Below are 72089 nucleotides of genomic sequence, written 5' to 3' on the forward strand. Positions count from 1 at the left end.
AGACAGGATGTGTGTGTGTGTGTATTAATGTGTGCCTGTGTGTGTGAGTGCGTGCACTGCCTCCACAAATTGACTCATAGGCGACATGCGCACAATGGCAGCTTCCCACAGATGGGGGAGGGATAAGAGAGGGAGAGCAGGAGCAACAGGGAGAGATCGAGAGAGAGAAAGAAGAGAGTGGGAGAGATGGAGAGAATGAGAAGTGAAGAAGAATAAGGAGGGGAAAGGGAGAGAGAGAAAGAATAAAGAGCAAGTGGGAGAAAAGGGAAAGGGAGTGGGCGATTTAGTGAAGGGTGAATCAAACCAAACCAGGATTAAGGTCAAATAAGGCCAATTTTGAATATACGCTACATTGTCAAAAGTATGTGGACACCAACCATTACACCAGTATGCGACTCTCATCCCTGATAGGAATTAGTTTGCTGCTTTAACAGCCTCTATTCTTCAGGCAAAGAGCAAGTTTCAGACTTTACATCAGATTTTGGAACCTGGTTACAGGGATGTGCTCCTGGTCAGAGAGGATGGACACAATACTAAGGCCTGGCTCGCAGTCAGCATTGGTGATGGACGGGGTTGAGGTCAGGGCTTTTCTGAGTTCTTCCACAAAAGGGTTTAATTTATTTAAGGGATGATAGTACCCTGCTACTGATAAACCATATAGGAAAGGTATTGATAATACTGACCCTGGTATTACCTGGCGTCGGACTGAAACCAAATTTTGTGGTAAACCAAATATGTACAGGAGTGTCCACATTCTTTTGGCCACAGATTGCATTTTAAATACACAGACTGACATCAGCGTTTTAATGTTTACAAACACAACTGATTATAACAGAGGAAGGAAGAAAGTGGGCGAGACAGTGGAGATTGAATAACAGAATATTGGAACAATATTGTTTAACAAAAACAGTGAAGGACAAAAACGCAGAAAGCACTGAACAGTGTCTCTCTTTCAGTGAGTGAAAAGTCCAGTGAATGGTTAAGAGTGTCACTCTGTGCGTAATGATCCAGAGGTGCAAGACGCGGATAAGGACATTTAAGGACACGGCCCTGTGAATGTCTGTAATATCTGAATTTCCTGTCAGCTGAATAATTGATAGTTTCAGAGAATCCTTTCATTTTCCAAAAGCACAAACAGCAATAATGAAACTTAATACTCTTCCTTTTTTGATCAATTAAATCACCTTCAAGTGCCATTAGTGTGTTTCCAATAACAAGACTCAAAAACACACAACACTACTAATCTTTGCCATAGCACACGTGTCTTTGCACTTGCATGCAGGAAAATACCGATTTCCATGTGAAACTATACTATTTAAGACGCAAGAGCATCCAGCATTCTGCCAGTGCTGCAGTATGACCCTGTAACCTTCACACTGCCTCACACACAGATATAATGCAGTAAATATTCGTTACGCACTCTTTTAAGGTCCATTTTACCAGCCTGCGGCCTCCTACACACTCGCACTTATGTGCATGAAAAGACACGTGCAGAAACTCATGTTGCCATGATACTGTGAGTTCGTACCTGACACTGTTAGTCAGTGCCAGAGCCAAATTTATCAAATATCCAAATATTGTCAAATATCCAAAATTAACATAATGTTTAATTCAAACGTGGCACTAGAGCAAAAGATGGATGTATAGAAAAGACATGACTTACATGAGCAGTGCTCTCCGTCGTCATCAGATCATAATTATGGTCAAATATGAAAAGGGATCTGGAATTTACACAACAAAAGCAGGGCAAATGTTGTTTAATTTAGATAACACTTTAGGATAGTTCACGTAAACACAGCAGGTGCTTTGCTTCAGTAAGCGCTGGGGAAGCGTTGAACCGTTCTATGACTGTCAGCACAAAAGAGCAGTTAAGGTTCTCTGTGGTGCAGCTCGGTGAGATGAGTAGGAGGCATCGAGGAGCTCCCACAGCAGGGGGTGGGAGGCTTGGTCTTAGATGGATTCAGTTCAGGATCTTCCTCTGAATTTGCATATAGAAAGTCCAATGAACGGGGTAAACATACATGGCCATTGTATCGCCTGTATATGGCAGTTTTGGGGCAGATTCATCCTATGGATTCCTTTTCTTCATGAATAATTTAAGACTGAATATCATGATTACAACTAGGGTATTACAAACAAAAACAAATACCCAGTTTAATCATATAATCAAGGCTCAGTGCTCCAGGTTTTTTGTCTATTTTAATTGAAAACAGTTGTTTCAATGGGGGCAGATCCATTTTAACAGATTTTTTCTTGTCCCCACACATACAGACTGTGTTGTGTTCCTTGTGGGAAGAAGGAAATGGTCATCCTGCAACACAGACAGCTCAGAATGCACCTCTGGAAATGCAAAATGGATGGAAGTTAAAAAAACAATAAACAGCTAAACTACAAAGTGGGTGTAAAGTGGGTTTAGTACATTTTCCATCTGGATATATGATGCATTGGTTTATTTTTTGTGGGGATTTTTTTTTTTTTTTTTTTTAATAAATAAAAAAAATGCAGTTAAATTCTCAGATCTTTTGTCAATACTATGGACAATTATAATAATATATAATTTAGTAAATCTATTTTTTAAATGTGTGTGTGTTATCCATCCTTTTCAATTCTAGGTAAAAATCAGACACATAATCGTCTTATACTCAGGCTTTGTTTGCAAACTCATCGTCTGAATAACTGCGTTGCTTTCCCTGAAACGCTCCATACTAATGATATCACCAGATCTCAGCAGTATCAAAACAGACAATAGCTAAAACAAAAATAAATAAATAAATAACAGCCAGACTGTTAAATAAAAACTAGTTTTCCTTCAGGATGCGGTTTATTAATTTGGCGCACACAGCATTACCAGCACGAACCCATAACACATACAAATGTTTCCACACACACACACACGACTCAAGACACTCCTACTGCCCACACACTGGCACTCGCCCAGACAGAGGCACACACGTGCACACACACATAAACAGGCACATGCACTAACACACATGAATACACACAAACACACTTGCACACACCCTAGTCTTCACCAGCGAATCTCTGTGCTGGGAGCTTATATAAGGGAGAGTGGGAGGCTGAGAGCTATTTCAGGACCAGAAAAGACGTAAGTGTGCGTGTGTGTGTGTGCGCGTGTGTGTGCATGGCTATAGTACCCATATGGATTTGTATTGGTGCTGCCGTGTGTGTAGGCCTGCTGTAAGGACTATAAGGACTCTGATTCAGTGGGTTTCATAACCAGTCAAGTTTAAAGTGAAGTTTGGCTCAGAACCTCTGGCAGCTCAGCGAGTCTCTGTGCCTACGACGCGTTCAGTCCCACCCCAGAGCTGCCTGCACACACATTTAAAAGCCAGCGATCCCACAGAGCTGCGTAGCAACTGGAAAATGCCAACATGTTTACTTGTTGTAACTACAGACGTGTCAAGTGCACCCGGATGTTGTGGCAGCAGCATCCTTTCCCTACCAGCTCTGATAAGAGCCTTTCCAAAGCGTTCTTTTAATTGCAGTCTTCTCCCCAAAAAAGCTCGGTGAATTTCCTGTGATCTCTGGGAAACATTTTTAAAGGGCTGGCTCACTACTTTCTACTGAAGAGAGGGTGTCTACAAAAGCTGTCCACAGCATGTATTGTGCATTATACAGAAAGTTGGCCGGGGGGGCGGGGGGCGGGAGTGGAGGGGCACTGAGTTAGAAAAGACACATTGCTGAACCACAACTGAAAACATATTCAACTCCACGGCACAATCTCAGTTAGGAATAATTCTGAACCTATAGATATCTCCTCTTTAGCCATGCTAGCAGCGTGGCTGGGTCAGTCACATGTCCTCCACTATGACACACCACACAGGATAAAGCGACAAGTTGAGGATTGAAACGTAGTGACGGTGCTCAGAAAGAAATGGTTCTTAAATCTGACAGAGAAAAAAAAACTTCCACACCATAAAGTCTTAACAGGTGCATAGGACCAAAAACTCAAGTGAAAAGGAACCAGACATCCCACACACAAGATAACCGATCAACAGAGGACAAAAGTAGACTGGTTCAACTGCAGAGTCAGCTTTTTGGGTTATAAGCAGAGAAAAAGGCATAAATAATAGAGCAGAAGCACATGAAAAGCGTTACTTCATGTACTACCAAGTACAACAGTGAAATAAGGCTTTTCTGCTGGTTTTGTAATTTGCATCCTCAACATCAAAGTAATCTAATTTCCTGCTCAGCAAAATAAGAGGGACAGCAAAGACATATTGTTGGGCAGAGATATGGTCTCCTTTGCTCTGGAGGAGACAGGATCCCTCTCACTGACAGAAACAGTGAGCGGTAGCCGCAGGGCCGTGCTGACATAAGCATACAGATCCAAAGTTTGTCCTTGTTAGTGTGATTCATATGTCTGTGGGTTCTGCAGAGCTGGGCTGTGAAGTGTGAAGGCACATTTGACTGCTCTCGCCTCCATCACTAAATCATCTGTATCAGTGTTAGAGGGATTCTTTCACTGGTTGTTGCAGCAGCTTTAAAAACTATCCTCAAGTTCTCAAAAATAACGATGGTCTCTAAATTCTTTCTTCAAGTGTGTCTGGTTGGAAATGGGAGCACAGTTATGTTACACGATACCAACACGGAACCAACACTCACTGAAAGGCATTTAAAACAATAAAAAACAAATAATAATGGTATGTTTCTGCAGAGCAGTTTTGAATGCAGAGAATTTTGGTTATAGAAACATAATTTCCACCTTCATCTTCTCCAGATATCTCTCTGCAGTCCCTTTCTGATAACGCGAGCATGTTTGCCTGGCGTTTTGAGGCATTTCAGGAAGTCAATAAAGCATGTTACGCAATATTGACATAGACCACAGCTGTTACTCTGATGCTGCCAGAAGCTGATATTTTGCAGATAATCAATGCCTTTAAATATGAACATTTCAGAACAAGTAAACATCCAGGGTTCCTCTGTTTCACTTAGAAAAAGAACTGTACTTCTGTCACGGCGGAAAAGTCTCTGAAACTAAAACTATTTCAGAGAAATGAAATTATTTCTAAAATCTGCTGCTCTTTGAAGCAACCACACAACATTTTGGAACAAATTAACTTGATGTTATTATTCACACATTCACAAAATATCACTTTGTGTGCTTTTCACTTGACCAACACTGATAAGCCTCAAGAAAAACTGCAGCATGAGAAACATTAATGACTAAGATCTATTTGTCCGGTGTTAAGTCACTGTATTAAAAACCTGACAATCAATCTTCTGCTCTAAACTAAAATAAAAATAAAATCTTACTGCCTTTTATTTGAAAAATAAAAGGCAACATGTTGTATTATATAGCAGAGTTCTATAAAAAATACAAATTTTCTGAAGAAAGTTTTACTTTATTTAACGGATATTTTAAAGTAGTTTTACTGGAACCCTGCAGGATTGTAACAGCTGCAGCTTTGGACCAGCAGGTAGAAATTCATCCATTTCCCCTTCGATTTCACATTCAATCTACTCAAACATCAAAAGGCGTGTGGGATTCATTCCCTGAGATGAGGGCACAGATTCTGTTTTGAATGTGACCAGAGAAGAATATTAATATTAACAGACCAATGCGGCTAATGGCCTCCTAATTACTACAGCCTGATATGATTTTAGAATATGCAAGAATTTCTCAAGAATAACTGATGACTTTCCAAAGCGACCAGAAGAACAAAAATATTTTTGTTTTTTAAGTTCTACAATAATGCTAATAATGACTCAATCTTGAATGAGTCTGGAACATATTTGAAAGAAAGCTTTTGGCTTCAATTTACATATTCTTCTTTGTAGTTTAAGATCGGGCTGAATCACTTTACCACGCTGATGTAAAACAGTATGAATAAAAGCTGTCAGTATTTCTCAATCCTGATCACGACTCCCAGTAAAAAGTTCACCACTATGAGCCTGAAAAGAGGTTAGATTTTTTCAAGCTTTCATCTCACAACTAATTAAAGAGCTTTTCTGTTTTTTTTCAAAAACATTACATGAAAAGCCTGCGGGGCATCATGCAGCTCTTCCAAATTACACACTTCCAATTTGTGTTATCAAATATGGACTTAAGAAGTTGCTATTCCCTGAAAAAAAACTGAACTTCTTTTAACAGTCATTTAATGAGCGTAGGTATCAATTTGTTCCCAGTGATGGATATCTCATTTTAGAATGAGACTCTTTAAATTATTCAGTGAGGAGATAATGAGCAGACATCCCACACAAGGCCACAAAAACAACTCACGCAAGCCTGGCAGTCATCGGCACACAGTCGGTAATGAAACAGAAAATTGCTGGGAAATAAGTGGAGGAGTTGAAAAGGTTACACAGCTTCGTTTCCCTCATCGCACTAGTCTTCTTGTGGAGAAAATAAGCAGCGGAGTCAGATACAAGCGCCAGAGGAGTTCTGCAAAAAAAAAAAAAAAAAAAAGGTCCGGTAGTAGTTCATGTTCTCCCCGCGTCTCCACATAACCTCTGGCTTATTGGGCTTATTGATCCTGAGACTGGAACAACTTGAAAAGAGCACTGCAGCTCTTGTGGTTCTTTTAATAATCATAGCAGCGAGCGGAGAAATAAGAGGAGGATACTCTTACCCCTTACCTGAGGAAGAGACACAGCATCGCTAGAACGACTATCTGATTAATCAATTGGCAGGAAAATAACTGACAATTGATTGTTTTTTACTTTTATCAAACATTCATGGTTTCAGCCTCTGAAAGGTAATGCTCTGTTCATTTTGATTTAAGAGAAGAACTCAAGAGGAGAACACGCCGCTTCACATTATTCTGAGCGTCATGTAAATGAGCTTGGTTTAGCACAAAGGAACATTATGAACTGCAGCCACTGGGTAAGTTAATGTTACTGAGGGACACGTGGTGGATATTTTTTTTATTTTCTGACAACCTAACAGGATGTGCTTGTTCTGTGCAGCCCTGTTTGCATGTCAGCTCATTTTTGTACCTATGTTTTTGATCCTCTGACCAATTTCAGACGGATCAGCTGTCAGATTTGTCTTTTTTTTTTTTTTTCAAAACTGTGACATGCACATTCGCACACAAACCAAAGAGGCGAAAAGAGATTTTCTTTTTTAATCATAAATGATTGATTTACAAAACTGACACTGATGTGACACTGATTAGGTTGGCATCACAACCTCTTGATTGAAAAACTAAGAAAAAAATAGAAGCTCTTGCCAGATCACTTAACATTTACTTGACATGTGTGTGTGTGTGTGTGTGTGTGTGTGTGTGTGTGTGTGTGTGTGTATAGGGGCCTGTGTGTGGGTGGATGGTCTATATTTGTGTTTGCTGCTTCTATCTGTGCGTCTCTTGTCCACAGACGGTCCAGTGGCAGAGCTGCTGTCAGGCGTTTCTGTAGTGTGTTGCAGTAAACCATCTGCGGCCTTGGTTGGTTTCCATGCGTCATTGCCATGGAGACTCATAAATGGTTGTCACAGCTACTTGGTTTCAGTGCTCCTGGCCATCGTCCATCTGTCTGTCTGACTTTTGCCATGCCTGATCAGAGTCTCTGCAGCGGCTGTTCGTTGCTTTTGTTCTTCCTTCTGGGTGTTTCCGTGTGTGGCTGCCACGGTGACCTGTTGTTCAGCACCTGGACAGTCTTGCGGCCGTAGTGCCAGTAGCTATAACCTGACGCTGCTGTTGTCACTGCTGTTACATACCTGCGATGTAACACAAAGCAGGGAACATACTGTAATTCAAACAGTTTCATCCAAGCTATGTGGTAAGATCTGTTTATTTTAAATGACTTTAACAGCATCACATCTCCAAACAATGCTGTTAATCATCAAAGCTTGAATTAAAATCGTGCAATTAAATTCTGTGTAAAATTTGAAAATGTGCACTGCAGGCAGAATTTTACTTAAATTACAGCAGACACTCATGTAACAGGCTCTAAAGAGACGGTTTTGTCGTAAATCTTATAAAACATCCATCTCATATCATGTGTGTTAAGCAACAACCACACAAGGCAATGTCAGTCAGTTCAACAGTCTGCTGAAGTAGATTTGTATGAAAATGTGGGTTACTGTGACGACGGAAAATGTTTGTCCTGAGTCTGATTTCTACTCTAACTCAGTCCGCGTAGACTGAAATGAGTCAGTGCACTTAACCTGAATACTCTGCTGGAACAAACAGCGTTTATGTGCTTGACTGGGATGAAACCATTTGCATTCGGAAACCCTCTGCACAATAAACAAAAACGTAACCACTGCAGTGAAAAGTAAAGGACATTGTGGATATTAAGGTCGAGTGAATAACTCCAGTGTGTGTATGCACATGTAATAAGACTGTGGTTTACCATATGCACTGCAGCGCGATGCTGTCTGTGTACTGGAAGACTGGAGCAGCCAGAGAAGCTGCGACCAGAAAGAGCTGGATGGCTGTGTTCACCTACAACAACAACAAAAAGAAACATAAAACACACAGAGCCATGTACGGTAAGTCGGAATAAAACTTTACGATGGCACAAAAAATGTTTCACCTTTACAGACTAACTGCTTCTCTAATAAATGTTTTTTTTTCTTTAACAGCTAAAACAAAACAAAAAGAAAGGTCTGTATTCTACAACATCAAAATAAATCATACAATCATATGTGGCAGAGCCTTAAAATAATATTTTTAATGTTCAGCATTCCTAGTACTGAGGACTCATTATAAAGGTTATAGTTAATTGCAGATTCAAAATTTTAAGACACTACTTTGCAGCAATGGGATGATCGTTTCCACCAGTACTGTATGATCTGCTGGTTTGGTTTCTTCCCTGACTAAAGTGCATCTGCATCTGGTGACTATCCCGCACAAGTTGTAAGGAGACAGAAAAAATAATAATAAAATAATTACGCACTCATTATATCATATTCTGTGAGGTTCTAGAGCTGCCAAATCTCTACTTTAGAGGAGCAATGTACAAAATGTTCAGAGTCTGCAGCACTGAGAAAGTGGGTGGTTCTTTGTGTGTAAGTATGTGTGTGTGTGTGTTTCTCACCTTGCTGAAAAGTGTGGGTTTGAGCTGAGCTGTGGCGTAGCAGGGGTTAAAAAATTTACCAAGTGTCACCTGCAGAAAAAAAGGAAGGTTGTAAAATACATGACACTGCTTTCACCTATTAATTTCGGCAGGTCTTGTAGCAAATATGGTGAAACTTCAATGTTCAAATTCTATTAAATAAACACAAAAACTTGACACACTTGTGTGTGTTGTGAAATTCAATGTGTCTCACCGGTGGAGGTACAGTCTTGTATCTGATCCAAAAGACAGCAGCTATCAAACCAATGTCTCTGAAAATCACTAGAGCCGTGAGTGGAGCTGAAACGGGGGAAAACAATTAATAATCTTGTCTGTGTTATCATCGCTACAACTGTCAGTGGAACACAATAAGAGAAAAACAACACTGAAATAATTAAAAAAAGAGCAGCTATTTCACTGCTCCTCTGCTGTCACTGATCATTACTTTCACTTTTTTTTCCATCCTGAAATTGATCGTACATGAGAAGAGAACAAAAACAACAGACACACAGAGTCCAGTACCTGGTATGAGGTCAGCATAGGTGAGACTGACATATAAAATACTGACGAGAATTTTGTCAGCCAGTGGGTCGAGAGCGCTGCCCAACGCCGACTTCTGAGTGGGCCACGTTCTGGCAATGTAACCATCCAACTGAGTCAGAGGAAGAGACAAGACAAGAGATGAAGTCTTTACCATCAATGATTTTTGAATAAAAAAGCAAATTTGGAAAAGTGTTAATACAGGTGAGAGTTCTGAATTACAAACCAATAATAATCCATCCCTAACTCGCCCTAATGTGGCCTGAACGAGCCGATCTGTCACTGACCATGTCACGCCCGTCGTTAAACATGGGTAATGCTCTGATATAATGTCATCTACTCTACTGACTGCAAGACAACTTTAAAATCAGTTTTAAGGAGGTTGAGCTAGAGATCAACAGAAAAGGAGTCCTTTAAAAAAACGAACAAACAAACAAACAAACAATAACTGTCCGTGTTGAGTGTCGTACTACTGTAAAGAGTTTTAAATGCCCTGAAATGACTTCTGACATGATTTGGTGCTAATGGAAAACCAGTAATTGCCAAAATAACTTTAGTTCACATTTGTAAAATGTCTCATGGTATTAAAAAAAAATCCTCAACATATTAAAGAAAATAGACTGAGCTCGGCACTACGGTGAATAACTGTTTTAGTAGAAGTGTCTCTCTGTATCTATATTACCAGGTCAGTAGCTCCAGCCAGAGTAAACAGAGCCAGGCTGAGGTGAAAGTGCTGCTGGATGATCAGGTGACCCAGGAATGGAGCGAGCAAAATCCGACACATGCACAACAAGTTGGGGATTGTCCATGGGTTCTCATACTGCAGAGGAACAGATTAGATACATGTTACTCCATACACCAACGGTGAGTTAACAAGCCAGTAACATCACAGCAACAGGTAAATCAGGCTAAACCTAAACAAAGCAACATGTCTCTGGTTGGTATTAATCAGTGAAATTCATGTGTAAGATGGAACAACTGACTTTTCTAGAGACCGGTTCAGGTTTTGATTTCATTGATTATATGAGGATACACAGTAAGTTTTCCCCTCATCCTCACCATTAATGTTACCACGTGAATTCCCACTATTGACAGGTAAAGAATCACTGGGACACATATGTTGAAAAACAAACTTGCCAGTGCTCTCTGGTGGACAAATCAAGTAACAGCAACAGTTTCTAAATTCCCTATAAACATATCTTTTGCATACTATCATGTCCTGTTACACGCAGTGGACTAATGTCAGCTGATAACTCATCCAGGGGGATTTACTGATCTAAGCCTATGTACACTACAGTCCTGCTGTACTTTACCTGAGTACGTCACTTTGTGAGGAAAAGTGAAACCAAAACTTTTTAGGTCTTAAACGAGATTTGTTAAAGGTAAATCTTTCCAGCTACAACATTAACATGCGTCAGATATTAGTAATACCAACTGTACAATACAACAATATACCAATAACAGAACTTGGAACTGTACTACACTACATTTACTTTGTTGTGCTGCTAAAGATCTGAAAGCTTCTTCTGTCACTGATGGTGTGTTTACACCTGTGCATACCTTAAACAGGTGCGTTACAAATTGGTTTTCCTCTATCTACTGCACACACACACTCCACATTCACTCGGGTAACAGACAGACGGCTCTGTACCAGCTCTTTGAACTTGAACAGTCCTTGTCCCGGCACCGCACTGGCTTCGGTCCGGTCCGCTGCCGGGGAACCGTCCGGTGTCTCCTGCGTCTTTTCGCTGCAATATCCACGAGCGTTAAGGTAGAGCACAGACCGGAAGCTAGCCGCCGACCTATCGTGACCTCCCTGGTACAAAGGTACGGTTCCTAGATCGTACCAGGCTGTTGGTTTTACCTGCCGGAAGATCCCACTCCAGCACGCGACGCGACTGTCCCTTTCTCTCGCTCTGAGGAGCCACGAGCCGCTCACCTGTGACCGCTTCAACCTCGCGCACTCGGTGACTGGCGTGTGCCTGTGAGGCCATGACGCTGGCTCGAGCCAACAGACACCCGCACACCGCGCGGACACCAGACAGCGAACATTTGCGATCCTCCGAAAACACATCATCATCATCCTCATCATTAACTTCCCGAGCCCTCCGTTACCGACCCTCTGGTCTCGCGCTGTCGGTCTCCGGCTTCATCATAAAGTTTAAAGTGTCTGCGAGAGGATCACAGCTCGAGCCAGCAGGCTGCCATGTTGCCGTAAACTGATACGGCAAGCGACGTCGTAAAATTGCCAATGACTTTCCTTTCCAAGGCTTTTATTTTGAAATTTACATTTTTTTATATCAGCAAGAGAATAAAAATCTGAAGAAAGTCTACGTACCACCGTAACGATCTGTTTTAGAGGTTTTCTGGTAATAAAAAAAGTAAATATCAGTAACTCTTTATTGTACTAAATTAATACAAACAAAAGGAAAGATTGAGTGTTAAATTAGTTTTCAGCTGAGCTGTTTCAGTTAATTGAGTTTTTTTTTAGTCTAGTCAGTGCACAGCAGGTCAGATAAACACAAGTAACCAGTAAATTAAAATTCATTTTGGCTAAAATGGAGTTGTTTTCAGAAGAAATTCCTAATTCCCCTCCAATTAGTATGATAGTTTTATATAGTTTTTTATTTATTTATTTTTTATTTTTACAAACCAGGAAACATCCAAGGAAGTTATTCGAAGATTAGGAAAATACAGGCCTATAACATAAAGCTATGCCTAAATGTTTCATGTTTTGTGGTAATTTTATTCTAAATTAAAAGCACGTTTAAAGTCACTGCCAAACCCGTTTTGTAACACTGCAAGAACAAAACAAAAAATCCTGTTATTTACAGAAAAATAAAATTATTTATTAACTGAATGTTTCATGTTAACTAATAAAGTGCATACCACGCAGAAAGCAGCCAAAAACAGCAGACAATACAAAACCTTTGAGAAAGCATTAAGAGAAAAACAGGAAGCAAGTATTGTACATGTGCAGCTTTTTATATCAACATACTATAACTCAACCAGGATTGGATTCTTAAGGCTGATTCCACAGTCAATATCTGAGATAACTGAAAACTTAAACACTTAAAACTAAAACAATACATTTGTAGCTTAACATCACCTCAGAAAAAGTCTGAATCATGAGTATGGAAGGTATTTTCTGCATTGTCTCAAGCTTCCTGCTCCAGTTACCACTGTTTAAAAATGTTTAAATGGGCTGCAGTGTTGGATTCTTATATCATGACAAATGGCAAAAATATTCTCTGACTGTTCAGTGTTTTGGGTTGAATCAGAAACACCCTCAGTGGGTGAATATTCACTGTGCCAACCATTAGCTAACGGCTACTGGTCTCAGCTGAGTGCAACAGTGACTGCTCTACAGACACAGGACAAGCTGCATCACTGGAAGCAACTGTTCCAATTAAATTTACTAAGCTACTGAACGCCCTACATTTACACATAAATTTATATGTCATCCTATGTACATAAAAATAACAGAACATTGCTACTACTATATTCAACTAAGTGTACACTCACCTGTGTGGAAAACAAAATGCTCTCATAAGTGAAATAGTATGATCATCCATTACATATTTATCAAAGTACAACACCATTTCTCTCAAGATGCTCAGTGCATCATCAAAGACTGACATTAATTTGAAAATACTGAGAAAACAAGACTCAGCTACAACTGTTGTTTGAAACAGTCACCACGTACTGTTAAAATGACACAAACGCATGTGTACCTCACAGTTAGTTTTTATATCTTTACTTAGATAATGGTAGTAAGGTGAGTCCTACATTTGTTCAGTTAGAAGCTTTTTGTGTAGAAAGAAATGCAGACTGTTTCAGCAGTGATGTGTGTGTGTGCTCGAGTTAGTTTAGAGTTATTCCTCTTTTTAGCAGGAACTTTGTGCTCATCCAGGAAACTGGCTGCTGTAAGATTCTGCAGAGAGATGCTGTCTCAGCAGGGAGAAGATTTGTCCTGACTTTGTCAGCTGGGGTTGTTACAGTCTCTTCAAAGGTTATAACTGTAGTCTGCCGGTTGGTAGTTTAGTGAAAGTCGTCTGAATAATGGATTCCCCATTATGTTTTTTTTCCCTTTTCTATAGAGATACTCTTTTCATTGAGCCCAAACACTGACCTTGTAGTGAGGTCTGCAGGTAGGAGCAGGTGCGTATTCTGTTACAGCTGTCAGCGATCAGACTGTCTGCAGCTGGTACAGCTTGGCTCCTTTCTTCAGCAGGAAACCCTGTTCATTCAGGGAACTCACAAGACCTTCAAAGTCCATCACCTAAAAGGTATAGATTGAGTAAAAATAAATAAATATACAAGCAAGCAAGCAAGAAAGCAAGAAAGCAAGCATATAGTATAATGATTGTGTGGCGCTGGATTATCTGAGACCAACTTGAGACCTGAATTACTGATACTATGGAAATCTCTGAATACCAAATGTGACTGTGTGAGGAGCCACCCTGCATTACTTTAAGAGGGAAATAATCTTATGAACAAAACAGCACAGTAGCCAATAATGTATTAACGTAACTTTTTTTTTTCTAAAATGAAGGAGGTCACCAGTTTTGATGAGACAGGGAAACATTACCACCCTCAGTGTTCAGGTCTAAATCTTTGCTGAGGACGTTTCCTTCTCTCTTGGCCAGCTCTTCACCTGCACTTGTCGTCAACTTGCTCGTACTTTTTTTAAGAAGCCTTTTCTTTTATGCATCTGTCACTCACAGTTCTAATGTTTCTCACATAGGGCGAGTGAAAATTACACTGGGTGTTTGAGGGGTTTTTGTCTAGTGCATGTGCATTTGGCTGCATCTGAATGTCTTCACCTTGATGTTCATTCTGTCGGCCACAGATCGAATCATCTGTAGGTCAAACTGCTTCTGATTTGTCCTCTGTGCGTGAGAGTGCAGTGCGTTGATCAGTCGTTTTGCAGCGCTGCGCTGACTCATGCCTGACCCAAGCTGAGAGCGCTCAAAGTCCAGATTGCCCAGACCATCTGAATATGTATCTGCCAGACTGCAAAACATAACCGCACGCAGAGAGAGAGAGAGAGAGAGAGAGAGAGAGAGAGGGAGGGAGAGAGAGAGAGAGACTTACATCTGACAGTACATTCAAAGCCAGGGCTGCATGAGTAAGACAAAAATCTGAATTTTCTCAGTAGTTGCTGTTACAATTATCAGTTCTGCAATGGTTTTGGCTTCTGACATTAAACGATTCTTTGTCAATCAACATACTGAGAAAAATAATCAGTAGATTAAATCAATAATAACCTTATTTGTCAGCTGCAGCCCTACAACACACAAAGACCGACCTGTGTTTCATGATCTCCACCACATCCTCAGCATCACTCTTTGTAGCTGTCTCTCTGAGGTCCAACCGGGCTCTCGCCTGCACAAAGACCCACAGTCAGCCACATACAGTAAGTACTGGAACACATGCTGCATGTTTGGTGGGTGAACACACTGATAGCCACAGAGACAGGAACCCACCTCAGTGAGTCTAATTAAAGACTCCAGTTGTCGTGTGGTGATGGGTGTGGCATCAGCAGAATGTGCCTGAGATCTTAGGGAAAGGTAGAAGTCCTGCAGTGTTTGTGCTGCTTCAGGAGAGAGCGAGGGATGGACATACTGACGAGCATAGCTGATGTATTTCCTCAACAAGCAAGCTGGGATGGGGTCTACAGTTTCACCTGCAGGGATCTTGAAACGTATACACACAATGTGTAAATACAAAGTACAGATAATAATCTCCTTCTTGTGTGCACGGTGCTTATATGGTCTGTTTTTACCTGCAAACGTTCAGACAGCGGCATGTCTGTGTGTTCCAGTAGGATGGAAGTGTCCAGCTGGTTTTTGGCCCTGCTGACTATGGCGCTGCTGATCCTGCCTCTTCCTGCCCTATTCGCCATGACGTGCTCTGACAAGCGGCGGTCATTTGATTCATCTGGGATGTCCAGGAGGAGGAAGACGACGTCAAAGCGAGAGAGGAGAGCCGAGCCCATTCTAAAGACATACATACAAAACTGTAAATCCATGTCCATACACACACATGAGGTGATATCATCCAGCAGTAGCTAAAAAAACACATTTCATTTACTGAACCACTGCTGATCTAGCTTACTTCAGGTTTTCAGAGACAGTCTTGCCTCTGTTGTAATGTCCTCCAACTGGGTTCGCAGCAGCTATAACCGATGCTCTGGCAGGCAGAGAGGAAACTATTCCAGCCTTAGCCAGACTCACAGACTGCTGCTCCATGGCTTCCAAGAGAGCCTGCTGCTGGTTGCCCAGCTTATCAAACTCATCAATGCAGCACAGGCCTAAGGAGAAAAGAAGGAAATGAGGCCAAGAGAGGAAGATAATAAGGTAAAGAAAGAAAAAGAAACAAGATGTGGAAAAATTTTTTAAAGTAAAACATGTTGTCTGTGCGGTTTTGGATGCTTTCAGCCCCTACAGGCAGTGAGAGCTAACACTGTGTGGAAAGAATGGATTCAAGGGTTTTTTCTTATTCCCGTGTGAGCTGAGAAGTTTGTCAGACACCACTGGCCTTTTCAAAACCAGAGGAATCAAGAGAGAGTTCTGCACTAGGTAAAAGATAAGAAGGAGTATTTTATATAGAGGCAACACAACTTTGAAACCAAGCTTTTTAGCAATAAAGCTAGAGACCAAAGTAATTCATCATAGTCCTCATCAGAATGTGTATTAAATTAAAAAAATAAAAACAAACTAAATCAATCCAATCATGGATGTTAAAGCAGGTATTTGCCAAATGCCAAACAGTCACAAATATACTTTTAAATTAATGTTTGCACTCTTTCCCACCTTGGTCAGCCAGCACCAAGGCTCCAGCCTCCAGGGCGTAATCCCCTGTTCCTGAGTCTCGGGATAAAGTCACCGTTAGTCCTAAAAAGAAAAAAATTACATTCATAATTTGATTATGTTGTAACAGATGTGAACAGCTGTTCAGAGAGTAAGCATACACAACATCTCACCTGTGGTGCTGGTACTGTTACCACATATGTAAATTCCTCTGGGAGCCACATTACACACTGCCTACACAGAGGAAAAACACAAACACAGAGCACACGTGACTGATTCTAAAAGCAACATGTCACCCCTTCAAAAAGTAGAAAAATAACCAGTGTTACAATTACAACCTCAGCTCTCACAGATACTACTGCTCCATTCAAAGTGTTTAATGTACACTCAGAGTTACCTGTAACATCTGACTCTTTCCCAGTCCAGGGTCTCCCACCATCAGGATGTGTACGTCTCCTCTGACTGGGACGCTGTTCTTGTCTGTGTGTTTCTGTTTGCCTCCAAACAAAACCAAGGCAAGTGCAGCTTTCACCAGCTAGGGACACACACAAGAAAACATTTTATGATTTCTGACACATCAAAAAAATTTTAAATGCTCTGTCCATAGGTGTGGACGACATTGCTGTAATCAACCAAATCATAAGTTTAATTTTAATTTCAAAAGTTTAAGTTTAAAATGCTGATAAAAATGCTGTTGATGTTCTCAATTTAGTTTTAAGTACAAAGCATTGAACTCACTAAATGGCCATAGATGACAGGACACAACGAGCTGAAGGAGGCAAGAAAATAAATCAGTAAAATCAGTTTAGTCTGGATATGAGTTAACAGCACAGTGCTAAATTTGTAATTACAAAGGACTAAATGTTTTTCAAACTTTGTGGTTTAGGTCATATTAAAAAATACAAGTAGAAATGTAGAGAAATATACATTTAATAAATATCTTACTGCACTAAGAGTCTCAGCAAGTCAGGCTGTGATTGGATCTCCTGGATGGCATACAGCTCCTTCAGGCTGAACTCCTCCCCTCCAGAACGGTCTTCGAGCGACTCTCTTGACCCCTGACCTAACTTGGACTGCTGACCTACACATTAAAAAGAAATAACACCTTATTGCTTTGTTACATTAAAAATATAACTGGTCTGCATAATTCAAGTCTAACTTAAAAAAAAAATTACAGTACCTTTGGTATTACTGACTGAAGTGGCTTCAAGATAGAGGAGGAACATACACTGATCCTTATTCCCCCTGTAAATACCTGTAAACAATAAGTGTGTTATTTGCGTGTGTCATGTTTGTGGTCACTGTGATAGTTTGTGATGGCTGGAGTGCGTTCATATTAATTTCCTCCTCCCAGAATGTTCATCCTATAAGCTGATAGTTTTTACAACCAGTAAGAGATTTACCCTCCTACCCTATGTGTGTTTGAGTGTGTTTTTACCATCATTGGTAACTCTAACTATCCCTGTCACAGTAACAGTGTCTCCAGGGACGCAGCTGTCACAGAGGTCAGAGGTCAGGTGACACTCCACGGTACGCGGGATTCGTCCAGTCTCTCTCTGCTCTCCGCCCATCAACTCCTGCACCCTGAAGCAGCACACAAAAAAAAAGTATGTACATGGTAACTAAGGGTTGGAGATGAAAGACATTTTTGCCTCAGAATAAGTTCTGAGAAAAGCAGGGGCTTGTCCCTCATGCGCACATGATTTACTTACTTGATGATCTGCCAGTCTACGGTGTGTGTAAGAGGAGAACTCCGACTGGGGGTAAAGGAACGACTGCGACAGTTAGGCTGGCCGCACTAGGTGACAGAAGACACATATACATAAACACAAATGCAAATCATAATAATAAAATGCTGTCAAAGATGATTTTGTGCACAGAAAGGAAACTGTATGTATGTATACTGTGTTTACTTGTGTATAACAAGTTGTGGAAACAGTAAAATACAGAAAATATGCTGCAGGAAAAAATGTGAGCTGGAACTATGTGTGTGGGTTTGCATACCTTGGTAGGTGTGGCATATTTCCCATGCTGCAGTGGAAGAGACTGTATTTGCGAGCAGCCCATGCATTTGAAGGCCATCCTGGTACAGAAAGGTCTGATATTGCTAACTCTGACCACTGTTCCCCTCACACACACCAGCCGCCCAAACACACTGGCACGCAATGTCCGCAACGGAGTCAGCGGTTCATAGTTATACAGCCTGTGGATAATTTACACAAACACAGTCATCTTCATTCACAGTCTGTAAATGTACAAGTGTCAAGCGAACAACTAACTGTGCATTACCTCGCACTAATGTGAGGGATGTTGATGATTGGTGTATTAACAGATAGTTCTTCCCCTTGAAGCTCAGCCGCCTGTTTCTCTAAATCTATAGTCAGCACCTGACCAAAAAAAACAAAACACACACACACACACAACCCATCAGTTTGACATGTCATCTCTCAGCAGAGCAGTTCCATTTATCTAAAGGTTTATGAGTATTTAATAAACTATAACCATTCCTGGTATGTATATGTTCTGAAAGGCTGTAACTTGCAGATGACAACATATGTGTAACAGCAACTCTTTGTATGTACCTGGTGAATGGCCACTCCCAAACAGCTGAGTATCATCTCTGGCTGCTCCTTCAGCTCTGTGGTTAGGTCAGGAAGTGCTTTACGCACAGCCTTGTCTCCAGTCAAGTCTGCATAATCCACCAGAACACTGCCCTGACGCTCAATCTCATCCTGTAGGCACAAGAATACTCCTTTTAACTGGCAGGTAAAAATTAAAGATATTAAAGATAAAAGATAATAAACCTAACAGTCAGGTTATTAAACAGAAAGGTACAGGAGCACACAGACAGACTGACCTTGTCATATAGGTGAATCTTGGAAGTGAAATATTTCTCAAACACTTTGATCTTCTCCACACTAGGTGAGCTCTGTATGAAGCCTGCACATAAAAAGACAAAGTAAGACACACACATCACAGCCACTAAGAAAAGTCACATGATCATGACCATTATATGTAACGCATGCCATCATGTGAAACAAAGCTACACATGTACCTTCTGTGAAGTAGAGTGTCCATCCTTTGTACGGACACAATGCATCTAGGGTAGTCTGACAAAGAGCTGAAGAGACAGAAGGTAGTCAGTCGGTAGTGTAAATTGTAAGGCATTGTGTTGCAGCTTTTTGTGTATAATTACATGTTCATTAGATGTTCTTATTACATTTGTTTTCATCTCATACTAAATAAAAGCTTTTTTTGCAGGTTTACTGGATATATATAAAATGGAAAAGCAAACTGAACTTACCTCTCTGAGTGCTGTAGGTGTGGTTACCTGATCCTCCTGAGCCACCTCCACCTCTCCAACCTCCTCCTCCTGAGCCTCTTCCTCCTCCACCTCCTCCTGCTGATCCTCCTCCCCATGGTCTGCTCCTCCATCCTCCCCCTCTCCATCCTCCACCACCACCACCTCTCCATCCTCCCCCGCTTCCTCTCCATCCGCGACCTCCTCCACCACTGCCGCCACCACCACCGCCACCTCCTCCTCCTCTTCCTTTCCATCCTCTACTCCCACCCCTCCATGAGCCTCTCCTGGATTCCTCTCCACTCATTGTTTTCCTAGGACACGGAAAGAAGGAGCAACAGAGCAGGAAGTAGTGAGAATGGCAGCAAAAGCCCACAAGTGCAGAACCAAAACAACAAATTCTAATTCTTCGTATATGCTTTTAATGTTTGCATAAGGCAGCACATAAAATGCTCTTAAAAATCTGTCTCATTGTCTTAATTAATTCCATTTTAGCCAAACAAATTGGAGTGAGACTGTCGCCTCTCCGAACTCCATTTAACAAACTAGGAATTTAGTGTCGTCGTACTTGTCAGCAAACTCTTTAAACAACACCGTTAACACTTACTCACTGAAATTTCGACATACGAACAGTCTATTAATCAGTACTTTATTTCAGTAAAATATAAACATTTTTTTCAAACGTTAGCAGTTTACCAGTTGGTAACGGCAGTTCGAAGCTTCTGCTACCTCCTCATTAACAGAGAAATGCTCCAGAAAACATAGACAAACACTGTTTACTGAAACACCGTTCTGCGCGGTGCACTAAATGAATGCCGAACCACAGACACTGTAAAACGTCTTAATCACTTCTTCCGATTCAAGTCAAGCGTTAACCACAGTTTGTCTACGTTATCCTTGTTAGCTAACTTGTTAACTGTTGCCGCTGGTTTCACCAAATGTTCTGGTGAAACCCCGTAAAAGTAACGGTGGCGTGATGCAAACCTTTCGTTATGTCCCAAGTGAAATAGTCTGTCGATTAAAGAAAGTAAAAAGTTTGCGAAGTTAAATCAGAATGTACTGGCACTACTGCACCGCTGTTTACATTTCCCAGACCGTCAAAATTCCCTCCATTCACCCCGAAGCTTCTTCTTCTACTTTTTATTTGCAGCAGTCATTCGCTCTCAGACGTGTTACTGCCCCCCGGAGGACACCAGAGATACTACAAGCACAAATACTCCGAATTAAAAAAAATATCTCATAAACGTTCGTATTCTCTTTCTTCTCTAGTGTTTTCTGGGAAACACTAGAGAAAGTAATTAATAAAACACCGGGAAAGTAATTCACTGAACAGCAGAAAACACTGAAAGTAAGTGGTTCAACTGAATGACTTTAACTGTAAAGAGAAACGTTTGCACAGTTCTCTGCTGCCCTCTTCTGGACGTCTTCTGTCATTACACAAGACAAGCTCCAAAATAAAAGGAGAGGTCACAACAACTGTGAATTCACACAAACACACACTGATTAGTGACTATAAGACTTCATGTATATTCACACACGCACACAAACAAACACAGACGTGCATGTGAACATGAGGGTTTATGAGGCACAGGGCCCCTATGACACATACACAACACAAAGACACACAAAATGACAACAAAGTAAAGCTCGAAGACCGGAATTTTACATGTCTGTACCCTGCTGTCTCATCTGTCCATGCATGGCAGCAGTACCATAGGTGGCAGTAAAACGAAATCACAAAAGCACAAACATTCTTGAACTTAAATTGGTTCACAAAGATTTAGTGTTTGAGAGCGCGCGGGCGCGCACGTACACACACACACACACACTCTCAAGGGAGTGGTTTGGAGGGGACAGAAAGACATTAGAAACAAGGAGAAAAATCAATATCTGAACTACTGTGGTCCAGTGTAGTTAGTGCTAATAGCAAAAGGCTGAGAGGGATGGTTGTACACACACACACACACACACACACACACACACACACACACACACACACACACACACACACACACACACACACACAAGAAAGAAAGATGGATAGTGAAACAGGTTGTTGTAAGGTCAAAACAGCTCTTGTAAGGGAAGCAGACAATAAAGATGGAATGAGAATTATGGTTCCTAATTCTCTCTATCATTATTGTCACAAAGCTGCAAAATGAAATAATGCCTCTTCCACTTTGTGTGTGTGTCCCATGTCACCTCTTCACACTCTTACTGATTTGAGCTTTGTGACGATAACTGGTGTTGTGTGGAGAGAGATGTAGGAACTGAAGTGCTGGAAAGGAGCTGAAACACCAACAATCACCACAGAGAGATTGAAGCGTAGACGCTGAGAAGCCGTGCCACTCAGCAAGGCTTTTAATCTCCACTTGATCAATCAACAGCAAATGTCTCACAAAACCTGTGTGAATTCAAAGCGATTTAGCGATTTAAGAAGAGATCATTTTTCAACACCGGTTTGTTTTTCTGCCAGGCCCCAAAGTTAAGTAGGTGGTGAGTCACTGCTGCTGGGTTGTGACAAGACAAGAGTACCGATATATTTTAAATGAGTCTGGGTGTCAGGGTGAGACACTTCATTACTTGTGTGTGTGTGTTAGGGAGGGGACAAGTCAAACACAGTTGTTTTCACATCAGTGATCCTCTATTTTGGCTGCTCTGCTACTTTCCTGAACTGTTTGGAGACGCTTCCTCTCAATGATTCAATCAGTTTCTCCCCCGGAGTTTTTACTCTGTCACAGCGCTAAGCCACAGAGTGACCATGAATTTTTTTTTTTTTTCCCCATTTAATGCCCCCAGTGACTCATAGGGTGATGATTTATATCAGATATTCAGTTTGGTTATGTGCTGAATGTCTGGCTGGTTCTGTCTGCAGGCATCAGCAATAGATCGGTGATGCTACTCTTCTCTCTCAGCTTGCTGCAGGAATGACAAAGTCTGATATGTTTTTTACATGGATCCCTAAAAAAACTTGGGTAAAAAGATATGAAAATTGCTAAAAAAAAAAAAAAAAAAAGGCATTATGGTGTGGAGTATGATTATATGGAGTATAATATCCTTGTAGCAGGTACAAGATGGCTCCCCACAAGTATTGCACAGTGATCAACTGTGGCTCCGTGAGACCAGCACAGATCAGTAGGTGCAGGCAGGTGGCTGTCACCTGTTTGCTGCAAAGAGAAATTGAGCTGTCAAAACTTTCTCAGCAGTAACCACCATATATGGAAACTGACTGGGATGAAACTTATTTACTCTGTGGGTGGATTTCCTCTTCTACATTTTTATGTCTCTATAAATAAAATAGGCACCACATTTGATAGAGCTAAGCTAGCAGTTTCTTCTTGTTGCAGTCTAAATAGGCCCTGGACTAACCTCTGCACTGAACATATCATCCTTGGAAACATCAAGTTAAATGTGAAATAACTATCCGTAAACCCCAAAACACACTCTACTATCACACTCTAGAGTAAAAACACCAACCCAACCCACACACACAATTCGGAAAAAAGCAGCTCTGGCAATTTGCTGCCGAGCCCTGCTGACATTTCTGTCTTCTCTGCAGGCCACCGGGCTACAATTACAGATGGAGGCATTTCAGCTGTTATCTGAGAGTAACATATGTATGAAGACACCAGCAGTGACTTCGAAACACAGAAACTGAAACCTGCCTCTCAAGGCCCTCTGTGAGCTGCAGGTCTTTTCTTAGCTGCTCTCTGGTGGGAATGTCAAGGATCGTGCAATCTAGTTTATTTTTCTTTCCCTCCAGCCCTGTGCAATTTGAACACAAAATTACTCATCAGACCCTCTGCTTCTCTCTCAGTGCCTGTGTTTAAAAAAGAGACGCATAATCATCTCACCTTTTCACTCCGAGCAACGAAAAAGAGCAATTAATGACCTCTGTGACTCCTCTCCACCTCCTGTCTCTGTCTGTCTCTCAGCGATGTAAAAAGGCCAACGAATATCTGTCAAATTTTCTCCCCTCTCTTATTTTGTAGTTTCCTTTCACTGTCCTTCATCACTCTGTGGTACACACACAAACACACACAAATGCAAACTGTACATATTTACTCACCTGGACACATATAAAATACCATAACCAGTCCAAAACTAACACACACGAATACAAACACAGACAAGCTTTTGAAAGAAAATTCAATGTTTACCACTGCTGTGCAAAGACTCGCAAAGTAATATTTCAGTTAGATGTCTTTACTGACACTGCGTGAGTGTGTGTGCGTGTGTGTGGGTGGGTGTGTTTTATGACTGCATATTAGCTCTGAACCCCAGTGGGTCTGTTTCTTCATCTCAACTAATTTGTGTTTTTACTGCACACTAATGGACTATTATGAAATACAGACACACACACACACACACACACACACATACATAAAGTCACAGTAGTCGTGGTGCGTGTGTGTACATGTATGTGTGGGTGGGTGGGGGGAATGTATGTGTATGCGTGCGTCAACTTAGCAAAAGAGTTTCTTTCAAATCACTGGTTTCAAGCGGTGAGGATAGATTGGTTTTAACTGAAGATACGAAACAAGCCCCTGTTAAACTCATTTAATCAGATTTTTAAATTTCCCAAGAGGCAACAATTAGCTCACAACAAGTGCCACTTTACAAGACCCAGATTACAACTGCAGAGCTGGAATGAAATGTTCAATTAACATTACACTGTATAGATTTTGGAAAGAAATGTAAACATGTTACTCATGGTAATCATCTCCTGATAATGAGTTTGATATTCTTAATCGATTACGCTTCTAATTGAATGCTGTGTCTGAAAAACAGCTTCATTAGAGGACGTTGTGTACTCTTCTCTCGCTATGTGATAAACATCACGTAAGAAATAAACTGGGAAAGAAAGCAAAGGAGTGTATTTCCCAAAATGTTGAACTACCTTCAGAGTTAGATGTGAATATCCATACCTCAGTCATGTCTGTGTGTTAGCCTCGCTTAGTATAAAGCCTGGGAACAAAGGGAACTTGCATGCTAAGCTAATTGCCTCCTGACTCTGTTGGCATTGTCTTTAAAAACGTATATACATGTGATATTGATGTTGCAAGTTAAGCTTAATTGAAATGATAAATATTGTTTATTTGCCCAGATCAGAAAGTCAAAGCTTGAGCAGATGTTGCTCCAAGACCATTTCTATAAATTGATGTTTGTCTGATGCTGCAGTTCTGCATTAATTCAGAGCGAGGGAGAGAACTGACCAACAAAATTAGCTCCTGCAGCATTAGCAGCCGCAACAGCATGGAAGGTTTGCGTGGTGGCAGGTGTTTATATCTCTCTGGAGATTTTGTCACGGTGATAGTGTCACAAACATGCAAGGTGCAGTCACGAGACTTTACAGGTGTGTAGCTGGGATTACAATGAAGGCTGAGCTCAAAGGTGGGTGTGGTGTGAGCAAGGGCTCCGGAAGAAGGGAAGGGTCCACATTCACTTTAAGTCGTTTGGTGTGATCACATCACAAGATGGTCTCTAATTTTCCTCTGTGTACTCTGTCCATTTGCTATTGTTACGCTGCAATCCAAAAAAACAGTTCAGACAGCAGCTGTCAGTAGCTGTCATGTTTACTATAGAAGCAATGGAGGCGGTGGAAAACATTTACTGTTTGAAAGCAAAAAGATGCTTATGGATGAGAAAAAGGGGAAAACTGGGTGTAAAGGGTTAAATAAAAGCATGTGAAGTGAAGAAATAGCATTTTGACAAGAGCATAGTCTTGTTTTGAAGAAAAATCTCACACCCTTTCTTTCTCTCTCTGAGCTTATTGTGAGACCATCGATGTGACAAAGTTTGTGCAGTTTTGAGGGATTATTTCCTTTCATTTCCCCCTGTGGGCGTCAGGTAATTGACACTAAACAGAGTGTTATTTAATCCACGCACTGATTTGAAAATGCTCAACATGGGCACAATGAAGTAACGATAAAACTGAAAATCTGACAAAAATAAATTAGTACTTCATGTTTGGTGCGATGGATTATTGAGCTCAGGCAATTTTCAATCTGTGGAAGCTGTTTTTCACACTTTAGTAGAATAAATGACTTTCTTCTGAGGCTGGAAGAAATGAAGAAATGAATCTTGATTTCTCCACCCGCACAGATAACAGCAGGAGGAATAGAAAAGGAAAGAGGCAACAAACCTGAAATAACACATCAAGCCAAACGTTGACCAAAGAGCATCAAAAAAATGTATTTTCTAATTAGTGCTAAGCTGTAATATCAGTAATTAAAACACCCGTTTAGTCAGAGTTAAGCTCTAAATGTAAAATGATTGATGAGAGGCAAAGAGCCAGAATTTATCAAATGAACTGGACGGTCAGTGGAAGTGAGAGGATTTATGTTTCTGCTGCTCAAGGCGATGAAAAATTACTCATCATCAACAGTGTCTCAGTTTCTCCAGTTAACATTTAAATTTATCTCCCAGCATTTGTTCTAAAGGCCAATTCATCTGGAGAATGTGCCTCCACGAACCAACATGAAAACTATGAAAAACAACCAAACATGATGACAGTTTGTTTGAAAATGCCTGCAGTAAGATGATGATCCAGAAGCTGTACGCACAGGAGGAGTGAAATGAAGAGGACAAAAACGCAATTTTCTGTTCATCCGGTCTCTTGAGTCCAACATACTGTACAGTCCATCAGTCAGACCTCTCAGCCTTTACCAAATGACCCGTTCAATCACATCTCCTCACTCAGTACGTGGCAGCGCTCATCATTCCAGATCAAGCCAAAAAAAATCCACACAGCACATTTTCTACCACAGTGTCACTAAGTTAGTGCACTTATAGGAGTATGATTAAAAAAAACAATGAAAATACATTTACATTACATTTACTCATTTTGCAGATGCTTTCATCCACAGCGACTTACAAGTGAAGGACAAAACCAAAGCTTCAGTACAGTATAAAAACAGTATGAAGCATCAGAAAGAGAAAGAAGAAGAGGGGAAGAAGGAAGATGTGCTTCTCTTTCCAAGGAGCCGTTTGTGTGTCTAAACAAGTGAGTGAACACAGCGTGTGTGTATTTGCGTTGTGATTTCTAGAAGCCCTCTCTCGTCTCCTTCTTGATGGTCTAAACTTGTCAGCTCCTGCACTTTGGCGAAGAAAGCCTTTGTTAAAACAAACACCAACTGCAAACTATTTCTGCCTCTGGAAACCGTGCTGCCTGATAGTTGAAGGTAAACACATTGTGGGTGTTTTGCACAAGGAACAAATGGAAGATTTCTCTGCTTAAGGCCTTGAAAGCAGCAGGGTTGTTTTTTTTTTTTTTTGTCTTGGTGACAGAGAAGCAGACATCTTTTTTTGTTTGTTTTGTGTGGGGGAACGGCAGGCACCAGCACTGTCACACGGAGTGACTGTCTCTGATACAACTAACCCCTATTTCCATTAAAAACACTAGTTGCTAAAAGCCTCCGTCTGTGCTAGCTAACCAGGCCAGGGATACCTCAGGGGATCAGTGAGTGTGTGTGTGTGCATGTGTGAAAACAGTTGGCTTTTTGTCTCTGGGACTTGAGAGTAACAGCAGTGCCACCTTCAGGGACCTTTTCCATTACAGCTAATAGGGCAGGATAGATGCTGGTTAATGAGCCCGTGGACAGGCGCGGATCCCCGGCCTTTACCCCGAGAGTCCTTTGTTTTCATCTATGCTAACTGTTGAGGAAATTGACAGCGTGGTTCACTTCTCTAGCACAGATTTCACTTAAAGCAATAAGCCATGAGCTTGGTAACATGCTGAGGGGAGAAAGTGACGCTGTAAATGGTCACATTTTTTGTGCAGTTTATTGTAGATGGTTATTTAACGTAAATCTGAATCCTTCGATGTGTGAGGCTGAGATGTTTGGCTACTGAGACTTTCTTGGTCAGACTAGTGCGGACTAGATAGACCGATGCGTATGAACTGATGAAGCCCCTTGGATAAGAGGCGAAACGTCTTCCCAGACAAACATATGTCCAGTTGCCTTCGATTCAATTTTCAAAGAGAGAACTATGACCTGGATGAATGAGAACATTCACAGACATACTGAGACGAGGTTTCAGTTTCTGTTTTGTGGAAATGACCCAGGTTTGACTGAGGATGTGTCTCATTTAGCCTCTACAGCACAGTCTCAGCAGTACCTCCTGGTATTAGCCTGTTAAACACCTGAGATTACTTTGTGTTGCTATCATGAGCAGAAGCTTTTTATCTGGTGATAGTGCCAAAAAAAAAACAAAAAAAGATTTGGAGCAGGGAGCAGACAGCTGTTCCACGAGAACAGCCTTTATAAACACAGGTTTCATTGTTTTGTTTTCAGTGAGTCATAGAAATATTTGTTTCAGGACATGGCCTCTGTGTTTGACGAAACACTGCCGAAGGCCAAATGCAGAAAAAATTCTCAAATGCATTGTTTTCTAAATTCTATTGTGCATCAGAGAGAAATTTGGATTTGATTTCTGTGTTTACACTCCATCTGTCCTTGAGTCAGTCTTTCACTCTGTGAAAAGTTTCTTTGGTCTGAAATATTATAATCTTGTGAACGGTTTGCTCTCAAGAACTTTCCATCTACGGCCTTTAACTATGGATAAGGACTAAAACACACAGTCTACACAAGTTGTACAAGAATGTATCTCAGCCTTTATATAATTATATCTCATAATTGTATTATATTATAATTATATCTCAGTCCTCTGAGCCATAGAGCTCCACTGTTTCAAAAAACTGTTAAAAACATGAGTGAGCCACGCTGCTGCTCTGAGTGACATATTCCTTCATGACCACAAACACATGCACTGCAGTTTATTTTAACTCACACACCTGATCCTGATTCCCCAAACACTCACTGGAGCACCAAATGTGGATTAATCCGCTGCAGAAAATAGTCCCCAACACCTGCACTGTTTACTAGAAACCACAGTTCCAAGGTGTTTTAAGAATTTCAGGAATATTGCCGAGGTGAATCCAGGTCAGTATAAACCTCAGTGGTTCATCATGAGCGATATCTATAAGAGCAGCAACAATTAAGAGTCGCTGAAAAAGGAATTTTGATCTTTGAAACAAATGAGTACAATGAAAACTAATATCACAAAGAAGCAGATGATATTTCAAACATTCATTTTTAGGAGTCATAAAAAAAAACATCAGTCAGACATTTCACTGCTTAGATTCCTCGTCTCCTCGTCTTAACATCAGAGCATTCAAATCTGTGAGGCCATAATCCCCCCCCCCCCACCCCTTTCATCTGTCCCGGTTTTGCTCTGCAGGCTTCCCCTCATTCCTCCTGTGATGGAGCAGAGGCACAGCAGCTCGTTTTCGGCAGCACGGTGAATCATGAATGCTGACTAAGTCTCTTCTTGTTCCGCATTAAGATTGTCAGATAAATGCATGTGTTAAACGCTTCTTCAGTGTGATCCTAAGTGGTGTGAAGCAAAAGAGGAGCGCACAGAGGCGGATCGCAGTATGAATTATCTGAAATAACTTGTGCGGTTCCATTCTGTTTGTTTGTGGTTACAGCTTTGAACTGTACCCGGCTCCTACAGGGGCTTTCAGATACCACCAGTAATGTATTGTTTATGGCACGGGCCCTCAGGCAGACAGAATGATGGATTGAGCCGTTCTGTTTTCTTCTCACAATCCGTCTTCAAAGAAACCAATCGATCTGGAACGGAGAAGTAGGGAGAATGGGAAAAATCACAAAAATAGACTTTCTTTATAGTGTTTTGAAGCCGTGATGTGTTATTTTGTCAGGAGCATTTTTAGAGTGAAATCAAAGTCTACCCTTTGGAGCAGAAAAGAGCAGAGGCTTATATGGGTATATGAATTTTTAAATGTGTGTGTGTGTGTGAGTCATGGTAGGTTGTTGTGTTTGTGTGTATCATTGTTGGTGAGCAGTGATGGGGAGCCATTAGTTAGAGCAGCGCTGCATTCAGGGCTCCTTTGCAAAGCCTTTACAGAGAAAAACAGCTGTCAAAGGCTTTATCCTGTAACATATTAGAAACAGGGTGAAAATACATTTAACAAAGTTCGCACCGATTTTTTGCATTAACACTGATTTACAAATTTCTTTTAGCAGCTGAATTTCAGATTCTTTCTGTGCTTTATATGAATGACAGGATTCTTGGATAGTGTTTTTAAAGCAAACTGCTGAGACCCAACAAATTCAAGTCAAGTATTTTCCTGGACAGAGTTTATTTATGCATTAGTGCGTCTGTCAGCATGATTGACAGCTCACGTAAAGCAAATGTGAAACCTCTGGATGTTTTGGTTTCATAACCAATTGGCACCATGGAAAAAAGCTGTAAGGGTAAAGTGTGACAGGAATAATGCTGCAATACACATCCTCTGTTTATCTCTGTGGTTTGTTCTCTGTGCTCCAAAACACAACGGTGGCTGCCAGGGTCTCTGTACATCTGTGATAATCTGTGAAACCAGAACTCGGTAACACCTGTGTCACACAGCAGTCATACCTCAGGTATTTTTTCATCCCATATCATACACATCATATAAATCATATCCAGTGCGTTTATTCCAAATCTGCTTGCCCCAGAAAAGTAAGACACATAATCTACTGTGTGCATATTCCATGATAAAGCAGCTGGAGAGAGAGTCATGTTAATCATCTAATGTTCATTCACGTCAAAATGTCTAAACAAATTGGATGTGTGTCTGTGTTCCTCTGATGACGACTCACAACCTCAACATCTGTTTTAATCAATACATTGAAAAGCAGAGGGGAAAGAAAATGTTGCATGTCGTGTTTGTCTCCTGATGGACTTGTATGTATGACAATACAGACACACAAAACATGGTGCAGTATGGGAAATCATCGGCGAGGTGCTCAAACACATGATGATCAAAAATGTTGAAATGAATGTGGCTGTAGGACGGATATGACCTACTATCATATATATGTGTTAATGTATGTGCATCTTTTGTCATACAGAGTTACATGGTTGGACATTTTCAAAAGTCAAAATCATCATCTGAGTTGTTCTGCACACATTTGATAACATCATAATAAAATTTAATAAACCTTAATGATCTGATGCTGTACCTCAATGACTCAGCACGCAGACCAACATTATGCTGCAATAGGAAATTACTATTATTTTGTAGATATTTATTGTTTTGCTTTACGCTTTGGTCCATGAGAAACAACATTTTGTTCCCGTGTGTGTGTGTTAGTTATGCATATGTGTGGAAATGACAGTGAACCTGGAACCGAACCTGAACCTGGGTAGCCGACCCCAAATCCCAAACCAGTGCTCAGTGACATTAACAACCAGTGGCAGCCAGTTTACTTTCGCCATCTCAGTAAACACACACACACACACACACACACACACACACTCAGTGCTGCTGTGGCTCAGCTGTGGGAGATGCTGCAGTTGCATTCATCACCTCTTGAGGGCAGAATGACTCCATGTTGAGATAAATAAGAATCAACATTTTAGCCCTTTTCTCCTTCTCTTTCATTCCATCTGATTTCTTCTTTTTATTCTTTACCTTCGACCTACATCTATTGTTCTTTCTCTTTCTTTCTTGCTTGCTTTCTTGCTGTTGACCTCTCCATTGCTCTCTCCCTCTCTTCCTCTCTGTGGTGTGCCAGCTAACAGTGTCACAGGCTTCACTGCTTTACCAATTCCATCAAAAAGCTATTTAACAAACCGCAGACCTGGGCAGCCGTGCCTGCAGTGCCTCCACTACGCCTTTATTTTCCGATCTCTCTCTACCCCTCAACTCTCGCTTTCTCTTACTGTCTTTCAATCAGCCTCCCTTTCTTTTTCTACCTCTCCCGTATCCCTCCTCTTTGCCTCAGCATTCCCAGCCTGTCTCTCTTTGATTCCTCTTTTTGTTGTTTTGTGCTCTTTTCCTTCTCTACCTCCTCCATCTCCCTCTCTGCTGACTTTCTTCCATTTTCATCCCCTTCTCCTGTTTGTCGATTCAGTCAATTTTAATCTGTTGCCTTGAGAAGAAGGCAACTGATGTTTTACCAACTAATATTCCGATACATAATGATGCACATCATGAACTAGCTGCAGACAAATAATCAATTAAGAACAAACATTTTCAATAACAATATACTGAAACGCTGCAGCCATCCTATTCTGTTGAATGATAACACGCTTACTGACATCAATACGCAGGCTGAACATGCAGGTGAGTTCACTGCACATAGATACAGGAATCTGAGCTCGTTAAAAGGTATTTACAATCTGTTGAATCACACAGTCGACAGTCACAGTCTACGACACAAACCTGAGCTCAGTCGTCAGAGGAGGAAACTGTTGATGGAATAGTTTGGCATTTGGGAGTTTTATCCTTGAGTTGTGTTTCTAATGCATCTGTGACCGTATTATACTTTTCACAGCAGGTCTCTCTGTGTCTGTGGCAGTTGACATACATACAGTAATACAACAATGTTGTTGTACTGCAGGATAATTTCTGATGGAATATTAATTTTAAATCAAATTGCAAAGCATCTCAAGAAAGACGGAGACCAGCCTCAAGAGGCTGTGGCTCTCAGCTCTGCAGTGGCCCTTAAAGGAAGGAGCTGTTTTCCCCTGTGTCCTCGTCTTCCACCACTCGATTGAGTTTTTTTTTTTTTTTTTTTGGAACAATATTTGTTGATATATTTTTTGTTGACACAGCAGCCTGCTTGCGCTCAGCCTCATGTCTCACTGCCGGCTGCATGATGCCAACATTTCCTTCTGAGCTCTCAGTTGTTTTCTGTTGCTCCGTTGGTCATTCTGGTCAGCAGCAGTGGCTTTGTCAGTTACATTTATGTATTAAAATATGAGACAGACTGAAAATGCAAAAAGAGTGAGATGTAAAGATCAATCTTTTCTTTGCCAGTCACATTTTTTTAAATTTCAAGGACCTTCCTCCGCCTCTAGAAGACACAGTAGTGGGCTCTGCAGTCCACACAGATCACCCGTTTGGTTTTCTGTTTCCCTATTTTCTTATTGCTTTGGGTGCAGTTTATGTCCACATTAATCTTAAGGGGGATTCAGTGGTGGGGGGTCACTCTCTGGGTGGCAGCCATTACTCAGCAGCACTCTGTGGTGTGAACATTTTGCTCCTGATAGCACCAGGTGACACCGCAACCTGCAAGCTCCTTCCTTGATTGCAGCAGAAGAGAATCTGTCAGGAGCGGCTGTGGATGCCAGGAGGCGCTCGCAAAACTCAGGATGCAACGATTATCACATGATTTCAAGCTGCATTTAACTTCAGGGCTCCAGACTTTAGAGCAGTACTGAAGGTGGATGGTGAAATTAAATATGTTGAGAATATTAAATGGATTTTTACTTTACACAAGAATTGATCCCATGGAGAAACACATTTTCAGCCACATCGCGCAGTCATCAGCAGGTGGAGCTGGCTCAGGTAACAGAGGAGGTTCAAACTTTCAGTCTATACGCACACAAAGCAGATGATGACTTTAGAGGTCTTGGATGTGTGGATGTTTCACCCTTGGTCTGTAACTCTCAACATGCTTTTGTGGGAATCTGTGTGTGTGTGTGTGTGTGTGTGTGTGTGTGTGTGTGTGTGTGTGTGTGTGTGTGTGTGTGTGTGTGTGTGTGTGTGATGGGGAGGAGCGGGTGTTGTTCAGCAGGAGGCCTGAGATTTTGCTGAGACAAGGGGGAAATGTCAGGGGCACAGACAGTCTGGACATCGTGGCTGACAGCAGGGTGCAGTCTGTTTTTGGTGCTCATCAAAGTATCCTCTCTCTCCTTTACACTGACGCCTCTCCTCTCCTCTCCTCTCCTCCTTGTTTCCTTCCCTCACCTCTAACACCCATCACAATTTCCAATTCTCACTCTGTCATCTGTACCTCTACCTTCCTCCTCCGCCCGGCTTTCTTTTGTTTCTCTCTCCTCCTCACCTACAGTGCTGGCTTCAACTAAGCAGCACTGGCAGTAATAGACATTGAATTACAATTAATCCTGCCTCGCTCAATTTGCCAATAGTCATCCTGCTGAGAAAAGAGGTGGAAGGGAAGGAGGCAAAGGAGGAGAAGGCGAAGACAGGAGATGAAAGTAGAGATAAGAGAAGTCAGGGAGAAACGAGAGAAAGAGATTAGAGTGAGAGGAGAATCGAGAAGAAGCAGTAACTTTTTGTAAAAGTATTTTTATTCAATATTTTACTATGCTGGAATTCTGCAGTGAAATAATGCTCATTTGAATTTGGCAGGGAGGCGAGAGAAAGAAAGGGAGGAAAGAGAGGAGAGGAGGGGGCTCTACAGCCACAAAAAGCTACAGCAGTTTGAAGGGAATTCAGTTTTTATGTCTCATTTTTGTGTGTGATGGAGCAAAACGCAAAAACAGTGTGTTATTTGCAGAGATAATAGAGATGGAGGACTTAAGTTAAAATGACAGTGAGATTCAGAGAGCTAAAGAAAGATGAGGATTAAGATGTAATAGCTCTCTCCTGTCAGCAAGCTGGACTCCACCTGGCAAGGTGACGTGGGTAATTCCTTAAGCCTCAACCAACCAGCTGTGCACAAGCCAGTGCACAGCTGGCACGTAATCGAAGAGCAGGAAAAAAAAAAGTGTGTGTAGTTACGAGACACAAAAAGAAGAAGAGGAGGAAGAGGAGGAGTGTAATCTGCTTCTGCTGTGTGTGAAGTCTGAGAGTTCGTCCTTAGTGGTCAGTCTCTTTCACTCAGGTAGTGGTTTCCTGTGGGTAAAGGCTTTGGCTGAAGCATAGGGAAGCATAGCGCTCTGCTTGCGGATGTCAGATTTGCAGCTTTAAACAGGTGGCACATTACTAGCTGGCATTTGGAGAGCAGCGCTGCAGGGCAGCTTTCGCAGGCTTCTGCATCTCCACGCTCCAGGCAAAGTTTCCTGGAAGCCAAGTTTTCGCCATTCTCCATTGCTCTCTTCTGTCCTGTTCTTTTTCGTCCCCGGAGGAGAGCAAACTCAGCACTGTCCTCACATTTAGCACCTCTATTGTCTGAAATCATGGGATATTTGTCAAATCACGTAGAGCAGGAGTGGGCTGAAAAGTAGCTGCTCTGTTCTGTTGTGTCATTATCAGTGTGTTGCTTTTTTTCCTGCAGCAGAAAGGAGGTTTTGTAGGTGTGTTTGCTGTTGTGTGCTTTCGAGGTAGTTAATACAAAAGGACCCTACCCACACACAATTAGGTTAAATATGTGACCACAGAACTGATTTAAATCATCAGTGTAAAAAATATTGACATGACATATGAATTATAATGAAATAAGAGCTGTTTAATTCCAAAGAGAACAAATACCTTCCAAGGTTTCCAAGGCTTGTTCCTCTGTAGGTTTGTTTTCTATCTGTTTATATAAACTAGAAAAGCCAGTGAAACTGAAGGAGGAACACAACCACACACTGTGCGAGCGAGGTCAGTGCCTGAATGCCTTATATGATTGGACATGGCGTGTAAACAAAAGAAGGCAGCGGGCACCAGATATTGGAATAAACTGTGGGGACATGTTTGGTATCTGATTTCCTGTCGACTCTCAAAGCTCAACCTGCTGCTTCCTTCTTCTTCCTGTTGTCTGGTGTGTTTTATTGTGCTCAGCTATATATAATTTTAACCTCCCGACACGTGCTAATCACAACAGTTACTCCAGAAAGTGTCACATTCACAAGCAAATGATTCATAAAAAGAGAAGAAATGTCCACAACTTTTATACATTTTTTAAAAATCCTGAATGATGACATGGCAGCAATCAGGGAAAGAGTGTATAAATTGTAGATTCTTTAGTGCACTTCAGCTCGAAGACAATTTTCTGTCTGCATCTGCCTGCTCCCCACAAGGCCACTTGAGTTTCTGTCCTCTTTACTGGTGGATTTATATTTGCAGATGTTATCTGTTCGCACTTAAATAAAAGTTAAATGGATAAAGTTTGTGCAGGCCTGGTCGAAAGCTGAAAGGCTTTGAAGCACTGGCTCCTCTGATGAACAAAGTAGACACAGTAAGCAATAAAAAGTGACATCAAGTGGAGCCTTCATTCCTGGTGTGCAGCCAACATTGTGCCCCCACAATCCAAGGTCCTGTCTGTTTTCTCTATTCTCTGCTAAAAGGGTCCTTATACTGTGGGTCAGTAAACAAAATGGGTTGTGGGCCAATAAATGGTCCCTACATGGCAGGAGTGGGACTATTTTTTTCCACAAATTGCTCTGGGAGTCGGAGAAAAAAGGTTACACTTCTCATTTAGTTGCTGAGTTTTAAAACTACTGATGCTAAACTGAAATGGTTTGGAAACCTTTTTACTTTTTTATTTGAGAAATCAAGTCTCTCCCTCACCGCCATATAGAACACACACACAGTATCGCAGGTTTTTATCTAAATCGCAGGCTTTAATTCACCCTGTGGTCAGTGTGGAGTCACTTCAAGCTAAGACGGGAGGATCTGCTGATTGAAAACTGCAGAACCAGCCTGGTATCACAAAATAGAGCATGAATAACACACCGATTTTCTTAAATCATTTTGGGTTTTATCATGTCGCATTTTTTGCTTTTTGCGTATTAACTCATGTCACGCAATTTCTCTACTGACATACCTCTAACTCCAATCCTAACAAAAATGGCATTAAATGAGCCCTGAAAAGTTTCAAATACGTCGATATGACATAAAAAATGTGTTTGAAAGTGGTGAGATCATGAAGCTGGAGCAGATACTGAAAGGACCTTGTGAGTTTGTTTGAATGGGCTTGTGTTTACTTGTGTATTAAGCAATAGTGTAAATAGCCACACACACACACACACACACACACACACACAGCAGCAGCAGTGACTCAGAGACTAATTCTGTGGAACAGCAGGGGAAGAAATGACCAGTACAGTGGGACTGACTCCATTAACTTTGACTTAAACAAACTGGTCTTCAGTCATGACCCAGACAGGTATCAGCAATATGCTCATTCAGGAGAGAGGGGGCGCCGCAGGAGACGCATCTGCCTCCTGCTGTTTCATCCAACGTGTCATGAATGAAAAGTAGCCCCACAGCTACTAAGTTTGAACTTGAGCAGATTTATGTTGAAGTCAAACGTTGATATATTGTTGAGCATTTAATACCTTGTTGCAATCAATGCCTGAATCTGCTGGAAGCTCCTGAAGGAAGACTGATGCCGATGGGATGATGTTTTCTGGCAGGACACGAAAACCTGGACTAAGGTGAATAAACACTGCAGTCATTTTTTATTTGATTGTTAAATAAGTAGTTGTCAAATTTTCAAGTAGTACTTTCTCATGTCAAACGTGACTTTGATTTTATAACTGATGGCTAAAGATATTTCTACGGGCTTAAGACGAATCGCCTGAGGTAAGGAGAAAGAAGAGAGATGCTTTTTTTAAGTTGTGAATCAAAAAACACATAATGATAAGCAATCAGATGTACGTACAGAACACGAGGGAGGTTGGGAAACAAACCATAAAACAATATTTTCTAATAAACTGGTTTCTGGTTCCCTTTCAAAATCCTGCTCCTGAAACAAAATTTAATGATTTTCTTCTTTAGCTCACTCGTTTTGGCCTGTGCCACATCCCACCTGTTTATCGACTGTAAACAACCCAGTGAAACAAAGAAAATACAAAACAAACCCAAGCAAACTTAATCAAACAAATTGCACAAAAGGTCAGATCATGTCTTATCTTGGAAAAAGCATGTGTTGGGCAGAAAAACAGTAAATAGCGGTAAGAGACGAAATAAAGCCTCATCAGATTAACTGCTGGCCTTTGGTTTCTTTCCAGCTTTCAGCTCCCTGTGCTCGAAGTCCTGCCAGCGTTTTGTTCTACTTCACTGAATCTTTAACTGTTGAACTTTGTTTTGCTGATGGGTTTTAACTGTGTTCATTCAGCGGCGGAGGGAAACCACGGCAAGTAAACTGTCACTCCTGCTGAGGCCAAATGAAAACGTGTTATATCCACTTCAAAACAAAAACAGGTCCAAATAAAAAGGTCAGAAATCAGACGTGTTAATTGGACCAGTCTGTGATAGAATCAACCGGGACTGAAACAGAGAGAATCGCGGAATCAAAACCAAAGTGCAGTACAAAGGAAAACACTGCAGTGAGCAGTGGAACTGGCTTCCAGTGTGGAAATGCCAGTTTCCTGCCTGCCTGCTCTTTAGCCACAGCTTATACTGTTTTCAACAAACATCACCAGTAGAGTCAGAGAAAGTTTAAAATATTGTGGAGAATGCGAAAGCCCACTGGGTAGCAACTGCCTAACACTGTGATGCTGCCGCAGGACTGTCAAATAAAACGGATTAGGGTTGTCTCTTTTTATTTGGAACTCAAACTTGTAGATGAGGGATTCTGCTGGTCCCACAAGTGTTTTTGCCAATTCTGTATTCCCATTTCAATTTTTTTCTTAAAACGATATCTTTAATGTTACTGAACACAGACACATGGGGCTCTCTCAGATAATGTGATGACTCTGTAGGTCTGTGTTATGGCCACCAGGTCAAATTATTTCCGCTTTGTTTATGAGAAATCATGTTTCAGCCCAGAAGACAGACATAGTTTAACAGAAATAAAACAAAGGTATCACAAACTCTACCTGTACCTCATGGCAAATCTAATCTCCTTAACTCTGAGCAAAAAAACCTACAGTAGCAAATTACTAACAAGACTAAGGGTCTAGAGCCATGCCAGCAGCTCTGTGACTCCGCACTGCTTTGAGCTAAACGACATAGCTGAGGCTGATGGGAATGACATTAGTTTCGTAGGTATCCGGGGATAAACCAGCAAACTGAAATTTGGAGCTGTTAATGGTGAAAGATGAAAAGTCAGAGGATTGTAGAAGTGGTTAACAGTCATCCTGAGGGAGACGTTAACGTACGAACCAAATTCCATGGCAATCCATTCAAAAGCTCTCACTCAAAAGCACATGCCAGCCTCAGGGTGGCGCTAGAGGAAAAGTCAGGGGATCACCAAAGTCAGTAACATTCATCCTCTGAGCACCATGGATGGCTGGAACAATTTCATAGCATTTCATGGAAACATATATCACTAAAAGCCAAAAATGTCAACCTGCTGATGGTGTTTCTAACTAAGTCATTAGGATTCATCCTGTGGGGACCATGAATAAATGCTAAATGTTGTGGTAATACATACAGTAGTTTTGAGACATTTTGCTCTGGACCCAAATGGTGGACTGACTGACTGACTGACATTGCCTACATCCAGTATGGTTAAAAACTAACAATACAATACAATCTAAAAACTAAATAACCATATAAAAACAATTGTACTCTATCTATAAACATATCCCAGAATATATCAATTGTTTCTTTTACCTCTACTGTATTAGCTCATTTATTTGGGGAAACTCTGACAAACTCAGATCAAGATATTGACTCAGCTTAGAAATAAAACTTGCCATCGATCAACAATTAATGGCCGATGTGAAGTGACATTTTCCTTTTCATTCAAACAGGCCTCTTTATTTGAGCAGTAAGTGGCTCCGGTTGTAGTTACAACATCAGGTGGAAGAAAATCTATTTCATCTTAAAGGCTCGATTCATAACAACAGGCACACACCTGCTGCTTCCTCAGTACTCAGGTTTGTTAACACAGTGATTTATAGCACTCGAGATCTTTAAGGTATACAGTATAATGTAACTGTTCCATGGTGCCCTATAATACCTTAAAACTGTACACACACACATGCACACACCCACACATACATTTAGTTTCTCTACCATATCTTTCAGTTTCTCTCCCTTATTTTCTGTAACCCTCCTCCCCATCGCCTTCTATTGTCTCCCTCCATCACTCTCACCCCTCCACCCCCTCCTTTCATTCCACATCTCTCCCCCCCCCTCTCTCCCTCTGCCTCTCGCTGGTACTTTGCCATCCGTCTGCCTCTGTGCCTGAGGTACCGCTTGCTATTTGGATGATTTAGTCCAAGGGGGAGAGAGGGATTTCATTAGCTGTTTACCTGAGGGCCTCTGGTACCTGTGGTGCTATAAGGCTGCTTTATTAAAAAAAAAAAAAAAAAAAAAGCCCACATTCAGCTGTGGAGGAGCCCAGTGGCTCTGTGGGTTAAGGTGCACCATGTGCATCTGGCCGTGGGTTCGAGTCCTCGGAGTGAGTGTGTACCTTTGGGCTGTGATACCCGCTGCTCCATGAGAACGCTTTATTTATAATCCTAGAATTGGTGGTGATGAACACTGGGGCCCAGCAGGTAAGGGTGCACTGTGCGCTGTGGGTTCGAGTCCTCTGAGTGGCGGTGTACCCATGGGCTTCTGGTATCGTTGGTGCTATAATGCTGGCTTATTAAAAATCTACACCACACAGGAAAGGAGTTCACTTCAGGTTACGGTGCACACTGTGTGTTCAGGTTGTGAGTTTGAGTCCTATTCTGAGAAAAAAGAAAAAAAAAAAAACCCACAACTTGTGAGAAGAGCTATTTCATTACCTGTTTACCTGAGGGCCTGTGCTGCAGTGGCACTTCAAGCCCTTTTTATGAGTTCTGTTCCAGGTTATTAAAGGAAAATTCTAGTTTATTACAACTTGAGTCTTGCTTTCAGTATTTGTGCTATTATTTCTATTGGTTTTGACTGTCAGTAACTGGACAAGTGGCGACATCACTGGAACAATGTCCACCGTGTCTCATAAAAAGTACATTTCTACACCAGTGATGTGCTAAAGCGGATGTATTAGATAATGTTCCGTGTGTTCTGTTTTTTTTTTTTATCAAGACATTGAAGTTGCAAAAGGTTCTACAAAATATTTACTAAAAATATTTAATTTGCTTTCACTACAATATCTGCTTGTGGCAAATAAAGCACAGTTAACCTTTTTTTAAAGGTTATGTTGGGAAACTCTACTTGGTTAAGATTTAAAAGCATCAGCAATGGCACGAAACATGACTCAGCAACGTTCAATGCCACTTCAAGTTGTGGTGCGTCCTTTCTGTAATGCAGTGAAAAGTACCCGCGTGGAGCAACTTTTTAGCACAAAATTTACTTGAAGTTGAGCTTGATGTTTGCTGAATCCTCTACGATCAGCTGACTGTGTTTTTCCCTTCAGCAGTGTTACATAATTCCCACATTGCTGTAAACTACAATGTTATTATAACCAATGACAGTCAAAACTACAATTTGCATAAAACACATGTGCATGTCTGTGTAGACTCTGAATCCGTTTCATTGAAAAAAAACAACATAAGAAAACAGATTTCATTTACCTTAAGGATTTATGCTGTCAGTGGTACATCATGTGCTTTTTAAAAGTTCTGCTCCACCTCACTGAGAAACTACATGTTGAAGTATTCCTCACGTACTGGTCCAAAGTTTAAGTCGAATGATGAATATGATTCTTTTTAAGACTGTTTCATCAGGAATCTACACCAGCCGTGCAAACTTATGCAAAATTCCGAATCCATTTTTCTGAGCAGGATTAATCAAATATGGATCGGTGGTGGAGAGCTCTCCCTCTTGGCAGCGTTTCATAATGAACCAGCAGTATTTGTTCGGCTGTCAACCTGTAGTAGGTGGCGGAATTAATCAAGCTTATCTTTGTAACGTCAGCTTTAATCAACATTGCCTGGCATGTTCTGTGCCCTTTGACATCATTTGTATGCAGCAGTCAGCTCTCCGCTCTCAGAGACAGCTGTGGATATAATAGGTCACACACTAAACCCCTCACACTCACACAAACACATTTGCACCTGCAGCACATACGACGATGTAAATGGTGAGCTCACAAGAGCAAACGTGTATTTCCACATATTTTATACACCTGTGCACACTCACACGTGCATCATGCTTAATTTACAACTACAAAGAGAGATCCCTGAATCAAGCATGTAAGTCCTCACGCATGTCATCTAAACATACAAACACCCACACAAACCGTACCAGCAGACAAAGTAGGGGGGAAAAAAAGAGGAAAGCATGAGGGAGGAGTAAAGTCGAGGAGAGCTGGAGGAGGATGGTCACAGGGGGAAGGAGGGAACCAGCAGAAATAAAGAGATGAAGATATAAAGGGAGACAAGCAGGGAGAGAGGTGTGATGTTTATCTAGTGTGTGTTGTTATGGAGCCTGGCTACAAAAACACACACACTGAGACTGTGGTAAAACAGAAAAAACCCCTGTAAACTACCTGATGATGAAAAAGACAGCACACCTGACGGCTGAATGCATGTATGTACTGAGTCTGCAGCTCTCCGACAGTGGTGGTGCAGTACTTACAATATAAATAAAACATTTCTCAGCAAACACACAAACCATTATAATCTCACAAAGATCTTTGTAAAGTCTAAAAAGCAATAGATGAATTTCTTTTATACCAAGTGATTTAATGAGCAAGAAGCAGTAGCTGCTACTATGCATCAGTTAGAGTGCTCAAACACAGACGTCCCAGTAAACTAAGAGATCTCATTCAAATGACCAAAAATGATAATGTATACTGCCATTTGCAGAAAAACACACGAGAAAAAGAAGGAAATGAGCCATTGTGAAGCCCGATGCTTAGCGATAATGACAGTGACAATTAAAGTGGATGATCTTAAAGTTTCAATGGACTATTTGAAACAAACAAAGGAATTGTACAAAATTATAGATATTTTAAATTCTGAAGATGAGGGCAACATGCAACACATACATACATAAATAAAAATAAAAAATAAATAAAATCTGGTTTGCAAGACTCATGAATACTAAATTCCTGGAGTTTTTAATGTTTCGTATTTTGTTTGTGTTGCTCTGCCTTGGCCCAGACTGAAACATCTCAGCAGGTATTTCATGGTACAGATTCTGTACGGTGCCCAGAGTCAGTGAATCCTTCGACTCACTGACTTATTTTTGTCACCAAATACCTGCAAAACTAATAATGTTCCCATCAGCCTCAGCTGTATTTGCTTTTAGTGCTAATTATCACGTTAGCATGCTAATACACTGAAATAAAACTGTGAACATGCTAATTATTAACACTTGCTTAAACACCAGCATGTAAACACTGTCAATATGGACTTGTTCTCATTTAGTTCAAAGCACCACTATGCCTAAGTACAGCCTCGCAAAGCTGCTGGCATGACTGCAGACTCTTAGTATGGTTTACTACTAAATACTCACACCTGGTAACACTACCTGGTCATCTGGATGAGTCATCAGAGCTGGTTAAATGCCAACTGTGCCACCCTGAAGCCATATCTCAGCCAGAACTGTCTATTCTTTGGCACTTGCCCCGTCTGAAACATCCCAGTTTGCTTTGGTGCAGCTCCAGAGATAAGAAAAAGAAAGCAAACCCTTTTTTTATGGTGCTCCATGCTTGCACCATAAAAGAAGCTCACTGTTTCTGTGAGTCTTCCTCTTGGCGTCAGTTGGAAGAGATAACGCTGACTGACAGGTGGCCTGGTGGAAAGGTTGCTTTGGAGGCCCATCACTCTGGGAGAGGCCTCCGAGCTCTACACCGCCTGAAAACCACCAGCGCTACAATAGGGCAAACGTCCTGGGAGGCCCAACAAACACACACATACACACAAACAAACCTGCCGGCTGAGGGAGAAACAGAGATCACAGGAGGTGAGTGGTGTCACAGCTGGAGCTGGAACATCATCCTTCCATTCCCTCTTTCTTTTTCTCTCCATCACTCTTGGTGTCATTGCTTACAGTTTCCCTCCCCCCTTTCCCTCCATCCTGACCTTATCCTGTGACCTTTTCTCCTGACCTCCTGTAATCCTCCCACCTGCTACTCTTTTCTCTCTCTGCCTCCTTCCCCTCAGTTTCCTCCTCTGTCTCTCTCTTGCAGTTTCACCCCCTGTAGCCCCTTTCTGTCATTTTCTCCCTCCCTCACCCCTCACCCACTCTTGTCACCCCAAGTATTCCTGTCACCTTTCCATCTCCTCTGCCTTACTGCTGTCACCCCTCAAGGCCTTCTCTCTCAGCCTCTCCCCCTCCTTTCTATAACCTCTCTCTTATAGCCATGAAAAACCCCTGCCTATCACTTCACCTTCCCTCCCCTCTTCCCCTCTCTCATTTCTTTGCCCCCTCCCCATCACCCCCACACTCTCCTGTCAATCCACCTCGTTACATGACCCACTTACTCTAAATCCTGCAAACCCTCCTCCTCTCGCCATCTTCAATCGTTCCCCTTTCTCCTCCCTCTTTTTCAGTCAGCTGGTCAGCCAGCATGTACTGTCACACACACACACACCCACCTACCTGTCAGTCTGACTGACCTACTTCCACCACTGTGCATTACCCTTTCCTATCATAAGCCACTGGTTAAGTTGAAACAGTTGACTCTACCAGCTGGTTAGTTTGGTTGCTTCTTGGTTTTCTGTATGTGTCATTTACTGGAGCAAGCTGGGAGCTTAATTATTTCTTTGTGAAGTTTGTTATAAAGAATCATTCATTCATTCATCTTCAGCGCTGCAGGAAGGGAGCACTCACTCGTTTCCATTATTTTCTGGCTCCTCTTGACGAGGTCATGTGAAGATGAAATGATGCATATTGTTAGCATACGAAAGCAAACTGACCTGAGCGGTTCACTGACATAAATACATCTTACATGACACGAGCATCGTGCGCTGCATAGGTAGTTATCATAGAAACTGGGGGCGCTAACGAAGAGGAACAGCAGCTGGATAAGAAATCAGACAGGATTTTGTTTGTCAAATGTCTGGTAATTCTTGGTGGGACTAAGCCGGGGCTGTAACCCTAACAAACATAGGTTTGTTAGTACACGATGTTACACACTTTACCATATTAGTTACATGAATGCACAGAAGCATCTCACACAGTCCTACGAAAACCAGCACTGACAGGTGTTATTCATTGTGTTTAATTTCAATATTCTGAATTTTGCGGTGCACACCTAGAAAAACTTGAAAAAGCAGCCGGCGAAATCAGCGAGCCACTAGCCAGACGCTGAGAGCCAGTGTTGTCTTTTTCACTGCCTGTCTGTTACTCGGTTCAAATTTCTCCCTTTCTCTCGATCCATTTCAACCTTTTCCACTCAATTCAGGCCTTCATTCATGTCATACAGCCCTTTTGTGCCGATGCAGGGAGAGGGAAAAAGAAACGTATTCGAGTGCTGATTCGCTCCTCTTTGTCTGGCCTTTTGTATGACTGTGACGGCAGAGAAAAAGAAAAAGATGGAGAGGAGCTGGTGAGGTCATTAACGGCTTTCTCTCACTCAAGGGGAATGAAAAGGAGGGATGATTATGAGGGTTGGTGGATTCTTTACCTCGTTCATTTAGGTGTGCTGACACTATTACAGAAATTCACAAAAAAACACCCTCTTCCATTTATAATATCATGTGCTGATATTATTTTATTAGCATCATCAGAAGATGGGCTGAAAATGAAGAACTGAATAAAAATTAGAAGTTCAGAGTTCAACATAACAGAATTTTGACATGACTTTTTCAAGCTTTTCACAACAGGTGAATTTTGAGATGAGACAGTTCACAAAAGCTAAAAATCAGCGTGGGAAAGAATATTTTGGTACTGGCGTTCATCTCCTCCAGCTGGCCTCTAAATCTGTCATCATTCCACATCATTCCACTTTCCAACACTACATGCTTCTGTGTGTGAGGTTATAATTTAGGTGTGAAGGCAAAAACAGTATTTATTTTTGACCTTGCAATTTTAGGTCCGGACACTTTTTGCTTATTCCTGAATTCTCCTTTTACATTTTACGCACTGACAGGTCTGTCACATGTCAGTAGAAAAACACCCGGCGTACAGGAAGTGACCTGTTGGACAGTGAGCATGAGCAGAAGCACACCTTAGATTCAGAGCCGAGCCCTCCCTTAGTTTTATTAAAACTAAAACCGAACACTGTCTCATTTAACACTGATTTAACTCTGTTTACAAACAACACAGTACATATACATGCTTTTTCTGAAGCTTCAACATGCCTTCCGACCCGTTTAGTGAATGTATACTGTCAAGAAGATCAAAACAACCCTCTGAATGAAAAACTGATTGGATTCAGTTAATTAGTACGCTAACAAAGCCAGAGCCGACCGTGACAGCGTTTAAGCAGAAAACACAGTGACGGGCATTTGAAACACAAGCTGTGCTTCAGCTCCATGTACTGAAAGTCAAACAGCAGCACTGATGCTATGCTGACACCATACTATGGGTGTTGAAATATTGACTATGTTCATGTAAATGTGTGCAACGTGTACATCATATTACTTAAAGCTTATCTGCTCACCTTTAAAACGGAACCAGTTTGCTTTGGTTTCATTTTCAGGGTTTTTGCTGAGTGTTTTTATGCAGCGTCATGTTCCTTCTCACTCCGTCCTGCTGTCTGCTGCTCTGTCTGCCTCACCGACTCTCACTCCTCCTGGCTATATGTAAATTACCCAGCATATGCTGGGCCATTTTCACGCTCTGGCTCTGTCTGTCTGTGCTCATGCATGTGAAAATGCATTTGTGTACATCCATGTCGACAGACTGATACCACTGCTCCCCTGTTCTCTCCCTGTTTGCTCTGTAGGCATGAATGCATCTGTGTGCATTCATATGGATGCTTCCATGTTTCTCTCTTCCTCCGCATTATTACAACTGCCTGAATATCAATACTGTAAGAAAATGTCACTTTGTCAGGAAATATATACAAAACAGTCGTTATTTTAGTATAAGTGAGATGGTTCCAGAATACAGTTGTGCAGAAGGTAACAAAGGAGGCTGATTTGTTGGCAAGGGCTTCATCCTACAGCACGATAATGACCCAAAACATTACGGGGAAACCAACTAGACTGTGGCTTCACATGATGGAAGACCGGCACAGTCTCCAGAGTTAAACCCCATGGAGCCGGTTTGGGAGGAACAGAAGATGAAAGCAAAGCAGCCGACGAGTGCGACACGTTTGTGGGAACTTCTGTTACAGTGCTGGGATGAACACGTGTGTTCGGCTGCTGGATTAGTCCAAAGATTTAGATTAACTTCAGCTCAACAAGAAGATCACATAAATCTTTGCTGTTAAAATCTCCAACTGTTTACTCGTGCTATGCTCTGATATCAGAAAGGCTGAGACATTTAATTATATAAACATAAATAACAGCTGGAAAAAATGGTGGTGTTTGAAAATATTTGACCTGTGGTGTATTTGTGTAAAAGTGACTCACATTTCCAAAGCTATTTCTCTCTTTCTCTCCATTTGCTAAGAGTGTTTTTCTTCCCTCTTACTTTGCACTCGACAGCAGGCCTTTTGCTTTTGTGTGCAGTGATGTATATATTTCACTACTTTTAAAGGTTCCCTATCTCTGGCCACCCCCTCCCTCCATCTCTCCTCCTCCCTCCTCTGCTCTCAGGTGTGTTATTTATGAGTCAGCCTGCTGGCCTGTGAATGTCTCTCCCTCCATTTTATGCTCAACTCCTTCAGAACTCATTAGACTGTGAAGGGCAATCTACCCACCGCAGAAAGAGAGGGAAAGCACCAATTTTTCCTTCTCTCCTTTTCTGCCTCGCAGCCATTACATATGGAAGTCTGTTTTTTAAAGGTGGGCTGTGTTGCTTTCAGCAGAGGTGGGGAACGGTAGCTGGGACAAAATCGATTTGGATAACATAGCTGAGAGTTAGAAGGTACAAAAGTGACAAGAAAAAATACTGTGGGGAGTGTAGCTGCTGCTGAATTAACCAGCTGAATTGTCTCAGGTGTTATTTCACTGTGCCTCAGCTTCACAGGAGGCAGAACTCTGCATTCTAACACATTTTTTCATTAATTTCCTTTTCCAGCTTGTTGTTAAAGGAAACTTGGGTATGAACACCTTGGACAGGTTATCAGATGTCTCACACATTGACCCAGGTACTCAATACGTTACTGGAGACCGTCCACTAAGAAAATCGATGAGTCATTTCAGCAAGCGTCCAAGCAAGTTTTTTTTTTTTTTGACGATGAAGGTCCCCAAACCTTAACGAACCACATTCCCCTAACCTTTACAAACCAAACCATTCTTGTGCCAGACCTGGCTCCCATTCTCCTGCTTTACTTAAATACATGATATGATTACTTCCTGTACATTCACAGTCACACAGTCACACCTCCTCCAATTTTAAATCATGTATAAAAAACTGAGTTTATAAATTAAATTGTTTTTAGACAATAACAATCCACCTGTAAACCTGAGACTAGACTAATTATCATGATTTTAAGAATCCAAAAATAAAAATCCATCTGCACTTTACGTTGTTTTTATATGGTGACACTGTGAAAGGGTTTTTTTTCCTGCACTTTAATGTATTTTAAGTGCAGCAGAGTCGGCCTTCAGTCGCTCTGATTTACCTGCTGTTTGCTAACCCCTTAGCTGTGTCAATGTTAAATATGTTTCTGTGCCCTCGGTGAAATAAACTCCAAGGCTAAACGTTGTGTGATGTTGGTGGTTGCTAACGTCAAGTGCCTTTATCAAAGAAATCGAGCTGTTTTGGTTTGATTCCAATATCCTGCTGAGATAAAAATCAGTGCTTTGATCTGATGTGTTCGGGACTAAGGACACTGTGTTGGACAAACCAGCCACACATGCATGTTTAGACGTGTGATTACAAAGAAATACACAAAAGTGTATGTACAGTACAGAGGAATAAAACAGGCAGCACAGCTCATTCTGAGTTACAAGCTTCTCCTTCATACACCTTTCATTAGATGTCCACTGTGTGTGTGTCTACATGTCCGTGTGTGTCTTCACTCTGCCGAGACAAGGGTCAACTTGTAAGGTGAGACTGAAGCCAGAGAGAGCCTGACAGAGGAAAAACACGGGGCAGCTTTCCTTGTGGCTCGTGCCACAAAGCATCTTGGGATTGGATCTGACCCCTGGCCACTGTCGCAGGCCACCGTCTCCCCCTCCAAGCTTCTGTTGTCTCAGCGTTAAACTGAAGCAGGTAAGCTGTGCATTCTGGACAGTCACATGTAGGAGACAGACATAAACATCTTAGCATTTATTGACTGGCTGACACTTTATGTTCCTAATCTTAGAAAGACATCCTTCAGATATGTATATTTTTTGTAATTTTATAACTATGCTCAGGATAATATAGAATGCACTTATGTTTGTATGTATAATCAGTCATGATGTTGTTTATATGGATGTCCATTTAAATCTCTGTAGTTTTATTTATTTTTTCTGTCCTCAGGATTCACTTGCAAATGAGATCTTGATCTCAGTGTGACTTCCTGATTAAATAAAGAATATAAATATAATACAGTAGTATTCTTGTTTGTTTCCTCTCATTTAGCACGTGTCTCTGCTCATAAGGTCCCATGTCCCTGGGAGCAGTTCAATATAGGACTTTAAATTCTCTTTTCTCATTTGCTTCCACTCCTCCACCTCCTCTCTAGCTCTCCTCCTCTTCCTCCTCTCCTGTTTATTTTCCTCTCCTCCTCTCACTCTCTCCTGCGATCTTGCTACCTTGTTTATATATTTTTTTCCTCTCTTATCTTCTGTCAGGCAGGAAAACAGCCATTTGGGGTCCTGCCGACACCAATTTCCAACACCAGACCGACACACAAGCACGCACACGCACACACACACGCACACACGCACACACACACGCACACGCACACACCAATTTTCCCTGCCATAGAGCCAGCCACCCTGCTCTGTCTAATATAGCTCTCAATACAATCTCACATCATCTTCTCATCCCTCCCTCTCTCTATCATCTGCAGATCCCACCCGGCCTCTCCCCCTCTCTTCACTCTCGTCTCGCTTCCTTTCCACCTCCCTTTCCTCCTTCCTTATCCTATTTCTTTTCCTTTGTCTATTCCTCCCTTTCATCTTTTCCCTCTTGTCTTTATTTCCTACCCTCCCATCACTTTCATTCCTCCTTCCCTCCTCCCCTTCCTCCATCTACCTATCCATCTCTCTATCCATCTGCAGTAATGAGAAAGCAGGGACTGCTCAGCTGGCCTGGTTTGTGTATGTGTGTTTATAAGACCACAGGGATTGCATTTCAGATGTGTTCATTTGCTTTGGCATGGCTTTGCTCTGGTTCTTGTCGATGTGTGCATGTGTGTGTGTGCGTGTGCGGTCTCGCCGTCTCCTAGGTGATCTCTAATGTCACACACACTTACAGCCTTCCTCCTCTTTTCCAATCAATCATCAATCTCTGTCAGCGTGTGTGTGTGTGTGTGTGTGTGTGTGTGTGTGTGTGTGTGTGTGTGCAGGCATCTCCTCTAAGCATTTCTGACAGACATCTAACAGACTGTTTTGTGTGCATGAGTCAGCCTAAGTAGGGTACACAAAGTTTGTGTGTGTGTGTGTGGTTGTTTAGGATGCCAGTGGCTGCAGTCGCCTTACTTGTTGTGCGTGAGACCTGTCAGCAGATTTCTAATGAATCAGAGATTACTCTCTGTTTGTGTGTGTGTGTGTGTGTGCAGTCATCAATGTATGTTGTTAGTTCCCTTGTGTGTCAGAAGACCAGATGACAGTTGCTTAAACTCCTCACCCTCGTGACACATGACAGCTCCAAACCAGATGCCAGCTCTCTGTGTGTTTCTATGTGGACGCATGTGTTTGCGTGTGTAAGAACCAAAGGACAGGCTGTGTTTAATGTCAACAGTCTTTAACTTCTCCTCTCTAACTCTGCTATGTTTAGACTTGTTTAACTATATTCGTGGGGTCCGAAAACTACACTTATGGGGTCTGACAGCTTTGGGGGTCCATCAGAGAATAAACTACTTTAGCGGTAGCTCTTCTACTAACACAAAATAAAAGAAAATAAACAAAACCATGTGGCGTCAGTCCCCATACAACATAAAACGTTTGGTACAAATGGCAAAATGCTAATTGGGTTATTGGTAAAATTATCCTCATTGGAGCTGAATGCATGAGTTTGTGAATTTGAGGCTGAGCCACTGTAAAAACACTCCAACGCTCAAACTTCTTCTTTCAGTACAGTTTTCTTTGCACTGTACTGTATTTGAACTCTACTCATACTCTCTGTCTCATCTCGAACTTGAGACACAAACACAAAGTAACACAACTGCCTGTTATTGCCCTGAAATCCCTTCATTCTGGATGACATATCGTCTTCCTTCGTGCCATTGTTAAACAAACAGGCGGGCTGGCGGGATTGGAAGAAGCTACTTTCGGAAGCTGACGTCGAGGTGAGCGTGATGATGAACTGACAGTGCAGACGCACTCAAACGCACCACGATTCACATGTGTGAAGTGAAAAATAACTAACTTAAAATACTCACACAGGGTGTCAGAAATGGATTTCTAATTTGGCTCTGGGCTGTGACAGCATGAGCATTTTCGCTGGCAAACTAATGTTTTATTCACCTAACTTCTGTATTTTTAGATCAGTTTTTCCTGATAAAAGAAATAGAAGAGGAAATACAGAGAATTGCTAATGTAATTTACCAGGCTTTGGAGTGTCATTTCAATGCCAGACACACTATATGCCCTATAACTCACCACCCCCACCCCCCACACAGAGCTAGTTGATAATGAGAGACATTTTCCCAGCTGGCACAGAAGGGAGTATCCCTGTCTCAGAGTAAGAAACTGGCTGGATAAAAGATTCTTAGAGAAAGATAGAAACTAACTGGAGAAAACAAACACCAGTTCAGGCTCTGGTTTGTCTTGTCTCGTCAGTATCAAATGTAATTGACTTCTCTGACTGAAAAGAGACACGTAAACACAACACTGGAGTGAAAGAAGCAGGAAACAAAGACAGAAAGAAACCCAATTTCTTAGAGAGCCCAGAAAGGGAAAAGACGGTTGGCGGTCTCAAATCTTGTGCAAATCACAGCTGGGAATTGAGTATAAAGTGTGTGTGTGTGTGCGTCTGACCAGTGATCAATGGGTCAGAGACCTCTGACAAATCAATACACACTTACACGCTCAGGGACAGATTGATGAAAAGTAATAGTTAGGGATCTGAGTAATCCAGATAAGGCAGAGAGAGAATCCTGCAGGCATGGGTAACTGAAATATGATGATGTGCTTCAACACACAGTATTTCACTTCAGGCATTACATTGTAATATGGGATCACACACACACACACACACACACACACACACACACACACAACACAACAGTTGTGTTTATATCTGCATTCTGTTTGTTGGTCCGGCACATGTAATATATTTGCCACTAACTGACCAGACCACAAATAAACCACTGACCAGCACAGGGATGCAGAGAAATGGGATGTAACTAACAATCAAGATGTAATTGAAATGGATTTGTTGTTTTAATCCTGAAAACAAACAAATGAAAAAAAAACAAACAAACACTACAGCTACATTTGATTTAGCATACCCTATCACTTGATAGGATGAGTGCGAATCTTCACAGACATGATTGGTTGTCGGTCCTCAATGAAACGGACAGTTTGCTGGGCCAGGATGATGTTTTTTTTTATTATTTAATCTGGTCCAAATGTGGCCTCAGGAAAGGCTGGTTAACATGAATTAGTTTTCACTAAGAATCAGGCTTGTAAGAGGAAACTATCCCCTCAAAACCAGGCAACGCTCCCAGCAGTCTATGCTGCGGTTTAAGCACAAGCAAAAAGTCAACAGACAACAGGCAGACAAGTGTGAAAGAGGTGGAACGCTAACCACAAGACAACAAAGACAAACAGAAAGGAAAGGGCAAGTGGCTGGTAAATATCCTGGGCTACACGAGGGGATGAGAGACAGGTGTGTCAGCAGGGTCAGGTAATGGCTGAGGCAGGATTCAATGAGGGCGCTGGGTGGACTGATGTCGAACAGCAACTCTGAGAAAAACAATGGAGTCAGATGCAACTGAGACACAGGCAGAGCCCCATGAAACTAGTTTGGAAATGTCAACATGAAATTGAATCAGACACATCTTGTACTTGACAAGAACTCTGCTCTGGTAAATTATTTTCAAAGCCAAACAGAGAAGATTAATATACTTCAATTTCACTTGCTTGAGGGTATTTATTAAATGTGTTCAAAAATTAATATTCTGTTCGTGAGCCTGAACATGTAAATGAGTCTGGTCTAGAGTCAGAACATTTCATATTTGTGTGTGATATAGCAGCTTTCCTACTTGATATTGACTTGCCAGTTTAGATGCGAATGCATGAACTCCCACCAAGGCTCAACAGGCCTCATGGAGAATTACATTACAGCTTGCAATTTCTTGAAAACCCCCAGACACCTGCACAATAAGCTGAGACAGGACAAACATGACTATGGATGTATGAGGCAAAGCCTGCTCGGAGCTTCTCCTGTCTAATACGATTTCCACTATTCTTCTGGGAGAATATATACATATATGGACAAATCAGATTTTCATCCTAAATCAAGTCCAGGTGTTACTGTGGATGCGATGGGACTGTTGCAGCAGTGAGATGAGGTTTGTGGAGGACAGCAGAGGACAATGATGATACTCGGCTACATCATCTTCCATTAACGCTGCAAGTGAACGCTAATTATTGGCTCATCCTCTTTGAAAGTTAAGTCAGCATTTTAACTTGCATCACTTTCTCTGTGTGTACGCAATCGTGTCGCTTATGAACGTGTGAGAGGGCAGCACGTCTGTAAAATGTGCGTGCATGAGTCTATTGAAGAAGGCCCATAGTACTCATTAAGTCTACAGAGTATTCGTGAAAGCACGGAGAGGTCTGAGAGAAGCAGGCTGAATGAGAGCGGCTGGCTTTTGATCAGAGTCTGACAATACTATACTACAGGGAGATTACCATCACTGAGGGAGGTGGGGGCGGTGGGAGGGTTTAGGAAAGACAAGGTGGGAGAGAGAAAAGTAAAAAGGATAAACTGAATCAATGTGTGAGAAACAGAGGGACAGGAACTGAATGGAGGGAGACGGGGGAGAGAGGAGGAGGAGACGGAGGAGGGAAAAAGAAAGAGATAGTTAAGAGAAAGAGAGAGGGGCAGGCTTTTGATCATGTGTAATAATACCAGGATTTGTCGGGTGGTATATCGTTGCATCAGTTTTGCTTCATAAAGAAGTGACTGAAAGATATGAGCTCAATGCAAACGGCAAATGTTCCCCAGTCAGACGGCTCTCTGAGTCTCATGTGTACACACACTCACATACAAGCAAAGGTTTTCTGCGAGTCAAACCACATCCTGCGCTCAGGCCCTCTATGTAAATTCAACGAGCTCTGTCTGCCTGCATTGATTTAACACCTTCTCACAATGGAAATGTGGCAGGTGTGCCGGCGTATGCTTTCATGTCTGTGCACAATGCTGCCACAGTCAAGTAAGAAGCCCAGCTGAAGGGCAGAGAGAGGCACAGATCAGCATGCAGCACAGAAAATTCTCCATTCTGCAAATGTGGTTCAGCAGAAACCCAGAGAGGGACACAGGATGTTGGACATCCGGTGCTGACAATTTATATATGAGTGCTGGTCACAGATAAGCACTTGGTCGACCTCAGTCAATCAAGATTTGGGTAGTTCCATACAAACAACTGGATATAGGACTTTGACATGGGAGACTCTCTGTTCTCTGGCCGTTTCCTACTGATAGTCAGTGTTACCATGACTGTTCCCTGACCTTAATCTTGCATTATCGCTGTAACCATGACGACAAAGGTCCCGTAACCTCAACAAAGTGGTTATTTTAAGCCAAACTGTGATCTTAACTTAAACCCAGTCAAGCTGTTTTCGTGCTAAATTAATCAGCGTTGTCAGATCATAAAACAGATTTATTTTTCCATTTTTGAAGGCCCTGTCATCCAGCTTGCTTCACTCAGTTGTACAAACTGCCGAGCGTGTTCTGGAGGTCACGGTACGATGACCATGACCCCAGCGTGCTTATCATCTTTGTCCTGCAAAGAATCCCTGTGAAATCTGGTAAAATCCCTACGTCTACACCTCTGTTTATACCACATACAGCCAACACTGAGCATAGATAATATTGCTCAAACCACATTTAAGCTGTGCTGTGGCGTCTCCCTGTGGAACATGTACAGGCAGAGTATTGCGGGAGTAAATTTTGGTCCCTTTTGCTCTGCCTTGTTCGTGGTTTTTTAACCTTCCAACCAGCCCCATAGGCACCTCGCATAATGAGATTCTGCAGAAGTTCCCTCCTTTTCAATTTTTCATGCAGAACTAACAAAACCAGTCTGAGCTGCTTTTTGTATAAATTTCTAGAAATTACCATGAGATCACACCGCGCTGCTTAAGATCTCTCCAGCTGTGACAGGTTCTCCGGGTTATTTGTTCACTATCTCAAAGTGACGCAGGAGCTTCTGCGTTGTGTATCACACTCGGATTCTTAGAGGGCTGCATTTCTCTGCACAGCGAAGCCAAGCACAGAAAGGCTGTCGCTCCACTTAGAAATGCTGTATCAATGACACGACAAGGAGGGAACGGAGATGAGGGAAAAAGAGACAGAGAGAGGTAGGAAAAAAAAAGGAAAGGTAGAAGAGGAGGAAGTGTGGTAAAAGGAAGTCGAAGTGGGAGAGTGGAGAAGGAAGACAGTTAAAAACAGTGAGGTGGTGTGGAAGAGAGACTGCACAGAGGGATGCGTTCAGAAAAGCAGAAAGAGGTCACGCCTCCATCTCGCTTTTCATCTCTCTAAAGATGGACACGAGCTCTGAGATGGACGGAGAGGGATCAGTAAATGAGTGTGACAACTATCATGCTGTCTCTCCATGTTTCAATAGGATGTCTGGAGTGACTCATCTGTCGGTTACAATCTGTGATGGAGTGTGTGTTTGATTGTGTGTTTACCTGTGTGTATATGTGTGTGTGTATGATGGGGAAAGCTGTTGTTAGTGTGTGTGTGTGTGTGACAGGAAAGTGTGTCATCTTGGCAAGGAACGCACACACACGCGCACACGCAGGCTGATGTATTGAGCTGTTATGAGTCCTTGGTTTGACGTGACGTCTGGCCTCAATTTTCACCCTCTAGCTTTGGTGTCTATCATTGCAATATCTTCTGTTTGTGTGTGTGTGTGTGTGTGTGTGTGTGTGTGTGTTAGAATTCAGGTGGCGGTGTGGTGGTGATGTGTGTCTGTCATATTTGTGTGTCTGTTTGTGATTGTCGAGGTGGAATGAGGGCAGCGAGGAGGAGGGGATGAGGAGATGACAGCAGCTTGACAGAGAAGAAACACATCTGAAGGTGTGAGATGACTTAAAGGTTTTCCTGAAGCTCATAAGTCATTCTGAAGCACCTCGTGTGGCCGTGTGGACAACCCATCTCATACCTGTGGCAATTTTCCTGCCACCATTTTGTGTCGCAGTGTGTAATCAGTGGATTTAATCTCAGCCACAATACGTGCAGACTGTAGACAGAGTCTGTTTAGGGGGAATTTGCTCACAGTATCAAAACATCATCCTTCTTCCAGCTGCAGCAGTAACAGTCGGCCAATGCTCCGACCCTTACTTATCGTTAGTGACCAAAAGAATGAGATCACAGATTCAAGAGGCCAAGATGAGTTTCATTCAGGAGTCTGGAGTAGAACAGCGGCTTCTTTGAACTGACAATAGCCAGTTGAGATGGTTCAGGAATTTGATAAGGAGCTTCCCCTGGATGTTTCCCTGCTGAGGTATTCAAGAAGAACAAGGGGAACCAGACCAAAAACAGCTGGGGGGATTACAGATGTCCCATCTGCCCTGGGAACGCCCCAAAGAGAGGTGGAGGATGCGGCTGGAGAGGAGGACATCTGACTCTTCTTAGCCTGCCACCACTGCAACATGGCAACAATGAATAAACACTGCAAAATGGTTGGATGGATCGTGAGTTAAAACGGCATAAAAATTTTGTTTATAATTCCCAAAGATCATCAATCCAGACAATCGTTCAAGAATCGGTAGGAAAAAAAAATGACCTGGAATTACTGTAAGATCTCTGGAGGACAACCGTCCTGTTGGTTGAGTCTCCTGGTGACTCATGAAGGAGCGAAGGCAACACAGTAATTAGCACTGAGTTAGTTGATGATCCCCTTTTCACATTCACAGTGAGGCCATGTCACCTGTTGCCACCAGAAGATGAATTTTTGCTGTATATTCTTATTTTTTTCTATCTTCCCATCTCACTGCATTCACCATCACCAGTCTCTCTTTCTCTCCTTTCTGCTCTCCTCTCCTTTCCTCCTTTGCTCGGGCCAAATGGCTGTCCTCTAATTGAATAATTTATTAGTTGGCTGCTCCAGAATTTATTACTTGGGTGGACATTAAACTCCCTCAAACACACACACACCCCACTCCACCCCAAGAAAGAGACAAAGAGAGGGAACAACTGAAGCAGGGAGACACATGTAAGGAAGATTTAGGATGAGAGGGTTGTCAGGAGGTGGGGTGAACGTTGGTGGGACAGAACTGATGGAGAGAAGGAGGGAGAGGTGGGCTGGGGGATGGGATGAAAAGGAGTAAAGGGAAGAATTAATGGTTAGTTAAGAGAAAAGAAGAAGAGGAAAAAGAGGCACAATTTAACAAAAAACGACTGATTCACTGGGGTTAAAACGGTTAAAGTACAAGAGGACTTCATTCCGCTGCAGTGACTGGATCCAACTGTTGCCTAACAAGCCTTCCTTTGCCTTTGTGACTGAAACAGTTTCTTTTGTGCAATGTCGAGGATTGTTCCTGCCAGAAACACAGACCCATTTGAAACCAAATGTAAACAGTGGCTCAGCATTTCTCTTCAGTGTACACACTGACTCAGCACTCTGCGGTTAAAGTAGCACTGGGAACCCGAAAACACATCACCTTCAAGTCTTCGTAGACTTCGTGGTAATAGCTTTTATCTCTCCAGACAGAGGTAGAATGTTTGGATTGTTTGGACAAAACTTTTTTGATCAAAGTGGAATACATACATTCAAACACAAATACAAACACACATACAAACATATGTTTGTACATATTAGACAGAGAGAGAAACTGTCTACATTCTAAATTGTAGAGGAAATGAAATCCGTTGATTACACAGTGAGACCCGAACGGCTGCTGTAATACGACCACAGGGACGAGGTGCTGGTATCCACACTGCTGCACAAAAGGTGCTTTCAGAGGAACTTTTAAGCCATTTCACATTTAATGTGCATAAACAGGTTTGGGGCTGAGCTCATAGAAAGTTCCTGAGAGACAGACAAAACCGCTGTCGGCTTCAGTCTGTGGGATCTGTTATCTGACAACAAGAGATATATAGAATAACACCGGCTTTATCTTTTAATGCGGAAATTATTTGTGACTCAGTTCATTTGGTTCAAAATACACGATTCTTGCAATGAGTGTACGAATAGATCAACAAACCAACCAGAAACCTAGTTCACCTGATTCTCTCCACCTGTCATTCTTATCCCGGCATTGTCAGTCGGTCTAACACTCTTTCCATCTCTCTTCTCCACTGTTTCCCTCTCCCTCTTTTGCATTGTGTCCCTTTAACTTTCAGTCTTTCCACCAATGTCTCTGTCTCCGTTTCTCTGCATTTCCTATCTCCCTTCCAGCCTCGCTCTCTCCTGCCTCACAGCCTCCCCTCAGGCCTAGCTTGTAGTTTTCTGTCCATCAGCACTTTGGGGAAAACGAGAGAGGGAAAAGATGAGAAGAAGCCAGTGCAGGGCCTTGAGGCCTGCCCACAGAGCAGTGGAGAGGCGACAGGAGAGGAGACAGGGAAGAATCTGAAGTGGAGGGAGCAAGGCCAGTGGATGAGTGCAGACCTTACACCCCTTGATGTCCGGGTGTTGACAAATGGCTGTCTAATGACCTGAGATTAACTGGCTCAGAGGTCAAGATGAAAAAAACAAGGACCCCTGAAGACAGAAAGGAGAAAAAGAGTAAAAAAAAAACACAGGGAGAGAAGGAGTGAGTGAACGAGAGTGAGATGAATCGGCCTCCCTCGTGAGAACAGAGAGTTCCCAGCTGTTGGGTGAAGGCTGTTAGCAGTGTGAGGTGGAAATAGAGGGATTGCGGTGTTTGTCTTACTTAAGCTTTCCTGAAGTTCTGCAGTCAGAGGCAGCTGTCTGGTAAAACGGGCAGAGAGAGACTTAACTGTGTGGTTTAGCACAAATTGTGTTCAAATATGTATTGGCTGTTTGAGTCAAAAGGCAAAATCTGAAAAAAAGATATTGGTGGTGTGTGATCCACAGATGAGCTTTCTGTCTGTGGGCTTGTTTTTTCGGGAGGAGGTCAGGAGTCTTTACACAGTTTATAGTTGCTTTAAAAGTTGAGCTTTTCCTGAATTGGTCTCTGTTGTTCAAAAGTGAAAACACTTACACGGCAAAATTCTTTCTTTGTCCTTTGTCTCATTGCTTTCTCCCTTTTAATTCATTGCTCATTCTGTCTGCATTCCTCCCTTTTCTCCTGCATTTTCAGTTCGTTTGTGTGCTTGTGTACCTGTGTGTACGTGTCTGTTCAGTTCGGTCCCAGGGAGAGAAAGAGAGACCTCTCTGTTGACACAGACTGATAAATTTTTTAATTCAATTCCCTCCATTCGAGGAGGAGGAGGAGGAGGAGGAGGAAGTCAGAGGACAATGCTAGGTAAGAAAGCTTGGGCGTTTAAGGTATGTGTGTACCACACTCGGCTGCACAGAGACCTTTAACCCATGCAGAGCGCTGGGGCATCAAGGGCAGAGCTCATCGAGCACAGCGATTCCTCCTCCTGTCTGAAAATAACTCCAATGTGTGTGTGTTTGTGCAGAATATCTAAGCCATCAGAATACAAAAGCTCCGCTGGGAATTAAATAGTCTGTGGGAAGCTGATTATTGTTGCTGTGAGGCCACCACTCTGTTTCCCACTGCTATCAGTGTTTCCACCAACAGTCATGAACCCTGAGAAAGTGTCACTGTGCTAGAGACTGATCTTATGAAGGCTCAGAGCATAAAAATGTTCCTACTATTAGACCCCAGGTCAAATGCACAGTTTGGACGTAAGGACCCTCTCATTGATGCATGGCTACTCTCTGCTGTATTAAAAATATTAGAAGGTAATCCTTTTACATTAAGCTTTTCATTTCAGGGGCCAAGCCCACACTCAGCTCTGTCAATAAGTCTTTGTGCCACAGTGGCGCCCTTGGCGCTGTGCGCAACAGAGCTATTATCGCTGGGACAAAGGTTTCTTGAGCCAGCGAGGAGCTTCTGAAAATGACAGTCTGGCTCTCTGAATGTACTGTAGCATGGGTGAAAAGCACTGCACCTGTGGGAACACATGAAGCAGGATCGCAAACCTTTCCCTATACTTTCATACCTATAGCAACAAAGAAAAAAAAAAAAAGAAAGCAAAATGTTAATCTGGACTTCATGCATAGTAATATTTTATACTATGAACTTCCCGAGGCTTGAATTATTTTATATAACCTGATTCTATATAAACAATTAATATTCTGTATCTTTAATAATAATATTTATTAACTCCCTCTGTGGGTACACAGTAGTGGAAGCTTGTGTATAAACAGGTACTGAATGACAATATATAAAGTGATGGTGGAGGAAACCTCATGGCGAGATTATCTGAGCTGTAACCACCGGTCAAAACGTAAACAACACAGCTGAACAATGAATGATTTGTGCTTTTGGATCCTCTGCTGTATTATAAGAATAAGAAAAACAAACAAACAAACGCTTCATTGTTTAAAGTTATGTTCATTTTACCTCAAGTGCTACAATTTTATGCAAAAATAAGGTTTTGTGTATTTGTCACAGCTTGTCCTGAAATTCTTCTGTGGCCATTTTCTTCTAGCTCTTTTCATTCATGAGTGTATAGAAGCACACCTCAGCAGCACCTATCCCCGGAACAGGAGCCTCTCACCTGTGCTTGTCCATAGAACAAGTGCTCCTGAGTGGTGCCTGTCAACAGAATAAGCACCCGACTGTATGGAGGTTACAGGCGACAAGTGCCTCTCAGAGGTGGCTGTGGAAAAATCCAGCCCCGCGCGGATGTATCTGTTTATCAGAGATGCAGGCCTACGCACTGCAGATACAAAATAAAAAATATAAACAAGTGTCCCTCGGTGGTGTCAGTATATAAATCAAACGTCCCTCACCAGTGATTGTGCACAACAATCACCCCTCAGCTGTCCCTGTCTAAAAATTAAATGCCTCTTAGAGGTCGTGCTGTTACAAAACAAGTGCACTTCTGTGCTCTCTCTCTGCACAAGTGCTCTTTTTTTTTTTGCTGATTCTATACATCAAGTGCTCCCTCAGTCCGACCTGTCCAAAGTCTACAGCGATATTTCACTTTAATGGTGCAGTTTCGTTCTTTCTTTCCTTCCCTTGTTGCTATTGCACTCACCCCTCAGCAGGAATTCAGACACAAAATGCCTCCAACACTGACTCCTGGGATTCACTGTCACCACTGACATTCAGGATTTTCCTCCACAGAATGAAACGTTACCCAGTTCTATTTTTCCTTGTGAGTAAAAATGGATTACTTCTTAAAAAATATAAAAACATGTACAGGTGCTAAGTTTGTTGCTCAACCTGCAGAGATGATAAAAGTATATTCACGTACAATGTGCGTTCACTGTATTGAACTTTTTATTCCACAAAGGCAAATTCACACCTGAGCAAAGCAAGGATAACAAGCTTTTCTTAATTATTACTTACACTTTTTTTTTTAGTTTATTCAGTCTTTCCCTGGTAAACGTGTATTATCTTTTGATTTGTAAAGTCTGTATGTGGTTTGGGGTCAGCTGGACAGATATTACCTATGTTGTGCAGAGTATTTGTAATTAAATTATCATTAAAATTAAAAACCCAACAGTGAAAAAAAGATAAAATTATAGTTCCACATTAACTGGTAATAACTTAATTAACTTTAATGAGTAATAGAAAAGGGGCCATTGTACTTAGTAAGTACTTTTTACTTTTACCTAATCTGTTTAACTGATAATTTGTTTGTACTTTGACTTTATTAAATTTTGAACGTTGTAAGGAATTAACTCACAGATCAGATTTTTTTTTTTTTGTCAGTCAGCTGGTCACTAAACGCCTGTTCACAGTGAAACTGTCCCGCTGTGATTGTACGGCACAACATACCAGGTGTACCTGGTATGTAAGAAAACACACACCCCCACAGAGTGCTTTGTAAAACAAGTGCTCAACAGTGGTGCTTGTCAACAAAACAAGCACCCCTCTGCTGTTGAGGTTATAGATGACAAGTGCCCCTCAGGTGTGGCTGTCTGAAAATCAAGCACTCCTCAGTGGTGTGCCGGGGACTGTCTGTGTCTGTAATTGCTTTGAGCTGTCAACTCAGTGGTAAACTGAAAGGACCCAATTAAATCCCACAGACTGGTGTCTGTGAGTGGATGAGCGAGCATGTGTGTGTGTGTGTGTGTGTGAGAGAGAGAGAGAGAGAGAGAGAGAGAGAGAGAGAGAGAGAGAGAGAGAGAGAGAGAGAGAGAGAGAGAGCGCTAGGTTGACATGGTAGAGCTTTCATATTGCTCCCAGCAGACTGTAAGCAGATTTGTAGTAGTGTCTTGTCACCATCTGAGGCCCTTGGTGTGTGTGTGTGTGTGTGTGTGTGTGTGTGTGTGTGTGAGTGGTAATCAGTGTTCACCATGTTTTTTTGCCCCATACCTTGGCAGCAGCTCGACAGCAGCACTCTCTCTCCCTCTTTTTCTCTCCATCACCTGTTCACCATTTTCTTTTGTGCTGGTAAGGAAACAGCTACTTCTTTGCAAAAGAGAAATACGTAAGGTCTATACCACGGCATCTCTCCCACTGCCTCTTGACAAATCCGCCAGTCACGCCTACCTAAGAGCTTTTATCAGAGCACGAGAGCAAACGAGAAAACATTTCAATATCAGGTATAAATGCAAAGGTCCATGACCAGGTCATTACGCTGACAGTGTCTTTATACAGATACTGTACATACACAGACAGCTTGATAATCTCAGGTGTAAATGGGCTCAGTCATTGAGCCAAAGATAATTCTTTTCTCAGGTTTTTGTTTTTAATTTTGGTGAGAGAAGAAGCAAAAACTCTGCAGATCATCTACTGAAACTTTTTGAAGTAACAGTTTGAGTGTAGGTGGAGCACAAGTCCCAGTACACAAACCTATCAAGGGACATGATCTTTGTTCAAAGGAAGGAAGGAGAAAAGCTTTTGGACTCCAAAAATCTTCTGCTTGAGCCCAGTGGCTTCTTTGAGCTCAAGATGTGCAGGAGCTCCTATCAGAGTGACTTGGCAGGTTTACACTGGATCAGCTACAACCGTCATCACAGTAATGACAGGAGTGGTGCACCAGGCTGTGGACCTCAAAGTACATTTTCCACTGGAGCTACTCCAAATATTGTGTGCCTATGTTTGGCTGTGTCATCTGTGTCTGGTTGAGGGATAAAGAGCCCTGCTCATGCGGCAGCCTGTGGCCTGCAGGAGCAAACTCATCTGTATTTTAGATTGTGATTCGTATTGTATTGTATTTACAATGCTGTTTCTTTTGCTGATGACCATGTGTGTAAATGATTCGTCTATGTGTGTCTTTGTTTGCAAACTTGTCTCCCTCACATTGCCCCTTGAGGGACAAATAAAGTAATTTGAAAATGAAACTGTATTGAGGAGTCAGATGTCATTCCAGCTGTGTTAACGGGGGTCACACATGCCTTAGTCACATATACAGACAGAAGCATGCATCCCAACATGAGCAGGTAAACACTCTCACGTTTACATTTAATCCGGAGACCTGTCTGTAGAACATCTCATGTAGAGAAAAACCAGACAAGCTAACATCAACAAAAGGTCAAGACTTGTCAGGGTATAAAACCCCAAACTTATTACAAAGTGCCAAAGCTCAAACTCGATCCTGAAAACTTTGTCCAAAAAAAGGAAGAAAGAAAATGTCTGCAAAGGCCTAAAACGAGCCGAACAGCCGTCAAAAAGGCAACCGAGGAAGAAAGTGAAAACAAATAAATTAAACAAGAAACAAACACACAAACCATGAAGAAATCAAACAGGGAAGAAACAAAAGAAACTAAAGACAGCATCGCCACCTTGCCTGCAGAAATAGTTCCCCCCTCCCTCCACATCTTTCCACAACCTTGTTTCGGCTCAGTAAATAAACTATCCATCATCATTAACCATCTGGCATCTTAGCCTATCAGAAGCCTGGGAAAGCTGTTACCGGGTGGCATAGGATGTGGTGGCTCGCCGGATAGGGCCAATTGCCTCTGAAAGATTACTGCTTAAAACAAGGCCGTACATGTGTATTACGTTAGCTGAGCGTGCGGTGAGCGAGCCGCTGTGACACCGATACTCGAAAGGGGGAAAACATCTGAAGCAGCCGCGATGAATTAAACCATGAAATCTTGTATTCAAGCTTGGATTGATATTCCATTTCCCGAGTGGTGAAAAGGAGCTGTTTGGTTACCATGTTAGTGAAGCCGCCTCAAGAGTGTTGAATGTGTGTGTGAGTGTGTGTGTGTGTGTAGGTGTGTGTGTGTTTGTGTGTTTGTGTGAGTTAATTCCCCAAGCTTCCGCCTGCTGTAAACAGGAAAGATTGAGTGTGCATTTAGTTTTGTTTGTGAGTGAGAGAGATATACAACCTCACTGATGCTGTCGAGTGTTGCGTGTTACATTATGTTTGTGCAGTTGCATATGATATCTACTAGGAGCGGTGGGGGTTTCACACACACACACACACACACACACACACACATACACACACACTACATATAGATATTTATGTACATAAAAAATCTGTCAATAACTAGCTTCAAACGCTCCAGAACCTTTCTCTTTTTTCACTGTATAATTGGTAATTTGAAATTATGATTATGTTGTCAATACGTCCTCGTAAACAGGCTGCTTTTCCTGCTTCCATAACATCTTTTAGAGTCCACTTTGTATTCTGTATTGATTTTGGCCAGTGTGCAAATCTCATCCCCGGCTGAAATCCATCTTATTTTCTGTTTACATATCTCTGTGTGAGTGAGTTAATTCTCCGAGCCGCGGGCGCTGTGAAGGGAAAACAAGATTGATAACTTTTGTTTGTCAGCGAGAGAGACACGCGGCTTCATCGACGCTGTCACACACTGGGCGCAATATGTGTTGCATTAGAGAGGTTGTATGCTGATTCCCTGGCTGTGCCTGACTCACAGACTACCCAGCGCTTGTTGAGGGAAAGCGGAGGAGAAAGTGTTCTGTGAGTGGACAGTGGACTGTCTTTTAAGACAGGCCCTTACTGGTTTCAAAACATCAAGTTGTAAACAACAGAGACACGGTGCAGATGCACTTAAACACTGCAGCCACTGAAACTGGCTAAAACAGACCTGGAAACTGTTGCTCTGACAGATGATAAACAAACAGAACTTGACCAAGAAATCAAAGCGGTGTCTCTATAGAGCTCATGTAAATAACTGCAGAGTAGGGAGGAGATGCATTCAACAAGCATGCATTCAACAAGCATGTATAACTTTACAATCAGGCCAAAATCAAAGACCATTGCCTGGTGGCAGTCCTGACACGACGACGCATGAGTAGCTGACAAAACAAGAAAAAAAAAAAGAAAAAAAGAAGTGGTTATTCTGGGTCGTATGACAACGTCAGCTCGAGTAGGTTGAGCTGTCACACATAAAAATGTCCAGGCATTACTGAAGGAGCTCATAGGGAAATTAAGAGGTACCTGGATAAAGGAATAGATAAAATATAACAGAAAACCAAAAACATTTTTCAGTACGTGAATTTTCATCAACAAATGTATTTACTTTTAGTGTTAATGTAAAACTGGCAGGATCTACCCTGTTCTTTTGTCTAAAATAAATCAGCTGACATCCCTGTATCTTTTTCTGCCCTTACACACTCTATTCATCTTCTCCTTTCACTCATGCTGTGTGTCTCTTGTTCCCCCGGCTACAATGTGTTGGGAGCTGAAACATTATGAATCACATTCAACAAGTTCCCATGTGAGACAGTGAGCGATAGAATGAAGTCAATCTAAATTCATCTTCAGGCCTCCTGGAGGCATCCGGCTCAGCTTTACAAAAAGACAACATGGCGTGATACAGCAGTGTGCCGTAAAAACGAGAGACAGTTCTCATCACCTGGACATCGCAGCAACGTCTCATCACAGCTTTTTGTCAGCACAGCCTCAATAAATTCAAGACAGGATGAGTCTGACGTGAAGCCTACCGTCTGTAATTGCACCGCGGCGACACCGGCTGAATCAGAATGACAGAATACGAGGGCTTAATGAGTCTCATATTTTGGATTGTGGGGGATTTGTTTGCTTTGGTGAGCTCATAAACAACAAAAACCAAACTTATTTTATATCCTTCTTCTCTGGAACAGATCAGACTTCTCTAAACCTGCCTCCTCCTTTTCCTGTGCTGTTACCTCCTTCAACAAACACAAGAGATTAAACCAAGATTATCTTGTTTGGAGAAGCATTGTGCATGCTCCCTCAACGTGCACTGAGACCAGCTGAAAGCTTAAGGATTTCTGTTACAGTACATCTTATTAGTGAGAGAACAGTTTTGTTTTTTTTTTCTTTGCACATGTGTAAAATGAATAGAGTCCTCCACTAAGCAGGGATGCTCCGTGCTTATGCACTTTCATCTGTCCTAGGAGACTGTATGATTTACTCTCCTGCTGACAGTTCAGCCTGTTTGCTCTCATCTCTATGTGACACTGTAGCCACATGATGCTTGTAAACCTCACCTATGGAAATCTTCTATGTCAAACAAGGTTCTGGTTGGACTGAAATCAGACTGAAATCTGTGCAGAGAAAGAGATATAAAAAAAAAAGAAAGAAAGAAAGAAATAATTGCTCTTTTCCAGCTGGGAATGGGAAAATGGGTATTCTAGACTTCTTTAATTGGAAATCAGACTGAGAGCACAGAGAGCTCTGGAGTACTTAAAAGTAATGAGGTACTACTGTAGTAACACTCAAAAAAAGTAAAAATGGCGACAGGTTGAAACAGTATCATGTCTGTTAAATGTTAATTAACTGACCTTACCAACCCTATGCTCATTTTAATGTAATAAGATAAGATAAGAAAATCCTTTATTAGTCCCTCAGTGGGGAAATTGCATTACAGTGTATGTTGGAAGAAGTAATTAAAATAGCTTTCGATAGAGGAACATAAACGAGTAACGCTCACAGTATTTGTGGCAGCATTAAATTTATGCATCAAGAAATATTGAAGTGAATGAAACTGTGAAATTTCCAAAGTTGAGTTTTGACACAGTTCGAGTTTCATATGACAACATGTAGGACGGGATATTATATTTGTGCCAGAGTGATGACAACAAATGTTTAAATTTAAACTGTCAAAGGAGGAAAAAAGACAAAGGTGGAAGCTGCAGAAACTCAGAGACTTGGATTTAGTTGTTTCTTAACAAAGATTGATTTTGTGCTCATCGTAACTGCAGGTCAGTCTGAGACTTTAAATCACATCCTCAAAACAAATGAGCCATTTCTTATTCCTCTCTCCTCCTCAAATATTTCACTAAAATCGTTCACATTTTGGTCACAGCATGTGTCGACTGAAGTGGTGGCGATTTTCAGGAACAAGAGCAACAACATCAAACACAAAGATCGGCGTCTTGTGTAAGAAAAAAGTCGTGTTGGTGGAAATCATCAAACAGTTCACAGCTTGGCTCATTTTAGCAGCAAGAAAACAACCATTGACTCCACAAATATGTTAATTGGGTGAAAGTAATTTTGTGTGACTTCTGGTTCTCGCTGTATTTTGTTTGAGCCCGAGTCTGTTTGTCTCTCCCTCACTCCACTGTGATGCTCCAGAAAGTTGCAAAGTTCATTCACTCGTCCTTGTGAGATAAAGCGCCTCTGGAAACTTGGTGATGCATCTATGTATTGATCTAGAACAGTTCCTGAACCTGGAAATATAATTCAATTCAACTGGACTCAGTTACCATGCAACTGCACTCAGCTCATTGTTTATCATCCACTTCTGCTTTTAACGTTGATATGTTGGGTAGAAACACGTGAAGGGAGGCAGGCACCATTAATAATAATTAATCATAATAATGCATGCATTGGAACACATTGCAAAAGCAAGCACAAAAACAACAAAGAGATAATATATTGTAGAATCTAGTGTTGTGTAATGTAAACATACTACATCTACCAGGTCTCTCTAAAACAGGTAGTTTGACTAAGGCCGGATCAACGTGTTTAAATTCTCAGTAAACTTACTTTGGAGTCTTAATTAGGTTTAAAGTGCCTTTCTTTGTGTCCCTGCAGCATCAAAACAATATGCAACTCCACCGAAGGCAACAGCGTGTGTAAAGCTAATGAATCAACAATAATGGCTTCTAATGTAATAATGTACTGCAGAAAGACAGAAACATGAAAAAAGTACTGTCACATACTTTGAATCTGTGATCGGTTTCCCATGGATACAAAGCTGTGGGTGCAGACACACACAAACACAATGACTTTTCCTTCTTTGGCTAACTTCACTTAATCTGCTGATGTTGTTTGGTCTGTTTGCCCAGAGTGATGTCTCCAGTGGTCACGGGTAAAGTACGGGGGGGAGGAAGGTATAAATTTAGGGATTGATAGAGGGACAGAGTGAGGTCTGGTCAAGGTTAAAATTAAGTAAGAGATCTTCCTGTGACTCTGCTCGGCTTCTATTTCTGTAATGGACTCAAGAGTTCAGTCACACCAGCAGCTGGATTTCTTTGCTTCAACTCAAAGGGGGAAGGTTTGCTGTGATTTTATACTTTGTCCCTTTAGGGTCACACTAACCGTTTACAAGTGAACCGGGCGTCGTAAACACAGTTCACATGTTCAGCAACCCTCACGAGAAGGTCGTGTTATTGAACCTGTTTGTTTGCCTGGATATCTCAAAAATCTGTGAACAGATTTTAGTGATACAGAAAGTTTAGCCATGGACCAATAAACACTTTATTTTTGGCTCGGATTTTGTTTTTTCAAGGATTCTTTACCATTATCAGGAACAGGACAAAGGGTTAGGGTTAAAGTTCACCAGTGAAAGTTCAGGCGTCTGAATGTTTTCTCTATTGCTGCAAAAATCTTTGAACCTAAGGGAAAGAAATGGAATAAACTGGAAAATGTATCTGACTGTTTATGAGTGTGTACTGACTGTGAGTTTTCACTTTATAAATGATTTTATTTCTGGACAGAGATTTTGTAACCTTATGTAAAGACATGCTAACACTAGCGACAGGTTTGTTTACATAACTGTATTCTCAGCTAACAGGACCTTTCTTCACTGTAAATCTACCAGTCTCTTACTTCTCATGTTTACACTGAATTAGCATTGTAGCATTTGGAATTTAGTCCAGTCCTCCCGTTCTTTCACTCTTCCTGTGCTTCAGCGTGAACCGGAGATGGATATATTTCTCAGTGTGTAGAAGAGCAATCAAACCTGCGACCCTCCAGCCGAGCGGATGGGTGCTCAAACCACTTTCACACTGTCGATTCGTGTGGCTGATAAAGGGCCTGGGAGATGCTCTGGTGGTTCACCAGACTCTGTCTTCGGTGACTCGGTGACGCAAAAGGTTCAAGAGAAGCTCATAATATCTGCCACGATGCTCTCTGTCAGAGCAGAAACACCATGAATCCTCTCTTTAAAGACATAAATGATGATCTTGGAATTGCAGTTATTAAGCTAAATAATGTCATCGACTCTTTAAAGATGTAACCGGAACCTCAGAGATGTTGTTTTTGCAGCTTCCTGTTTTTATTCCCTTGCTATTACAGATATCTTGGACTCCAAACAGGAGATTGTGAAAAAAAAAATGGTGGAAATTAAACTGTCAAGTTTTCCCATGATGGCATTTAAAGTTCTGTTTATCTACTACGATGAATGTTTAACGATAATGTTTCTGTGCCTCCCTCAGTCCTCCCTCCACTCCCTGTCTATTTCTTCCGACCTCTATAAATATATTATGATGAGATTTGTTCACCAAATCGTTTTTTTTTTGTATCTTCAGCTCGCTCATCCCCTTTTCCTTCAGTCTGTTCTTCTCTCTGTAATCTGACATTAATTCACATACTGCTGTCTTCCTCTTCCTCTATCTGTTTCCCATCACTCTGTCATCTTTTGCTCCTGTCTTGCTCCCTCGCCTCCCTCGTAAAACTGACATCTAACTAAAACCAACAGTAAAATTGAGAAAGACTTTAATCTGCTCTTCTGTCTCTCCTCCTCTCTCTTTAGCCCTCGCTCCTTTTTATTCTCTTCATGTATTAAAATAAGTTTGGATCTCTTATTTTATCCCTATATGAACTTAATTTATCTTTTTCTTCCTCTAGACTCTTTTAGTTCTTTTTTAAAATTAATAAGAAGCAGTCGTGCTTCCACACTGAATTTTAGGCAGCTCTCCTGTGAAAGAGCCACCTTAGATGTTGACCTTTTTTTTTTTTTTTGGTATGAAATCTTCATCAGAGCACATTCAGTCAACACAGCTGCAAACAAAAAGATAAAATTGATCAACAAATCATCTTTACAAAATGATTCACATGACTGTTTTCTAAACTGATACTTCTGTAGTTAAGGGTTAGGGTTTGGGAAATCGCATGTTTTGGTGTAAAACAGGAATCAAAATAGAGAGGAAAAGCTTTTCTGCCTGGCTCAGGTGGAAAAGTCGGTGCATCAATAAAAGCAAAATACAACGAAGTGCAAAGAAAACAGACTTAATGAATAAGTTATAACGTACATGAAGCAACGTCCACTGAAGACACAAAAGATAGCGTCATGTGAAAACATCCGGACTTAATTACGTTATGTTGTTGCATCCACTTAGTTTGCAACGACTTATTGGCACCAGACAGCTGTTTATCTCAATGAGTCAGAACGGAAATGTTCATTCATTTGCATTTTCTTTTACCAATTCTCTTGTAATTTGCTTTGAATTTGTGATAAATTCTGATGGAAACTTAGCTGTTGGTTAAATAATAATGAAACATAGCCTCAGTTCAGCTGTGCTGTCAGCACTGGCTCATTCACAGCCATGTGGCAACCAGCTGACTAATAACACCGAATCAAATGGATGCAGGTGTACAGCTCGACCACGGTAACCATTTATGTACTAAGGTTTTGATTGTGCTGATTTAACCAGGATTTAATGCTCATGTAAGACGGTAGATGCCGCCTGTTTTCTTTGAGAGATTCTTCAAGGAACAGATCCTTTTCCACTAAATCTATTTGAATAACTTCAACTTTAATTCTTCACACTGAAATACTCAAATACACAAGTTAATGCCTGAATTTCACTTTTTATGTGAGGTGTATTGTATTGCATGCGTACAGCATGTAAGCAAACAACAAATTAGTATCAGTATTACTGGTATTATTGTTTATCTGTTTCTCTTATTTCTCTCCCCAACACTTCTACGAATCCATCGCTCCACCCCTTCCTCATCTCTTCCTCTTACCCATCCTTCCCTCCCTTTCCTCCCTTGAATTCCAATTAAAAATCAAGTCATGTTTAGCCTCAAACAACTGAAGAACTGGAGAGTCTTAATTTATCTATCCATCCATTATTATTTGAACGAATGGGAAACAAGCCAGAGTTATCCCTCAGCATGATCCATGGGCATGAATGAACTCCCCCGTCTTCTCTCTCTTCCTCTGTGTCTCTTAAATTAAATATCAGGTTGTGATCTTGACAAGCTTAGTTTACCTTCTCTCTGTTCTTGCTTCCTCTCGTTAAATTCAGGTTATGTCCCGTCCAAAAGCAGCTAAAACATTTGTAGTCAGCCGTTTTGTTGTTTTTTTGCAGTTCCCAAAGCTGCATTTCTATTGTTGCCATTTATATTTTGAAACCCTGCACGATCTCTCTCTGACCCTAACTCTCTACTTTAGGTCAATTTTATTTTTTGAGTCTGAAGTTTGGCTGACTCCTCTGCTCACAAGCTCTGACACCTTCATTAAAAGTAACTCAAACATTTTGCTTTTTTTTTTATTTCAAGAATGTATTGTATTAAAATGTAGATTCAGAAACTCTTGAAAAGGAGAAGAGTCTATAAAAGAAAAGGGATCAGAGCCTTTATCACAGACAAATTTTCCAATTCGATAGAAAATAGCAAAACGGCATTTCCTCCCCTGATCCTATCTCATCCACTTCATTCCTGACCACTCTCACTGTCACTGAGTCCTTATTAAACAGGTCTGGTTGTGGTTAAGATTGTTTGTCATATTGTTTATATGATATTACCTCCACTATGATCTGACAATGGAAAAGAAGCCAGCTTATCCATAGATGGAATTACTCTGCATAATTAATGGATGCAGCAGTTTTAATGTTATTCTCTCTATACTCGTCTTTCCCATATTTCTTGTTCTTCTCCCATTTTCATGTCTTTCCCGTCATTAAACAAAGAATAAAAACTGAATAGTCTTATTTTTAATCACCTCCTCCTCTCTGTCCCGTCCTTTCCTCACATTCTCGTTGTCCTTCTTATCAGTATGTTGTAATCTCTCTCAGGTGGTTGCTCTAGTTTGGGGAAACAATGTTATCCTTCTACATCATTATTAGACATTAATTGACTCATCCTAACCCCCCCGCCCCCTTCAGGTCTCCTATCTCGGCCTGATTAATTCATGTCTGCTGTGTGTGCTGCATCTGGGGAGAAATTTAAAACAATCCCAGTGTCTCCATCCCTCTCTTCCTCTCTTTTATCGTCC

General features: G+C 41.6%; 2 protein-coding genes across 2 annotated transcripts; both read right to left on the reverse strand.

The window, feature by feature from the left end:
• Window positions 1–7074: 7074 nt before the first annotated feature.
• crls1 (cardiolipin synthase 1) lies at window positions 7075–11769 on the reverse strand. The gene is made up of 7 exons (XM_041049032.1): window positions 11213–11769; window positions 10244–10381; window positions 9544–9673; window positions 9236–9321; window positions 9004–9072; window positions 8317–8408; window positions 7075–7678 (listed from the first exon to the last, which is right to left on the reverse strand). The coding sequence occupies exons 1-7, from the start codon at window positions 11651–11653 to the stop codon at window positions 7519–7521; spliced, it is 1116 nt and encodes a 371-aa protein (XP_040904966.1). The 5' UTR covers window positions 11654–11769; the 3' UTR covers window positions 7075–7518.
• A 655-nt stretch (window positions 11770–12424) lies between these two features.
• On the reverse strand, window positions 12425–20768 carry mcm8 (minichromosome maintenance 8 homologous recombination repair factor). The gene is made up of 21 exons (XM_041050015.1): window positions 20662–20768; window positions 19681–19991; window positions 19432–19497; window positions 19234–19316; window positions 18959–19108; window positions 18666–18763; window positions 18381–18579; window positions 18089–18174; window positions 17815–17960; window positions 17557–17631; window positions 17322–17457; window positions 17115–17145; window positions 16774–16911; window positions 16550–16610; window positions 16380–16460; window positions 15682–15877; window positions 15350–15563; window positions 15051–15260; window positions 14873–14949; window positions 14388–14577; window positions 12425–13843 (listed from the first exon to the last, which is right to left on the reverse strand). Exons 2-21 carry the CDS (start codon window positions 19982–19984, stop codon window positions 13751–13753), a joined length of 2634 nt encoding a protein of 877 aa, XP_040905949.1. The 5' UTR covers window positions 19985–19991; window positions 20662–20768; the 3' UTR covers window positions 12425–13750.
• Window positions 20769–72089: the final 51321 nt, after the last annotated feature.

The sequence above is a fragment of the Toxotes jaculatrix genome, chromosome 11, assembly GCF_017976425.1.
Source record: "Toxotes jaculatrix isolate fToxJac2 chromosome 11, fToxJac2.pri, whole genome shotgun sequence".
NCBI classification, from domain to species: domain Eukaryota; kingdom Metazoa; phylum Chordata; class Actinopteri; family Toxotidae; genus Toxotes; species Toxotes jaculatrix.

What these genes read in the sequence shown, in the direction of transcription:
- crls1 (XM_041049032.1), bottom strand. Translation starts at nt 11,653, where the DNA reads ATGATGAGGATGATGATGATGTGTTTTCGGAGGATCGCAAATGTTCGC. An exon ending in CTATGCTGACCTCATACCAG is followed by an intron (nt 9,322 to 9,543) that starts GTACTGGACTCT and finishes CCCCCGTTTCAG; the next exon opens with CTCCACTCACGGCTCTAGTG. An exon ending in ACAAGACTGTACCTCCACCG is followed by an intron (nt 9,073 to 9,235) that starts GTGAGACACATT and finishes TTTTTTCTGCAG; the next exon opens with GTGACACTTGGTAAATTTTT.
- mcm8 (XM_041050015.1), bottom strand. Translation starts at nt 19,984, where the DNA reads ATGAGTGGAGAGGAATCCAGGAGAGGCTCATGGAGGGGTGGGAGTAGA. An exon ending in AATATGCCACACCTACCAAG is followed by an intron (nt 18,175 to 18,380) that starts GTATGCAAACCC and finishes TCTGTCACCTAG; the next exon opens with TGCGGCCAGCCTAACTGTCG. An exon ending in CCGACAGAATGAACATCAAG is followed by an intron (nt 13,844 to 14,387) that starts GTGAAGACATTC and finishes TATACCTTTTAG; the next exon opens with GTGATGGACTTTGAAGGTCT.